Below are 71,907 nucleotides of genomic sequence, written 5' to 3' on the forward strand. Positions count from 1 at the left end.
ACAGCAACGGGCGTGCTGGAAGGAAGAGAGACAGCCGTCCCTCTTCAACGAACCAACACAGAGCGTCTCAGCCGAGAACGCTCACAGGCGATGTCCGCCGCAGCCGCAGGCGGAAGGAACTCCGAAATAGCCCAGGACCCGACAGAAGGCAGCCGCCCTCTCCGAGCACAAATGTTCAGCGCCTCAGCCGAGGACGCCAAACCAGGGAAAGTCCAAAGACACAAAAGCAACAGCAAGGCAATCAGGAACAGATCCGAAGGGAGAATCACGTACAACTAACGCCTGCATCCCAGACGTCTTTATACCCTTGACTCCTCCTACTCCACAGCCTCCTGGGAGTTGTAGTCCGTAGGCGCAGCCTGGCAAACCGTGACAGTATGCCCTCCTCCCAAGCGCCTCCTAGCTCCAGGCTTGCCCGGACACCGGGCATGGAAACAGCGCACAGCACGCGGGGCATGAACCCCCGAGCTCGGCTCCCACGAATCGTCCTCCGCCGTGTAGCCCTTCCAAGACACCAGGTACCAGAGCTTTCCCTGCCAATAGCGGGAATCAAGGATCCTACGCACTTCGTACTCCAACTGACCATCCCGCCTCACCGGAGGCACCACTTTACGACGCGCAGACTTCGCAGGCTTCAGAAGGCTGCAGTGGAACACCGGGTGGATCCGCAGGGAGGCTGGAAGCTTCAACTTGTATGCCACAGGGTTGACCTGGCGCACCACTTCGTATGGACCGATGAACCGTGGATGGAAGATACTGTGGAACCGGAACCGGATGTTCCTGGTGGACAGCCAGACTCTGTCTCCAACTCGATACTGCGGTCCCACTCGCCGATGCCTATCCTCCCATCTCTTATAGGACGACTTGGCCTTTTCCAAGTGAGCCTGGACCTTCCGATGCATCAGCAAAAGAGCCTTCACCTGTCCCAACACCGTTGGATGATTCGCCACCTCACTAGGAATTGTCAATGGCAGGGTGTCAGCATGGTAACCGGTATTGGCTTGAAACGGCAAAACCCCCGTGGAACTATGCCAAGTGTTATTGTACGATAGTTCTGCCAACCATAACAACGACACCCACGAGTCAGCAGCTTCCTCCGCATAGCAGCGAAGGTACTTCTTCAGGGTCTGGTTCAGTCTCTCGGTCTGTCCATCAGACTGCGGATGAAAACTGGTTGACAACGCATCCTGGATATGCAACGCCTTGCACCACGTGTGCCAAAACCGAGCCACAAACTGAGGACCCCTGTCGGACACAATGATCTTCGGGATGCCGTGCAACCTCACCACCTGCGTTAAGAGGAGTTGCGCTGTTTGAGCCGCCGTAGGCAGATTCCTACAAGGGATGAAGTGTCCCATCTTCGAGAAACTGTCTATCACTACCAGTATCGCATTGCTGCCCTTGTCCATAGGTAACCCAACGATGAAATCCATGCTTATGACCTGCCAGGGACGGGAAGGCATAGGAAGAGGCATTAGCAACCCCTTGCTCTTGGCTTGTTCATTCTTCGCCCGGGCACACGTTTCACAACGGTCAACCCATTGCCGCACATCCTTATTCATTCCTTCCCACCAGAACTGTCGTTGCATGGCGTTGATGGTCTTTTGCTGCCCTGGATGACCAGCCACCATCGCACTGTGACACCAGTTGAATGCCAACAACCGCAAGGCAAGGGTGGGGAGAAACAGCCGGTTCTGATACAGTAGAATGCCATGTTGCAAGGAACGGTGCGAATCTACCTTAGCCCACTCCTCCCATTGCAACGGAGACCTATTCTTGGACACCTCCTCCAGAAACGTATCAACAGAACAGGCACACACAACCTTCTCAGGGGGCAGTATGGATCTAGGTTCAGCAAGCAACGGGGTAGCCAAGTCTGTCTGTCTAGAAAGGGAATCAGCCTTTCTATTTTCAGCACCAGGACGAAAAGTGATAGTAAACTCATATTCCGCAAAGAATAACATCCAGCGCATTTGCCTTTGGGACAAATGCCGGGCGGTTTTCAAGAACTGCAGGTTCCTGTGGTCTGAATACACAGTCACCGGATGTTGGCCCCCCCACAAATAATGCCTCCATTCTTGAAAGGCCTTTTTCACGGCCAGAAGTTCCTTTTCGGCGATAGTGTAGTTGACTTCCGAGGCAGTGAGTTTTTTTGACAAGAAAGCCACGGGATGGAGCTGTCCTGTTTGCTTGTCCCTTTGTGACAACACAGCCCCTATCGCAATGTCCGACGCATCTGCTTCCACAACAAATGGCACATCCATCTGTGGATGTCGGAGGATGGGCGCAGAGCAGAATGCTTCCTTCAACTGATTAAACGCTTCCATAGCCTCCGTTGTCCAACAAAAAGGCGCCCCCTTCCTCAACAACCGGGTTACTGGAGAGATCAGCTGAGAGAAATGAGCAATAAACCTCCGATAGTAATTGGAGAAGCCAAGGAAGCACTGCACATCTCTCACGTTCTTAGGCGTTGGCCACTCACTCACAGCTGTCACCTTTCGCTCTGCCATTCGAAATCCGCTAGGTGTTAATATGACCCCCAAAAACTCCACTTCGTTGACACTGAACTCGCACTTGCTGAGCTTACAGTATAATCTGTTGTCCTGTAGTTTTTTGAGAATCAACAACACCTGACTAACATGCTGGGCAACCGTTTTGGAGTAGATCAATATATCGTCGATGTATATGACAACGAATTGATCGATATACTCCTTCATGATGTCGTTTAATAAATATTGGAATGCCGCCGGGGCGTTGCACAACCCGAACGGCATCACCAAATATTCGAATAACCCAAAACGTGTTTTAAAAGCCGTTTTCCACTCATCCCCAGCCCGAATTCTCACCAAATGATAGGCACCCCGGAGGTCTAACCTGGTGTAAATGGTTGCCTCTCTCACCTGGTCCAACAGGACAGGGATGAGTGGAAGTGGGTATCTGTTTCTCACGGTGACCTTGTTCAGCTGTCTGTAATCTTTGCAGGTCCGCAATTCTCCATTCGCTTTCGAAATAAAAAACAAAGGAGAAGCTGCTGGTGACCGTGAGGGGCGTATGAAACCAATAGAACAAAAACGATCCAGATAGGACTTCAAATGAGTGGTCTCGGACTCAGACAAGGCATACACCCTACATGAGGGTACCACCGCCCCCTCGATCAGGTCGATCCGACAATCGTATTCACGATGTGGCGGAAGGACCTCGGCCATCACCTCACTGAACACGGCCTCATACCCTGCATATTCTCCCGGCAAGACCACCTCCTTTTCCGCCGCAGTAGCGACCTGATAGGCTTGAGCCAAGGATACCGTAGGCGAGTTCTGTGTTTTCATACATTAAGCATTGCAATACTCGGATTCAAACAACATAGTTTTTGTTTTCCAATCCATCGTCGGATTATGATGCCATAACCACGGCATCCCTAATATTACCTCATACTGAGGAGCCTCAATAATGTTCAACACAATGTCCTCCACATGTCTCAATGGATAACCAGGCACCGTCAACTCCAAAGACTCAGTATGTTCCACTACCGGCCCTGATTTGAGAGGAGTGCCATCCACGGCCAGAACAGTTTCAGGCTGAAGAGTTGGCACCTTCCTCAAACCCAACCTCTCCACCAACCCACTGTCGATGAAATTGCCGGTTGCCCCTGAATCTATCATGCACAATGCCTGGCTTTGATGAGGCCCTTTACCCAATAACATGGAAATCACTACATGCGATTCTGTGTTGTTACACACCGCTACCTCTAAGGATGGGATTTTCCACTCCTGTTGAGCGATGCCAGCCCTTTCCACTGTGATAGGGTCCACCTGTACCGCCGGAGATAAAGCCGGAGACAGAACCGCCACCTGTTTCCCTGCATAGAAAGAAGGTCTTTTCTTTGGTTTAACGGTGCAATCCTTAACATAGTGTCCCTTCTTTCCGCAGTACATGCAGAGACCCTGCGCTCGTCGCACCTCCCTTTCTGCTTTAGACAAAGGAGGTCGCATGGCCCCAATATCCATCGGTTCTGCCACACTGTCTTTGGGTTTGTCTTGACCAACCTGAGCCATCCCGCCTCCTGCTCTATCATATCTCTTCCGTTCCCCGCCTCTTTCAGACATGCGATGATCTAAGCGCAACGTAAGATTAATGAGATCCGTACATGTCGTAGGTTGTGGATCTATTTGAGCAAGGACGTCTTTTATGTCCTCGTTCAATCCCTGATAATAGAGCGCCATCCTTTTTTCCTCTGGCCAGGCCGTTTCTACAACGAGCCTGTTAAAAGTGGTCATATAAGTTACTAGGTCACTCTTTCCCTGCCTCAACCTTAGCAATTCACGGTCAGCGCTTAAAGTGGTCGCACGTCTGTCAAACACTCTCTCGAATTCCTTCTGCCAATAATGGATCGTCGTTTTTTACTAAAGGAACCGCCCAATTGGCAGCATCCCCCGTAAGATACGAGATAGCGAATGCCACTCTCGACAGGTTAGTAGGAAAGGAGGCCGGTCTACAAGAGAAATGCAGGGTGATTTGTGTCAGGAAGGTCTGGATTTTCAAGGGATCGCCTGAATACCTCTCAGGACTGGCCAAGGGTATAGGTGGAGGAACTGACACCTGTATTTGAGGTACTCCTGCTGAGGCATCGAAAGGGTTTCTGCCTTGCCTATCCAGCCTGTCTTTTAATGCAGCTGTTTCCGCTTTAGACGTAGCCAATTCCTGTTGGACCAAAACCAGGGCCTGCAATACATCGTCTAAAGTGGCCATCCCTTCAGCAACCCCTGACCGGGTGGAGTCAACTACGTGGGTACGTGATTCTGTCACGATCTGTCTCCACAGGATCAGGGCGATGCTCAAGGGGGTCCACCTCCTGACTGCCCGAAACTCTGACAACTAAGTACACAGAGCCTCTAGGAAATCAGGCGAGGGAAAAGTAAGGGAAGGGGCTGGAACGGAAGGGACCACTCAAACGAGAAGAAAATAAGACACAACAACGTTATAGCACAATTCACTGGCTACTCTCATATAATTCTCGCTAGTGGAAAACCTACCCCAGTTACTCCACTGGATGCAACCCCCTCTCTTGACAGTAAATGATAGATACTCCTCTATCCTGATACCTAATAATCAGAAAGACACAAACAGTATTATTCCTGGTTGATGCTCACGACATCCAGTAAACACCACAAACGCACCATACATACCATTCCCACGTTCTTTACACAACTGAAAATAATTCCTTCTCCAGTAACCGGGTATTGAAGGAAGCAGTATAAAAGAGATCCACTGTCAGTAAGGAACCAAAATATAACGAACAACTCAGGAAGTTCCAATGTTCAAAAGCAAACAAAAGTCAGAATGCCTGTAACCAGTACAAGCAATGTTCCAAGCAAAGTTCCAGATTTCTGGTTACTAACAGTTCAGCAACCACACAGTTAACAATGGTACTTATCTCTCTCACTGGTGGTTAGGAAAGAAGCCGCCCGCTTCTGTGTAACTGAGGCAACGTCTCAGCTGAGAACGCCTTCAGGCATGGGCCGCCGCATCCGCAGGCGGATAAATCCACAGTAAGCTTGCTTCATGAAGAAAGGCAGCCGCCCTTCTTCCGAGAGAGGAAACTGAGCGTCTCAGCCGAGAACGCTCACAGGATATGTCCGCCGCAGCCGCAGGCGGAGTAACAGCAACGGGCGTGCTGGAAGGAAGAGAGACAGCCGTCCCTCTTCAACGAACCAACACAGAGCGTCTCAGCCGAGAACGCTCACAGGCGATGTCCGCCGCAGCCGCAGGCGGAAGGAACTCCGAAATAGCCCAGGACCCGACAGAAGGCAGCCGCCCTCTCCGAGCACAAATGTTCAGCGCCTCAGCCGAGGACGCCAAACCAGGGAAAGTCCAAAGACACAAAAGCAACAGCAAGGCAATCAGGAACAGATCCGAAGGGAGAATCACGTACAACTAACGCCTGCATCCCAGACGTCTTTATACCCTTGACTCCTCCTACTCCACAGCCTCCTGGGAGTTGTAGTCCGTAGGCGCAGCCTGGCAAACCGTGACACTATGTGGAAGTCATCTACATTGAGTTATGTTTGGTTTGCAATTCTGTATTCTCTCCCACAGGTTCGGACTTCATTTTTTTTGGATCTTCATTAAAGTTTGGGAGGGATGTAACATCGTGAGGGATACGTTCTATGGTTTCAGCATGGTGAACCCACACTGAACACCCACCCACCACAGGCGTCATCAGTCAGATGACCCTGCTAATAAAAAGGGCTGAGCGCCCGTACTCAGGGCCAGTTATCCAACCATACCAACTGTGTCCGTGTTATCGTTCATCAGAGTATGAGAGCCTGAGGCCCAAATACGACAATAAGTTCCTACTTAAATTCAAATGTATTGGGTCCAGAAGTAATTTCTGATTTACATCACCTACGCGTCAAATGTTTGTTATTCATACATAGACTGGTTCTACGATCTTTTCAACCATGCAAAATTGAAAATCTCATCTCTCTACTGCACCTGAGAGAGAGGAGAGACAAGATGGCGGACACAGAGGTGTCCGAGTGAGGCAGGCGTTTTTGGTGCTCCTCATCGACTTTTCCCCTCACCACTCTTGCGAATGGGGGAAGGATTCTGGAATATTTACAGCTATGCTGAATGATTTTTCCCGGTCTTCCCGGTCTCTGCGGTTCTGGCGGGTGCTTTATCGTCGCTTAAATATCGGTGCTTGGTCTGTGAAGTCTTGCTGCCGCACCTAGGCGTTTCCTTCAGCTATTCTTCAAGTGCCGCCATCCTCAGATTAGGCATTCAGCTACCTTGAAGACCCGAGGTGGATTATGGCCCCGCACACTATCAGGGTAATCAGGTTAATGGCGCCAAAGAACGCCGCCGGTAATACAGGGAAAGGACCCTGCTCTCGCGCAACGGTTGCTGCGGCGACGGCAGGTGGAGCTGGTGGCAGCGCTCCCGAGACTCCGAAACACTCAGAAAATGGTGCTCCCAGCGTTACTCCCAGCGCTACTGATCGAGATGAGTCCCGAAATCGCTCCGTTGACCAGAGAGCTCGGCCACATTCTGAGACTCCGGGTGGGGCTGGTGTTGTTTTATCAGGGGATGGCAGAGGATTTAAAGGATATTGTTTCACAGGTAGTGGACCCTCCATTAGAATGTGTCGCATTCATTGATTTGGTAGTGAAGCTGAACCATAGGATGCTGGAAAGAAGAGGGGAGCGGAGTCGTTTCCAGTCATCTCGTGCTATATGGGTGAAGACTGAGGCGAAGCCCTCTAGTGATCCTAAACCTGGAATTGAGCCTATGGAGATTGGGGGAATTAGAGATCCCTTATCCTTTGATGAGAAAAAGAGAAGACGGGATCTGAACATGTGCTTATATTGTGGTCTTGCAGGCCATTATGCCTATGAATGCCCGACAAAACCATCTAGTGTGACACCAAGAAATATAGTGGCATGTGTAGCGAGGCATCAGGGACATAATGCGTCGTATGAGGTAGCGGGGGCAGTACAGCGAGTACCTAGACACTTTACCATATCCGCTTGTCTCATGGTTACCGGGAGTAATCTCACTATTGTGTCGGTGTTGCTTGATTCGGGGTCAACGGGTAATTTCATGGACATACAGTTGGCAGACAGGTTAAAAGTCCCCTTCGTATGTAAAGAGCAACCTGAACCAGTACGGGCAATCGATGGGACTGAGCTGTTGTCGGGGTCTATCACACGGCAAACTGAACCTATGTGTTTGATATGTGACAATGGTCACTCTGAATATATTAGTTTCGATCTGATTGATGCACCCTCATTTGGTGTAGTTCTCGGAGTACCTTGGTTGCAGCTGCACAGCCCACGGATAGATTGGGTGAGGCGTACAGTGACCTTAGATTCAGTACACTGTTTGCAAAAATGTTATCAAATAGCCACAGATTGGGTATCACCTTTAACCTGTGCATTCACAAACAGCGTGGATGATAATGTGTCTATACCAACACCCTACGCCAGGTTGAGGGAGGTGTTTGATAAGGGTCAGGCGAACAAGCTCCCTTCCCATCGGTCTTTCGACTGTAGAATTGATCTTGTGCCTGGGGCTGTGTTGCCATGTAGCCGTGTTTACGCGTTATCGGAACCCGAGGAGCGACACCTGAAAGAATATGTGGATGACATGCTGGCAAAGGGATTCATACGCCCTTCATCATCTCCAGCGTCATCGGCCATCTTCTTCATTGCGAAGAAGGAGGGTAGTTTGCGCGCTTGTGTAGACTACAGGGCCTTGAAAAGGGTAACTGTAAAGAACAAATACCCCCTCCCCCTGATTCCAGTGTTGTTGGACCAAATAAAACATGCTACAGTGTTCACCAAGCTGGATTTAAGGGGAGCGTATCACCTTATTCGTGTCTGGCCGGGAGATGAATGGAAGACCGCTTTTAAAACGAAATTTGGTTTGTTTGAGTATTTAGTAATGCCTTTTGGTTTATGTAATGCTCCGGACGCTTTTCAGTTTTTTAATAATGAGGTGTTGAGGGAGTTTCTGGATTTAAGTGTCATTGTATATATTGATGATATTATGATTTTTTCTGCGTCTGTGTCTGAGCATGAGACACATGTGCTCCAAGTGTTGCAAAAACTAAAGGAGCATCAGTTATACGTTAAATTCGAAAAGTGTCAGTTCCACAGGTCTGGCGTGGATTTCTTGGGGTTCATTATCTCTGAAGAAGGGATACAAATGGATCCACAGAAGACGGAGGCCATTGTCACCTGGCCTAGGCCGACCTGTGTGAAGGATGTGCAAGTCCTGTTAGGGTTCGCCAATTTTTATCGGCGTTTTATTTCGCATTTTTCTGATGTGGTGGCACCCATAAAGGCTCTTCTGAGAAAAGGGGTATTGTTTGTGTGGACCCCAGAGGCAGAAGCTGCTTTTAGTGAATTGATCAGTAGGTTTATGTCTGCCCCTGTACTTGTGCATCCTGATCCGGCTTTGCCTTTTTTTGTGGAATCCGATGCATCTTTGTGTGCGGTGGGGGGTGTGCTCTCACAAAAAGACCCTGATAAAGGTAGTAGCACCCCATTGCCTTCTTCTCTAAGACCTTGTTGCCTGCGGAGAGTAATTATACAGATGCTGAGAGGGAATTGCTCGCCATAAAATTATCGTTCGAAGAGTGGAGGCATTATTTATTGGGTGCCCGTCATCCGGTCACGATATATACTGACCATAAGAATCTGGAGTTATTCAGGTCCGCTTGGGCATTGACACCTAGGCAGATACGTTGGGTGTTGTTCTTTAATGAATATGATTTCATTGTTACCTATCGACCTGCTGCCCAACAAGTAAAATCAGATGCTCTGTCTCGGATCCATGTTGAACAGGTGGATGGGGGGTCTGAAAGAGATATTAGACCCATGATTTCAGGGGATAGGATAGTAGGGAGTGCTTCTGTGGAGGATTTCATGGACACCATAAAGGAAAACCTGAGGAATGTTGATCTAGTCCCTTGGTTGTCTCAATCATTGTATAAGGTGCGAGGCGGTTTGTTGTACCGTGAGAACTGCTTGTTTATTTCCCCTGAGCTGAGGGATTCCGTTCTTCATTGGTGTCATTCTACTGCCCTGGTCGCCCATCCTGGTACTCCTAAGACAAAGGAAATTTGTTTGCGGTGGTTTTGGTGGGATTCTTTGGCACATGATGTGCAGGTGTTTGTGGCCTCCTGTCCTGTTTGTGCCATCAATAAGCCTTCGCATTCAAGTCCTTCTGGGAAATTACGGCCTTTACCAGTTCCTCCAGCTCCATTGCATACCATAAGTATGGATTTTGTGACCGACCTCCCTTTAACCTCTGGGTGTACTGCCATTATGGTAGTAGTTGACTTGTTTACAAAGATGGCGCATTTTATCCCTTTGCCTAAGATACCAACAGCTTGGGAAATGGCCAAAGTCTTTATGGCCTCAGTAGTGAGACTACATGGGTTAATCACACATTACTCAACTCCCAGAGAGGGAGAGAGAGGGGGTCCTAGGGAGAATATTTAAAGACCCATCAGTTTTAATCCCCAATCCTACTGATAAATAACACAAGAAAACTGATGGTCTAATAAGAAAAGAGAAAAGTATATGTAACCATACACACAGAACAGAAGTAAGCAAACAGACCCACTTTACATCAATCGTCAGTCTTGCTGTAAGTAGTAATAAGAGAATGATAGCGCAAATGCGACTTCATGTCAGGAGAAACCCTGAGGAGGGCAGAAAAATAAGGATTTCCATCAACTGCCCTTGGTGGCCAGTGTCATCATTTGGAAAACCAAAGGCGCCCCATGTCACCTTAGCTCTTCTGGCAATGAGCCAAACGTTGATAGACTAGGCGTGTAGTGACAGGGAAGGAAAGTGCAGTGCAAACAATATAAGTGTAAGTGAATTAAAAAAGATACAACAGTGGTCCAAGATACCTTTATTGATGACAACTGGTGGACTTATTAAAAAATACAGTGTCGGTTTTGAATTAATCTACCGAAAATGATCTACTAGTTTCAGTCGCAGTGGGTATAAGAACCCCGGCTTTCTTCACGACCCAGTTAATTTTGTTACTGCATTAAGTGTAATGATAAACAACAGTGATAACAGAAAAAACTACAAAGTATCACAGTGTTACTACATGTGACCAATCACAATACCTCCATGCAGGATGGATGATAGTTCATACCTGTAAGAATAAAACAAGCATTAAGAGCAAAATCCACAGTGCGAATGCTGTCTCATTCATTACCTACTAAACTGTTCTGGGTTACCAAGAAAAGAATACAAAAAGAATACACTCACCTATCCTGAATGAGGTAACAAGCCACACCTCACCTGGCTCTGACTCAGGTCAAGAAGGAGGTACCGCCCTACAGAATGGGAGTAACAAATACAGGACACCCCAATGAGCCACACATGCAATCAGTTATGTGTATGGACAAGCTATTATAGTAGGGCTAATTAATAAAAATACAATAAAATAAAATTCCATCTGTCCTCAGAATTAAGTATATAAGAATTGTAAAATACATGTATAGTATTCCACCCAAAAAGGCACGAAATACCGAGTGGGCCAGATGTATATGGCTCAACACTACAAAATATTCGAGCTGCCATGGCATTATTCAGGGTCCCGAATATGCTTGCCTCTACCCAGAGCTAGTATTCGTAAAAGAGAGCTCAGTTACATAAGTAATAGGAATTTAGGCAGGGTCAACAGCACCGGGAGTTATGTTTGTTCCCCAGCGTGCTGAGTAGATCGTAATGCCATTAATCAGCCCGCACACCGAGAGTTTCTAGAAAGTGCGGTGAGGAATGGAAGCATTACATTTTTGTAAAATAGAAAACAGATCGTGTTGCATATCAACACGCTTACCTAACCGTCGATACCCCAGATGTGTCCTGAGGCAGGGGGAAGTAGCGTTTCTCTCCAGACGGCCGCCATTAGTGCTAGTCACGGGAAATCATGTGACCCATGACATCAGTGAGCCTAATCCAATGGGAGACTAAAACTACAGAATGACGTAATCGGACTGTCAAATATAGTATGAAAGTAATGCTATGTGTCTTCTCCGATATGCATTCAAAGTATACACGGGAGAAATCCATAGGCACCCTAAATCTCTAAGGGAGAATCTCCCTTTTGGCCCGTTTTTACGTTTAAAGCGTAATTGCTCTACATCAGAATCTTATAAACACCATGCTAATAATCTATCCAAACAGCTGCAGGATAAGATGTATCGCAGACACTTGGTGAACACGGCCTGAAAGAGAGCTTCCAACAATCATAGAGAAGCCCTGTTGGAACCTAAAGTTGCGAAACCCCCATTGGAACGCATGACTTTTGTCAACACCTTCAGTACTCTGAGCAATGCCTTACAGAAATGCATCCGAAGGAATTGGCGTTTTTTGAACACCCGAAATGAACGGATTCCCATGCCCCTTTTTGTATTTAAGAGAGGGTGGAATTTACGAGATGCCTTGGTACACAGGAGGCCGTTGATGAAATCCAGCATGAATAACACCTTATGGGACTTACCTCCGGTTAAAGGTCATTTCCCTTGTGGAAATTGCTCTATATGCCCTCAGACCAAAGAGACTAAAACCATAGACATTGGTACTCAAAGACCTTGGATCCAGACACAGTTCTCTAACTGCAATAGTGATCATCTAATCTATTTAATTGAATGTCCTTGTAAAATACGTTATGTGGGCATGACCACAAGAAAAGTATGACAACGGATGTTGGAACACAAAAGTACATTTCGCTGTGGTAAATCCAATACTAAACTCACGAGACACTTTTTAGAGCTTAAACACAAACCAGAAGATTTTTTCTGGACAGTCCTGGAGAAACCAACCATACCCCCCCATGTGAGTGACAAGACTAAATATCTGTTCCAGAGATGGGTGTTTAGGCTCAAAAGTGATACACAAGGTCTTAACGACGATATTCCTTGGACACTGCTATGAATACCTTCTTCACAGATGTGATCCGGAATCAATCAATCAATCACAGCATTTGTATAGCGCACTACTCACCCGGAGGGTCTCAAGGCGCTAGGGGAGAGGGGGTCCGCTACTGCTCGAACAGCCAGGTCTTGAGCTGCTTCCTGAAGGCGAGGTGGTCCTGGGTCAGGCGGATGTGGGTCGGGAGGGAGTTCCAGGTCTTGGCGGCGAGGTATGAGAAGGACCTTCCTCCTGTGGTGGCTCTTCGGATGCGGGGGACGGCGGCGAGGGCGTGGCTGGTCGATCGAAGCTGGCGTTTGGGAGCGTAGAAGTTGAGGCGGCTGTTGAGGTATCCTGGGCCTTGGTTGTGCAGGGCTTTGTGTGCGTGGTTGAGGAGACGGAAGGTGATTCGCTTGTTGACCGGGAGCCAGTGCAGGTCTCTCAGGTGTCCGGAGATGTGGCTGCGGCGGGGGATGTCCAGGATGAGTCGTGCTGAGGCGTTCTGGATCCGTTGGAGTCTCTTCTAGAGTTTGGCGGTGGTTCCGGCATAGAGGGCGTTGCCGTAGTCCAGGCGGCTGGTGACGAGGGCCTGGGTGACCGTCTTCCTGGTCTCGGTGGGGATCCACCGGAAGATCTTGCGTAGCATGCGTAGGATATTGAAGCACGATGAGAAGACGGCGTTGACTTGTCTGGTCATGGTGAGGGAGGAGTCCAGGATGAAGCCCAGGTTGCGTGGGTGGTCTGTTGGTTTGGGTGCGCTGCCTAGGGCGGGGGGCCACCAGGAGTCATCCTAGGCGGAGGGTGAGGATCCCAAGATGAGGACTTCCGTCTTGTCAGAGTTCAGTTTCAGGCGGCTGTTCTTCATCCATTCGGCTACCTCTTTCATCCCTTCGTGTAGGTTGGCTCTGGCGGTGGCGGGGTCGTTGGTGAGGGAGAGGATTAGCTGGGTGTCGTCGGCGTAGGAGATGATGTTGAGGTTGTGCTGGCGTGCAATGGCTGCGAGGGGACTCATGTAGACGTTGAAGAGGGTTGGGCTGAGCGAGGAGCCTTGAGGGACGCCGCAGATGGCTTCGGTGGCTTCTGATCTGAACGGGGGGAGGCGGACTATCTGTGTCCTTCCGGCGAGGAAGGAGATGATCCACTCCAGTGCCTTCTCCTGGATTCCGACGTTGCTGAGGCGCTGTACTAGGGTGCGGTGGCAGACTGTGTCGAAGGCCGCGGAGAGGTCTAGGAGGATGAGGGCCGCTGTTTCTCCGTTGTCGAGCAGGGCTCGGATGTCATTGGTTGCTGCGATCAGGGCGGTCTTGGTGCTGTGGTTGGCCCGGAAGCCAGACTGCGAGAGGTCGAGGGATCCGTTCGTCTCGAGGAAGGCGGCCAGCTGTTTGTTGACGGTCTTCTCGATGAGCACGTTTGTCCTTGGTTATACATTTTGTAATAGTATATTAACACCAATATATATGGGAGGAATGTGTATGAATCTCATTTATATATATATTTATATTTTACATCTTGTACATGACTCTGATTATTTGAGCAGACTCAACAATATATGGCCAGGTTAGCCCCTGACTGCATGTCTTCTACAACTTTTTCAAACACTGAAAGGAACATTATCACCTAAACATTCGTTTTGTGAATGCCTCGTTTGGCTTTAAAATATTGTTCGCTTTTGAAATAACTTCTCTTTCATGCCCGGACTGTTCTGACACACGAGGGTCCTATGGATTTCTCCCGTGTATACTTTGAATGCATATCGGAGAAGACACATAGCATTACTTTCATACTATATTTGACAGTCCGATTACGTCATTCTGTAGTTTTAGTCTCCCATTGGATTAGGCTCACTGATGTCATGGGTCACATGATTTCCCGTGACTAGCACTAATGGCGGCCGTCTGGAGAGAAACGCTACTTCCCCCTGCCTCAGGACACATCTGGGGTATCGACGGTTAGGTATGCGTGTTGATATGCAACACGATCTGTTTTCTATTTTACAAAAATGTAATGCTTCCATTCCTCGCCGCACTTTCTCGAAACTCTCGTTAAAGTGGAGCTAGTGGCTTGTGCCCAGTCCAGTAATGCAATTAACCGCCGAACATGATCGGCCGTGTCACGGCCAGGAATAAAACCATGCTGAAATTTTGATACAAGAGGTGCGATTATACCACATAAAAAAAATCTTCATCAAGAAACGGTTGTAAGGGGAAGAGGGGTACAGGTCCTTTCAGGAGGTTTATCTAAGATATTGTGACGTATTTTGAAAGCCGCGCCAGTAGAGTAGTGGCATCACTCACACAGTGACCGCTGCTCTGTGACTGTTTACAATTCTGCTTTGTTTTGTGAAATGGCTGTTGTCGTGTTATTCCGATCCCCATGGCTTTACCATAAAAATTACCATATGTGAGAAATGTTTCTTCTTTGCTCTTCACTCATTAACCCTTTGGGTGCTGGTGACAGAACCACTCCGTCACCAGCCACGGACGCGCTGTGCTAATGACGGAGTGGTTCCGTCACGGCCCGGCCGCCGTGCCTGCTCGGCATGAATTCCGCGCCTGCGCTGAGCGTTCTATTGAGCGGGCGGGCCGTGAAGGAACCACTCAGTCACAAGCACAGCGTGCCCGTGACTCGTGACGGAGTGGTTCTGTCATGAGCATGGCGACGCCGCGCGGACCCCCTCACCCCCAGCCCTGCGGCGGAATTACTGCCGTGGCCAAGGGATTAAAACGATATACTTCATTGTATCTACCACGCAGTATAAACATTTTAATCAAACCGATATCGGAACACTCATGTGTACCAGGATGGCCGAGTGGTTAAGGCGTTGGACTTAAGATCCAATGGACATTTGTCCGCGTGGGTTCGAACCCCACTTCTGGTAGAGATTTTATCATTTCCAAGTATAATTGCCTCGTTCTTACTCTTTGACCGCTGGACTCGCAAACCCATACAAGGTTCAATTATTTTCTCTTACGTTATCACTTTTTGGTTATCTATGTGTCTTTTTTGTTAGTGCGGAATCAAAGCGCAGCGCCCTCTGGTGTCTGTGGGCGACGAACGCCTTCAAGATCAGGTTTCTTTTCTATAACTCAAAACTGGTTATATATATATCTATATTGGTGACGCTGAAAAGAGCCGCTGCTCTGTTTCCGGTTCCAGCTCCGTGAGGTAAAATGCACACAGCATGGGGCACACCGGAAGCTTTCATGGGGGTGTCACAACCTGACCCCAGAGATCGCAGTCATGCTTTGTGACATTATTCATTTTCTCAAAAGGACGTTTACTTTGGCTGCCAGAGCCCGGCTTCATGCAATCGTTCACTATGTGGCGGTTAAAACATCAAATGGTAACAATGTTGCAGTGTGTGCTTTAAACGTTGTTACAGATTCGAAACACCGCTCTAAATCAAAACAGCACGCTATCAAACATTCCATGAAAAACAATCATAAGTAAAAAAAGACATTAGCTCACAGCTTAAAGAGTTTGAAATCACACGAACGGAAAAAGAGCTTTAAAAAAGCCCAAGAACCGTAAGAGCAAAGTTCTCGCTAAATATTCGAATTGTGCACTTCGGTGACAGTATCCACATCTATTTAGAGCACATTTATTACAGTATTTTAAACCTTAAAATATATCTGTCCCTACACTCGATGCGCAGCGGCTTCAGAGCAGCTTTTACGGGTGTCATAGTAATATTTGTTGTCAGTGTGAAGCGTAAAATATCCCAAAATAAAGTGTCAGATGTCAGGCCCCCTTCTCTGCTTCTTCATCACAAATAATTCAAGGCCCAATCAAACAAAGACGGAAAGTTGTTTTTGAGGCACCAGTTAAAAAAAAGAAAAAAGATGGGGAATCGAACCCGGGTCGCAAGAATAGGAATCTTGCATGATACCACTACACTACTGGAGCAGCTGTGAAAAAGTGTTACAATATCTTAGATGACACCTCCTGAGAAGACTTGTACCCCTCTCCCCCCTCACAACCAATCAATCAATCAATCAATCATAACACTTGTATAGCGCGCTACTCACCCGGAAGGGTCTCAAGGCGCTTGGGGGAAGGGGGCCGCTACTGCTCGAACAGCCATGTCTTGAGTTGTCTCCTGAAGGCGAGGTGGTCCTGGGTCAGCCGAAGGTGGATGGGGAGGGAGTTCCATGTCTTGGCCGCCAGGTAGGAGAAGGATCTGCCTCCGGCGGTGGCTCTTCGGATGCGTGGTACGGCGGCGAGGGCGAGGCTAGCGGACCGTAGCTGGCGGGTGGGCGTGTGGAAGGTCAGGCGGTCGTTGAGGTACTTGGGGCCCAGGTTGTGGAGAGATTTGTGTGCGTGGGTGAGGAGCCTGAACGTGATCCTCTTGTTGATAGGGAGCCAGTGCAGGTTCCTCAGGTGGCCGGAGATGTGGCTGCGTCGAGTGATGTCCAGGATGAGTCGGGCGGAGGCGTTCTGGATGCGTTGTAGTCTTTTTAGTAGCTTGGCTGTGGTTCCGGCGTAGAGGGTGTTTCCGTAGTCCAGCCGGCTGGTGACGAGGGCCTGGGTGACCGTCTTTCTGGTTTCGATCGGGATCCATCGGAAGATCTTGCGGAGCATGCGGAGGGTGTGAAAGCATGAAGAGGAGACGGCGTTGACTTGTCTGGTCATCGAGAGGGAGGAGTCCAGGATGAAGCCCAGGTTGCGTGCGTGGTCTGTCGGCTTGGGGGCGGTGCCCAGGGCAGGCGGCCACCAGGAGTCGTCCCAGGCGGAGGGTGATGGTCCAAGGATGAGGACTTCCGTCTTGTCTGAGTTCAGTTTCAAGCAGCTGTTCTTCATCCACTCAGCGACGTCTTTCATCCCTTCGTGCAGGCTGGTTCTGGCGGTGTCGGGGTCTCTGGTGAGGGAGAGGATCAGCTGGGTGTCGTCGGCGTAGGAGATGATGTTGAGGTTGTGTTGGCGTGCGATGGCTGCGAGAGGTCTCATGTAGACGTTGAAGAGGGTGGGGCTGAGTGATGATCCTTGCGGGACGCCGCAGATGACTTCGGTGGCCTTGGAACGAAACAGGGGGAGGCGGACTCTCTGTGTTCTTCCAGCGAGGAACGAGATGATCCACTTCAATGCCTTCTCTTGGATGCCGGTGTTGCTGAGGCGTTGGACTAGGGTGTGGTGGCAGACAGTGTCGAACGCGGCGGAGAGGTCCAGGAGGATGAGTGCCGCTGTTTTCCAGTTGTCGAGAAGGGCTCGGATGTCGTCGGTGGCTGCGATGAGGGCGGTCTCGGTGCTGTGGTTGGCTCTGAAGCCGGACTGCGAGGGGTCGAGGGATCCATTCGTCTCGAGGAAGGCGGCAAGCTGTTTGTTGGCGATCTTCTCGATGACTTTGGCAGGAAAAGGGAGGAGCGAGATGGGGCGGAAGTTTTTGAGGTCGGTGGGGCCCGCTGTTGGTTTCTTCAGTAGGGCGCTGAGCTCGGCATGCTTCCAGCTCTCCGGGAAGGTGGCGGTGTCGAAGGAGGTGTTGATGATGTCTCGGAGTTGGGGTGCGATGGTGGAGTCGGCCTTGTTGAAGACGTAGTGGGGGCAGGGGTCAGTCGGAGATCCGGAGTGGATGGTGTTCATCGTGCGGGCTGTGTCTTCGGTGGTCACTGCGGTCCAGGTGCGGAGGGCGGCGGTGGGGTACGTTGGTTGGGTGCGAGGAAGGTGCGCCGAACCGTTTCTCGATGAAGATTTTTTTTATATGCACCATTCTTGAAAGGAATTGCTTAGTCGTACTTTTTTACAAGTGAAACAAAGAGCTGTGCGCGGGGTGGAGCCTGGTTCTTGCTGAAATGTACTTTGGAAGCATAAGATGCAGGGGCTACGGAGATGTGTTCTATTGTATAAAAGAGAACGCATGACCTGTATTACTCATAGGATGCTCTATCCTTTGCGCCACACCACGCCTTTAAGCTGATGCGCCGAGTGCAAACATGGACAATGCACCCTGTAATGATGAATGCGCTGCCCTCACGGCCGCCGCGGGGATTCAGTGTGATACAAAGCGGCTGCTTCAAAGCTGCTACATATTTCATAAGGAACCCGCCTGCACTTTAAAGGGGGGGGGTTAGAGCTCCTCCTGCAGGTGGGTGCATCAAGTGACTGCAATCACCTGCAGGGGGATGTCTGGTGGGTCCACAAGCCCCTCCTCCCAAAGGGCGGCCCTCAGAGGGTGCAATGTAGAGGTGGGCGACCCAACAGATTTACAGGAAGAGCCGAGCCAGAGCCGAGCCAAGGGGCCGGCTCGGATCTTAGAGCCCGTGTACAAGTCCAGCCCTCAAAATGCTCGCTATGTAGATCACGCAACAAACATCGCATACAATCTGACAATGCTGCTTCAAAATTCAAAAAGGTGGATTTCATGTGAAGCTTTGATATAAATAAGTCATAGTGCCCCATGGGAAGAAAAAGCAAGTGCACATGCCTATTGTGTATGAGTTTAGTAACTGGTAAAATGACTTGAATGGTTACAAGATTAATACGTTATATTCAGGGCCACTAGAATTATGTGGTAGAGGACGCTCAAATTATGCAGCATGGTTAAATAAATTATATGGCAAGAAAAGGACTATGCAGCATTTTTGTGCCACATTTTGTGGTAGTACTACTTCAATATTGAGTCATTTTTTTACTTTTTAAGACTGTCTGGGCATTAGTTGTACCTCATTAGTACCAGTCTAGTACCCAAATATAGCAATATATACTACTGAAAGTGACCAGTCAACCTTTGCAAAGGTCCTTCCACTGTGGGCAGCAAGTGTCATTGCATTTAAGTAACTTTTGAATTGTTTGAACTAGAAACACACTTTTTTAAATTAAAATCTGCAATTACGCAGCAGATGATGGATTATGTGGCAAATGAGGCAAATCTACAATTATGCAAAAATCACTGCGGCTGCTCAATTGCATTATTCCAGTGGCCAAATGCCTTTTTGAGTCAAACTCAATGTCCAATGCGCTATCCTCGCGACACAAAGCCGTGTGCTGCAAACCTCTTGCTGATTTTTCACATAAGTGACACAAGTAAGCAATTATCTTTGATCTATTTCTCGTTATGAGAAGTATAAAGCTTAGTCACTGTACAACAGCTTTGTCTTTTGGGGTAGCTAGCAGAGATATCACTCACTTATATTTCCTCTCCCACCCGAAGTGGCAGTTCATGCATTATGTGTTATTAAAAGGGCTTTAAGTGGGATGAGAAAACTGAGGGGTCTCTCTATGGGGCGTGACCGATGTATTGAAGGGCATGGCTTAAAAACATGCAAGCTACAATTCTGTGATTGGCTAAGTGTGCAGCTGATATATAACACAACAAGTAACATTACACCTAAACCAGGACTATTGACTGTTCTAATCCCTGTTAGTTGCATATGCTAAATAATCAAGAACTATGGTTTCTTCATATATAAAGTTAAAAATGCTTTAGTTGTTAAATTATGAGACAGCGAAAGAACTATAATGAGTCACTTTGACCTTAAATCAAAAGCAGTGAAAGGTGGTACTGCTGCAGAGCTAAACAAAATCCACCTTGAGGAGGAGGGCAAAAATGAAGGGCCCCGTGGGGACCCGTCTCGGCACCTGCTTTTTAGAACTGCCAATGCTGAGCACCATCAGGACCCAGCCCACTTAAAGCCCTGGTTTTTAGACCCACCCTCTGCTGCTCTCTCTTTCAGCTCTCACTCTCTATCTCTCTGCGGCTCTCTCTCTCTCGTTCTCTTTTCTCTCTGCTGCTCTCCCTCTCTCTCAACTCTCACTCTCTATTTGTCCGGTGCTCTCTCTCTGTTTCTGCCGCTCCCACTCTTTCTCTTTCAGCTCTCACCCTCTATTTCTCTCTCTCTCTTTCAGCTCTCACTCTCTATCTCTCTGATGTTCTCTCTCTATCTGCGCTCTCTCTGCTGCTCTCCCTCTCTCTCTTTCAGCCGCTGTCTCTCTGCTCTCTCTCTCTCTCTTCAGCTGCTGTCTCTCTGCTGCTCTCTCTCTCCCTCTCTCTTTCTCTCTTCTCTCTGTTGCTCTCCCTCTCTCTCAGCTCTCACTCTCTATTTGTCCGGTGCTCTCTCTCTGTCTCTGCTGCTCCCACTCTTTCTCTTTCAGCTCTCACTCTCTATTTCTCTCTCTCTCTTTCAGGTCTCACTCTCTATTTCTCTCTCTCTCTTTCAGGTCTCACTCTCTATTTCTCTGCTGCTCTCTCTGCTGTTCTCTCTCTATCTGCGCTCTCTCTCTGCTGCTCTCCCACTCTCTCTTTCAGCTGCTGTCTCTCTGCTCTCTCTCTCTCTCTATCTTCAGCTGCTGTCTCTCTGCTGCTCTCTCTCTCTCGCTCTCTTTCTCTCTTCTCTCTGTTGCTCTCCCTCTCTCTCAGCTCTCACTCTCTATTTGTCCGGTGCTCTCTCTCTGTCTCTGCTGGTCCCACTCTTTCTCTCTCAGCTTACAGGGCCCGATTCACAGAACTAACTTAAGACAAAATCCTAAACTTACTACCATTTTGATATTCACAGAAGGCACTTACTCATTTTGGTATTCACAGAAGGCACTTACTCATTTCGGTATTCACAGAAGTTAAGACTCCTAACTTTAGGACTCCTAAATACCTTCTGTGAATACCGAAAGTCTTAAAATTAGGAATTTACTCAATTTAGTAGTTCTAAAGTTAGGACTCCTAACTTTAGGACTCCTAAACTGAGAAAAATCCTAATTTTAAGGCGTTCAGTATTCACAGAAGGCATTTAGGAGTCCTAAAGTTAGGAGTCCTAACTTTACTACTACTAAATCCTAATTTTAAGACTTTCGGTATTCACAGAAGGCATTTAGGAGTCCTAAAGTTAGGAGTCCTAACTTCTGTGAATACCAAAATGAGTAAGTGCCTTCTGTGAATACCAAAATGAGTAAGTGCCTTCTGTGAATACCAAAATGGTAGTAAGTTTAGGATTTTGTCTTAAGTTAGTTCTGTGAATCGGGCCCAAGATCTCTCTTTCTTTCTCTTCTGTCTCTGCTGCCTCCCCCTCTCTCTGTCTTTCTCTCTGCTGCTCTCTCTCTTTCTCTTTCAGCTCTCACTCTCTATCTCTCTGCTGCTCTATCTGCTGCTCTCTCTGCTGTTCTCTCTTTCTCTGCTTATCTATCTCTCCCCTCTCTCTGCTGCTCTCTCTCTCTGTCTCTGCTGCTCTTTCTCTGTCTCTCCTGCTCTCTCTCTATCTGCTCTCACTTGCTCTTTCTCTCTTCTGCTCTCTGCTGCTCTCTCTCTCTCTTTCAGCTGCTGTCTCTCTGCTGATCTCTCTCTCACTCTCTGCTGCTCTCTCTCATATAGTTTGGTTGGAAAAACAGGAGTTGGGCAACTGCTTAAACTACCCGCAGTCACTGGGTCAGAGAGAGAGCTGCTCCATTGAATACTGAGTGACTCCTGGGCATGTGAGTGCCCGTAACAAGCCCCATGAAAAGGGTTTAGCAGAGACACAAAGGAGCAGTCAAAGCATCTGTTAAATTAGCCCACCTCTCAATACCAAGACCTACATTGTATAGCGCATTGCCTTTACTCAGTTTTTAGGTCTCGCCTGTCAATGCGCTTGCGCATTGAGCTTGCGAGAATATAGGAGCTTGACGAGAGCCTCAACGAAACGGGCGATTTGATGCAGTGCCCGTGAAAAGCAAGCTCAATCCGCAGGCGCATTGACCTAAAGCGCGTTCACATGAAAGCCAGCCATCTGCCGCCAGCAGCATCCACTCCGCCCCCTGCTGCATCAAAGGCTTTTATTTCGCACTTTTCACGGCCGCCAGGCCGTGTCGCATTTCTCCTCCCCCCTCCCCACAGCAATGCCAAGAGTTTTTTTTTTTAACTTGTTTCTCAAGCCGCCCGGCACCCCACGCTTCAGCAGTGCTGCTCTCCAGGACTGTCTTTCTGCCTGCCCTCTGCTCGTTATGCCTGTGTCCCTGTCTGATCTCCGTGCCCGTCTCAGTGACCGTCTATCTGAGTGCCCCATCCTCTCCAGGACTGTCTCTCTGTTTGCTCTCTGCTTTTCGTGCCTGGCTGTCTCATTGTCTGTCCTCTTTCTCTTCTCTCAGCAGGCATCTGCCTGCCTGTCTTCTGCTCTCACGGCCACTAGGCCGTGTCTCGTTTTATTTTAACTTTTTTTTTAACTTGTTTCTCAAGCCACCCGGCACCCCGCGCTTCAGCAGTGCTGCTCTCCAGGACTGTCTCTCTGCCTGCCCTCTGCTCGTTATGCCTGTGTTTCTGTCTGATCTCCGTGCCCGTCTGTCTGAGTGCACTATGCTCACCAGGGCTGCCTCTCTCTGTCTGTCCTCTTTCTCTCCTCTCAGTGACCATCTGTTTGAGTGCCTTCTGCTCTCCAGGGCTGTCTCTCTGTTTGCCCTCTGCTCTTCATGTATGGCTGTCTCTTTGTCTGTCTCTTTTCTCTCCACTCAGTGACCACCTGTCTCAGTGCCCTCTGCTCTCCAATATCTCTGTCTGTCCTCTGATGTTCATATCTGGCTGTCTCTTTCCCGTCTCTGTCCTCTCAGTGGCCGTCTGTCTGAGTGTCCTCTGCTTTCAAGGGCTTTCTCTCTGTCTGCCATCTGCTCCTCATATCTGGCTGTCTCTCTGCCTGTCCTCTTCATCAGTTACCGTCTGTCTGAATGCCCTCTCCTCTCCTCCAGGACTGTCTATGTTTGCCTTCTGCTCTTCATGTCTGGATGTCACTTTGTCTGTTCTCTTTCTCTTCTCTCAGTGACCGTCTATCTGAGTGCCCCCTCCTCTCCAGGAGTGTCTCTCTGTTTGCTCTCTGCTTTTCGTGCCTGGCTGTCTCATTGTCTGTCCTCTTTCTCTTCTCTCAGCGGGCGTCTGCCTGCCCGTCTTCTGCTCTCTATCGTCGCCGTCGCTTCTCTGTCTCTCGACAGCTTGACAGGGCCTACTCATTGACACTGTCCCATCATTCACCGTTCCCCAGTCTTTCAGTCGGCTCACAGTGTTGCCCCAACATGGCACTTTGACATCAGCCTAACTAGTTTACCCCCAAGCTGCCTCTCACTTTTACCCTTTACTGTGGGCTCATTGGGAAGTGAAAATAATAAAGTCACCCCACTGCCTGTGGGTTGCTGCTCTCACATCACCTCTCCCTTTACCCCCTTCATTCACCCGTGGCCAGCCCTTCATGCTTCCCCAAACATGTCCCTCCCTGCATCTCTGAAGCTTCCCAGCATGTGCTCGGCCTCAGGCATTCAAGCTTGAAGGTTCCCAAGCACGCGCTCAGCCTCACTTCTCCTCCCCCCTAATTCACCCCTGCTGTAGCTGCCCACGGCTGTATTTCACTTTAGCTCTAGCTCATTATGCCGAGAGCTTCACTTCAAAGGGGTCTCAGGATGGCTTCTTGCAGTAAAAGCAAGACCAACTTTCTTTGAAGAGGGTAGACTGCGCTGCCTGTGCAGAGCAGTTGAAGCCCTTTCGGTAATAACTCGAAACAGCAGGCATCGATTTGTGATAGTCCTCTCGACCCAGATGACTAGTAAAACCCTAGAAAGTTCTCGCCCAGCCAAAAAGCTCCTCCCTTCTCCCCCTCCCTCCCCCATGCCCAGTGCACGTAATTTAATCCTACTCCGGAGGTGGCCAACCTTCAGTGACACGCGGCAGCCCCCCTCTCTTTGCTGTCACGTTAGTGTTAGAAGGGGCCTCTGCTCTCTCTTCCACAAGTCTACAACACGATTTCTCCGCCTCTCTGCTCCGTTACTGAAGTTACTTTCCAGGCCTCAGTGCTGTGACAGTCACTGTCTTAGAACCGTCTAGCTCGGGGGCACACTCTGCTCTGTTTGTGTTCTTCAGCGCACACCACTCTGCTCTCCGTCTCCTCTGTGCTGCTCTCACATTCCATTTCATGGGCCTCCCCTTCTTGTTCGTGCCTTCTGCTCCCCTGATTGTACTCGTTTTTTTCTTGCCTTCGGCTCCCCCACTCCATCCATCCATCCATCCATCCCCCCCACTCCATCCCTCCATCCCCCCACTCCATCCATCCATCCATCCCCCGACTCCATCCATCCCTCCCCGCCCCACACTCCATCCCTCCCCCGCCCCACACTCCATCCCTCCCCGCCCCACACTCCATCCCTCCTCCACCCCACACTCCATCCCTCCCCCGCCCCACACGACATCCCTCCCCCGGCCCACACTCCATCCCTCCCCCGGCCCACACTCCATCCCTGCCCCGGCCCACACTCCATCCCTCGCCCTCTTGCCCTGCCTCTATCTCTCACCCTGCCTCTATCTCTCGCCCTCCCTCTATCTATCTTTCGCCCTCCATCTATCTATCTATCGCCCTCCCTCTATCTATCTATCGCCCTCACTATCCATCGCATCACCACAGCATCACTCAGGGGCACCACAACTTCACTATGCGCTACCACAGCATCACTGAACGCCCCAGCATTACTCGTCACCGCCACAACATCATTCAGAGCCACCACAGCATCAATCTGTGTAACCATTCAACAACAACTGATTCAAATATGTTCTCTCAATGTTTCAAACTTTATTACAAATGTCACAAAAAAATGTTAATATTTCACTTCTGTTCTTGTATTTTCATCACAATAAAATACACTAAACATAATCTTCCAAAAAGTTATTTGCAAAAGTTTAAGCTATTGCCATTATAAATTACAATAACTTTTATTTAAGTATTAAATATTGGAAAAAATACAACCCATTGTTATTTTTAATATTAATACATCTAAGTCATGTAAATACAACACATATTGCATTACAAATGCTATAGGTGTCACGTTTGCAAAAGTTAACACTATTGGCATTGTAAATGACAAAGTTATTAATTTCGTTATTTTCAAAACAAAAACATTAAAAAAAATGTGTCATTTACAATACTAATACCTCAAACTTTACTAATGCGAGCCATATTGCATTGCAAACGTATTATTTATAACATTTTTAAAAAATTGTGATTTGTCAGATCAATACATGTAAGACAGGGGAAAACTAAACATGCAACTTTACTAATGCTACAGGTGTAATATTTGCTATATTTATAACTATTGGCATTTCAAATAACACAATGAATACTTTTATAATTTGCAAAACATAAACAAAAATTAAAAAATATTTACATTTACCACACCAAAAGCTCAAACTTTTCTATTGCGAGACCTATTGCATTTCCAATGGTTGTTTCGCAAGGTGTTCGTTGCAAAGCAGGCGCCGAAATAGCTCAGTTGGGAGAGCGTTAGACTGAAGATCTAAAGGTCCCTGGTTCGATCCCGGGTTTCGGCAAATCTTTTTGTTGTCCTTCTTTGATGTTTATAATTTCCTCCGCGGTCGCTCAGCCTTTGAAAGTTTTATTGTATTTTTACAGAATGGAAGAGGCGCTGCAGCTGCGGAGGAAACACACGCAGCCTAAAACCATCTCACGCTTCAGGCGTGAGAGAGAAACATGTTCCCTTCTGTCTCACTTCCAGCACCGCTCACCATTAATGTGCACCAGTGTCAGGCGTGCAGTGCAGGGACGTCTGTCCCATCAGAGCGAGGAGTGTGGTAGGGTGGACCTCTCCACAGAGCCCACCGCTCCGCAGCCAGCTCCCCTGGATGCGGCGGTTCCCTTTAAAGTCCTTTGCTTTTGTTCATGTTGAATATGCTACGCGGGTCCTGTGTTTTTACACCCTATGACCTCTGTCCTTACCAAACCTAACGTAAACATCATTTTAAAATAGACAGACCACTGCTGTGGACGAGCAGCCCCGGAAACACTGTATTTTCAAGTTTTCTTGTAAAAAAAAAAAAAAGAAAGTCCTGGCAGCGGTGGGATTTGAACCCACGCCTCCGGAGAGACTGGAGCCTTAATCCAGCGCCTTAGACCGCTCGGCCACGCTACCTTACTTCAGCGCCAGCTGGAACGATATATATATATCATAGACAAACACAGAGGCCTGTTGCCACATTTCTCTTCTTCTGTGCGGTGCCCAAACCACCGTCTTAAAGTCCCACAATGGCCACATTAGCTCACCCTGGGCATCATGGGAACAACCAGAGCTGTTCCTATATTGCCCACTCAGCCTCCTCTATTCCCCCCACACACCGTGAGAGATACCGGCAATCCAAAGCAGGAACTGGCTACCAGGCACTGGCCAACAGGCTCTGTGTGTGCCCAGGAAAGAAAGAAGTACAGGGGGGCCTGAGATGGCATTGGCTGTCCAAGCTAGTTAAGTCCACGCCTTCCTCTTCAACCAGTCCAGATAAGGCGCTCTCGTGCCTGTCCCCTTTCACCAGTTGCTCCGTGGTGGCGTGGCAGCGCCTTACAGTCTACAACCAACTATCTGATGAACCGGCAGTGTGAAAGCCACATTCGATCCCTCAAGCTTTCTTCACCCCCTTCATGAGCTCGCTCGCCACAAACTCAGAAGGATGAGCAAAACAAGCATTTGCAATGCAATAGGCCACGCATTGCTGATAATTTGAGGTATTGGCATCGCAAATAATAATGCAACGCCAATATCTCATACTTTCAGTAAGGCGAGACCTAGTGCATTGCAAATGATTGCATAGTGAGCCAGGAACTAGCATTGTATTTCAAAGTGCAGTACCACAAGCTACTCCGAGAGATCCCTAGTGAGCAAGGCACCAGCATTGTATTTCTCAGTGCAGTACCGCAAGCTGCTCCTAGAGGTCCCTAGTGAGCAATGCACCAGCAATGCAGACCTCTTTTGGTCACATATGGTATTGCACCCTGCAGAAGATATGGTAAATCCACCTTACCCTAATGCATTGCATACAAGACAGTACTACGTGTACACTCACATATCTATGTCCATGTATACAATTAGTAGCTTTGTAATGTGACAAAGTAATTATTACATTAATTTCGGATTAGGTTCTAATCTGTATGGAGCTGATGAAGGGAAATTCATAGACGTCTCATGTAAATGTGAGATGTTCTAGTGAGTGAAGTGACAACTGCCAGCTTAGCTTAGGACCAAGTGTGTGTCTTGCCTGAAGCCTTCTGAGAAAATAGTGCCTTGAGGCTGTAATTAAAACCTAGGGAGTAACGGGGGCGTGGCTTGCGCGCCGCTGTAGCATGGCGGGTCGCGCTTGAGCTCAGAGGCGAGAGTGTCCCGTCGGAGTTTATCCTCCGTTTCCTGAATGCCCCTTCTCAAAGAAACGGCATTTCTTTCTATCGGAACATGAAGGGAGTTGCCTGAAGGCAGTTTCGGCGATTTCTGCAGGCGGCTGCATGTCTTTTTCTATCAAGCTGCTGTGACGCTCGATTCCCGCACGGACGGCCGCCATCTTCCCACTTCTGACGGAGCCGGCATTTCTCCTCAGAGGTGCTGCGGTTGATACATTATTACCGGCTTTGGTGTTTTCCAGGACATTTTCCCAACGGTGTCTGCAGTTGGTAACATTTCTTTCTTTTTTTTACCATTTGTGCTGCTTGGCTGGATATTTTGTTGCCCACGCTCTGCTTTTCTCAGTGCAGGTCTCTGTTACTGGTGTTTTTTGGTTTCCTCACGATATCTTGGCTGTCAGCCCTTGCTATATATGATGCTCTGCTATACACTTTTGGGCCTATCCTTTATATAAGACCGCCATTGTCCTTTATTTAGCGCTCATTAAGCTCAGTGTGCTGTGTTTCACTTTTTTGGTGCAGACTACGCAGTTTCTGTTCTCCTTTTTTCCTCAAGTGGCTGTGTATTTTTTCTTGCTAACTGTTACTTCATGGCAGCAACTATGGGTCGTTCCTCAAATAACAAAGACTCAAAGGATGTTCGCACTTCGCTTAAAAGACTTAAGCCTGTGTCCCCTACGCCTGAGTCTGCTCAGTCAGACACTAACTCCACTCTTGACGCAATATTAACGCGCCTTAATGAAGTACACGATATTGCACAGTCAACAAAGACTAATACGGATTTACTACAAGTTGAGGTGTCTGCTATTAGGAATGATTTCAAAGCCCTTTCTCTTCGTGTGTCGGCCACGGAGTCACGAATCAGTTGTGCAGAGGATAGTATGCAGAAACAATCCAGGTCCCTCAGCCACTTGGAGCGCTCAATGGCGGCATTGCGCAAAGATCTCACTGAGCAGGAGGACCGTAATCGTAGATCCAATCTGCGCATTTTTGGTCTGCCGGAGGATGCAGAGAAATCATCCTCGTCTATGATTGATTTCTTATATCATTGGCTTCCTGACACCTTACAAATCTCATTCCAGAAAGAATTTGAGATAGAAAGAGACCATCGTGTTCCAACGTTTCGTTCTAAGTCGGCAACCCAGCCAAGAGCAATAATTTTTAAGCCATTGCGGCATCAACATACAGAACAAATTCTTTCTCATATGCGGAAAGCTAAAAATGTCGTCTGGGAAGGTCACCGAATTTCAATCTCTCAAGACTTTGCCAGGGATACAGTCATAAGGGGGAAGGGCTTCCTTAATCTTCGGAAACGTCTTTCTGAGATGAACATTCCCTTTTCCTTTTCTGGTCCATCGAAATTCCGCATTACTTACAAGGGTCGTTCCAGAATTTTCGATGAGCCGGCGGATTTAGCTACATTCCTGGACAACCAGATGGAGATACAGATGGAGATTCAAAGAGCGACATCGCAGGATCCTGGTGCCTCGGGCACTTGAACTGTCTCCTTATGTCTCCTTGATGGTGGTTTTCTGTATTCCTATGTTTTCTCATTTTTCTCCTGCTGATCCTAAATTACGTTATTGATCTCTAACTCCGATGCTGGAGTTTTTCCGTTCTGCTTCATGTCTACATTGTCTTCTTTCTGTTTTCCCCTTTCATTAGGTTTCTTCTCTTACATTTATTGTCTGCTTTTCTTTTTACTATTGTCGCTGCTTATTTTTCTATTGTTCTCTCTGTCTTCTATTTCACTTCTCTCTTTAGCATTTCTTCTTTCTATATTCTTTTCTTCTTTCAGAGTCATGTAGTTTACTCTACCTATCTATTCATTTTCTCCTCTTTGTACTCTTCTAATCTGTCTCTATTGCTGGTTTTTAGTCGGTCATTCTTTCAGCTTCATTCTCTGGTCTTCAGCTCTAGTGGTCTATTTTCCATGTTACTATTTATCTCAGTGCAGTTTTTCACTGTTTGATGATTGTCTATTATAATAATTGCCTACTTTCTGATATGTCGCATTTCTTCTCTTTCTTTTTCATTTTCTATTCTCCTATTCTTTTCTTCCTTTCTTTTCCTATTTTTTTCTATGTTTCTGCACTTTCAATTTCAATTACATATCGTTAACTTTATGCAGTTAAAATTGTTCATTACTTGGATGTTTCTTTTTAGGATACACATACTTATCTTTATGGATTTGTCTTTGTTTCATACTTTACCACATTGTTTTTGTTTCAATATCAGACTGCCTGGTATTAATACATAGTATAGGTATGACTCTTGCTATTGATTTATTAAGTTAGTGTAATTGTACGGATTTACTTGTTGCATTGTTCTTCTTTATAATACTATGCTGATATTCGTTTCTATTTTGATTGTTCCCATTTACTATTTTAATGCCATCAGTTAGGTAATTTATTGGGGCTATTGTTGTTGATATCAATTATTATTCCTCCTTGTACGGGTCCCCTACTCGCCTTTCCACGTTCTCCCTAGTATGAATTTGGTCTTTTTCAGACCCCCCCTACTGGTTCTTCTCTCTCTTCTCTCTTTTCTCTTTTCTTCTTTTCTGTCTTTTTTTCTATTTCGGATTCCCCACATGGATTCTCCCTCTTCGTTCCTTATGTTTGCTGGTTGGCTCCTTGTCTTTGTCAGATTGGTTGTTTATTTGTCATTCATGGTGTCTTTTTTTTCTCTCTTTTATGAATTTCCATGTCGGGTTTGAATGTATTATCCCTTAATGTTAAGGGTTTAAATCATCCGGTGAAGCGGTCAAAAATCTTGGATTATTGTAAATCGCTTTCTTCGGACCTGGTCCTTTTTCAAGAGACCAAGGTCTCCACCAGAGAGGCGTTGTTTTTGAAGAAGGAATGGGTTTCTGATGTTTGCTGCTCGGATGCCTCTGGCAAACGGAATGGGGTCATTACATTAATTTCGAAGAATTCAGGTTTATCTATAATTTCTAAACACACAGAAGAGCAGACCAGGTCTATGAGTGGTGTGTGGCTGCAACAGTGACCGAGAGGCACTGGTGGTGAGTGCGTGAGACAGAGGTGTAAAGACTATTAGTCACAGAAAACTCAAAGAATTCCCATCAGACCACCCGTGTGGTGGAGTTTTCGTCATGTGGGAATTACTGAATTGTGACAGCCCAAATTCGATCAAATAGTGTCGATACGGGACAAGTTTATCAAGAGAATATTCTCGATATACATCCATAAGTGATGTGAATGAAAACAGTGCAGTGCTCAAAACATAACAAAAGGTAAAATCAACTACCAGGACTCAAAAAAACATTAAGATAAAAGTCCAAGTGTCAAGAGTTAAAAACACGCCAAGTAGTAAGACTACTTAGTGGCGCTGTGCAGTGTGGTCGACATGTTTCAGCCTAAAGGGCATCTAGCCCGGCTTTCTTCAGGACCTTTGATGAACAATTCTTTAATAAAGGCTACTGCAACTACATGTGAAAAATAAGAAATAACAAGAATGTGCTGATACAAAGTCACATATATATACCAGGAACTTGAATATTTAAACGTCCACTGGAGAGAAAGAACATTGTCTTCTTCCCATCTTTGTGTGGGTGATGGCCTCACCTCACCCGGCAACCGCTCGGGAGTATGAGGCCCCGCTCTATCCGTCGGTGCCCCTGATGTTGAAACGAGCGGCAGTGGAGGTCCACCTCCACATCCATACTCCCGAGCGGTTGCCGGGTGAGGTGAGGCCATCACCCACACAAAGATGGGAAGAAGACAATGTTCTTTCTCTCCAGTGGACGTTTAAATATTCAAGTTCCTGGTATATATATGTGACTTTGTATCAGCACATTCTTGTTATTTCTTATTTTTCACATGTAGTTGCAGTAGCCTTTATTAAAGAATTGTTTATCAAAGGTCCTGAAGACAGCCGGGCTAGATGCCCTTTAGGCTGAAACATGTCGACCACACTGCACAGCGCCACTAAGTAGTCTTACTACTTGGCGTGTTTTTAACTCTTGACACTTGGACTTTTATCTTAATGTTCTTTTGAGTCCTGGTAGTTGATTTTACCTTTTGTTATGTTTTGAGCACTGCACTGTTTTCATTCACATCACTTATGGATGTATATCGAGAATATTCTCTTGATAAACTTGTCCCGTATCGACACTATTTGGTCGAATTTGGGCTGTCACAATTCAGTAATTCCCACATGACGAAAACTCCACCACACGGGTGGTCTGATGGGAATTCTTTGAGTTTTCTGTGACTAATAGTCTTTACACCTCTGTCTCACGCACTCACCACCAGTGCCTCTCGGTCACTGTTGCAGCCACACACCACTCATAGACCTGGTCTGCTCTTCTGTGTGTTTAGTATCTTGATGAAGGGGAGCGAGCAGAAAGGTCATTAAATATTTCCCCTCGACCCTCCACATACCCTTTTGTATTTTTATTATCTATAATTTCTTCTGATCATGATTCTGAAGGTCGTTGGTTGTTAACTAAATTGTCTGATGGACATAATGATCTTTATGTGATGAATATCTATGCCCCTAACACTGATGATCCGTCCTTTTGGAAGTCGATTACTAAAAAATTGAATGATACCCCGCATTCTGGGAATCTTATTGTTGGTGGAGATTTTAATTTACCGATGGATCCCATTTTGGATAGGAATTCGGCTTTTCAGTTTCGTCCTCCAAGAGCCCACAAACAAATGCTTAACATGTGTTCCTTCACTCAGCTTCAAGATATATGGCGTCTTCACAACCCCGCTGGTAGTGACTTTTCTTTCTTTTCTTCACCTCACTCTTCCTTTTCTCGTATTGATTATCTCCTTGTTCATTCTTCTCTTGTTTCGTCCTCCTCTTCTCCGCTTATTCATCCTATTTTGATTTCTGATCATGCTGCGGTTACTTTTACTTTGTCATCCTTTGCTCCTAAGTCACGTGCTCGCTCCTGGAGATTAAATACAGAAGTTTTGCATGATACTACTCAGGTGTCTGCATTCTCGAAGGATATAGATTTTTTTTTTCATGAGAATGAAGGTTCAGTCTCTTCCCCTATCGTCCTCTGGGATTCGTTTGAATGCACTTTTCGTGGTCAGGTTATTAAATGTATGTCCAAACGGAATTCTGCAATTAAACAAGAGCTTACAGCTTTATCAACTGAAATTAAATCCCTGGAAGCCACCTTTAGGCAATCTAAAGATTCCTCCTGTTTACAGTTAATAAAACAACTAAAATACAAATATAATACTATCGTTACCAAAAGAGCCCATATTGGAGTACAAGCGCAGAAATCCAAAAAATTACTGTTAAAAAATCGAGCTGGGAAGATTCTTGCAGCTACATTAAAATTTCAAGATTTCTCATTTCAGTCCTCTCAAATTTCTTCTATTACTGATCACTCGGGATCTAAAAAATTCCAAACTGGGGAAATTCTTGAAGTTTTTCGTGATTTTTATAATAAATTATATACTCCTTCTAACCAATCCTCTTTTGAACAGTGTCAAGACTTTTTAAAATCGGTTCCGGTGCAATCGGTTTCTGAGGTTGATCGTGATTTTTTAAATAGGCCGATTTCCCCTGAGGAAATTGTTACCGCAATAAAAGCTACTCGTTCTGGTAAAGCCCCGGGTCCTGATGGGTACCCTATTTTATTTGATAAAACTTTTCTTTCTGCACCTGTTCCTAAATTGCAATCTGTCTTTGATTCTTTTGTTAAGAATGGCTCTGTCTCTGGTACTGCGGCTGACGCTACTATTGTAGTGATCCCCAAAGAAGGAAAGGATCATTCGGATCCCAAAAACTTCCATCCTATTTCTCTTCTCAACATGGAAGCTAAGATTTTTGCTAAAATACTAGCCAAAAGATTGGAATCCTTTATTCCTCATCTTGTTCATCCCTCTCAAACTGGTTTTGTGAAAGGTCGTCTTGCGCGCGATAATATACGCACTTTTTGTCATATTCTTGGTTCAGCTAAACGGTCTCAACTCCCGGCGGCGGCCTTAGCCCTTGATGCTGAGAAGGCCTTTGACAAGGTCTCTTGGCCTTTCCTTCGTGCTGTCTTGTATTCACACAACCTTGGCGACTCCTTCATTAATATGGTAATGTCCTTATATTCTCAACCTAGAGCTAACATTAGAGTTAATGGTGCTACGTCGTCATGTTTTAATCTTCGTCAGGGCACTAGACAAGGTTGCCTTTTATCTCCGCTTTTGTTCTTGTTATCTATTGATCCTCTTCTCAGACTGATTGAGTTACACCCAGACATTAAAGGTTTTTCTTTTGGGCTTCACTGTATTAAAACCGCTGCCTACGCAGATGATGTTCTTATTTTTTCAGACGATATCGCCTTGGCAATTCCTGCTATTTCCAATATCATCTCCCTCTTCTCAAAGGTTTCAGGTTATACCTTAAATAAAGATAAGACGGAAATGTTCCCTTTGAATGTTTACTGTTTCCCTTCTCATATGGGCTCTGCGGGTTTTAAATGGCAGTCTACACATTTAAAATACTTAGGTATTTATTTCTGTTCTACCTTACATGCCACTGCTGCCTATAACGAATCTCAGACTATTCTTAAAGTGCGTCGTCTTTTGGACACTTGGTCCCCGAAACATATTTCCTGGTGGGGCCGCCTCCAGACTCTTAAAATGATGATCACACCCATTATTAATTTCGTTTCATCCATGCTTCCGGTTAAGTTATCAGATTCCTTTTTTTCTGAACATGACGTTTTGACCTCTAAATTTCTGTGGAATGACAAACGTGCTAGAATTGCCTACAAATTTTTGCGACGGCCTTGTGATATGGGAGGCTGCAATTTTCCTGATTGGGAAAAGTACCAAACTGCTTTTTTGGCTTCTCAAGGTGCTTTATGGTTCTCTCCTCCACCTATTCATGTCCCATCTTGGTTATTAATAGAACAGGAATTAGCATCTCCTTTGCCGATTGCATCTTTTTGCACCACATCTACTTTACATATCCTGTTTTCTCGTTCTATAATTCTTGATACAATTGCTGCGGTCCGGAGAATAGACAAGAAAGTGGCACTCCCATTACATAAAACAAGGTGGTCGTCTATCTGGCGAAATTCTAAAATCAAACTCAATATTACTTCCACCCTCATGTCCTATTGGGCGACTAAAGGGATTTCCCTTGTTAAACATCTTTATGGTGCTAATGATGAGCCTTTACCCTTTTCCACCTTGGCTCACAAGCACTCCTTAACTAACCTAGATTTTTATACTTTTCTTAAAATTAAAGTGGCACTTGCTAAGCTACGTCTTCATCCTACCTCTTCTACCATTTCTCTTTTCCATATCTGGACTAAATCTGGTCACGTAGCTTCCAAAATTTATCATTTTTTGTCATATGTTTCGCTACCCACACATACGGTTGCTCAACAAAAATGGTTACACCATTTTGACCATGGAGTTACGGATCATATTTCCTCAGATACTTGGCAATTGCTTGGTAAACTTTCTCTTCACAATAAAATCGCCCCATCATTAATGCAATCTAAGTTTTTCTCGGTCAACCTCCTTCATTGGACGCCTGTTCGTCTACATTCGCTCAATCTCAAAAATGACAATTTATGCTGGAGCTGTGGATTATTGAAGGGCGACTTTCAGCATATGTTTTTTGAATGTTCCCTTCTTCAGCCTTTTTGGAACCTCGTTCATAAACATCTCTCTCTCATCCTTGGTATTGAGTTCCAACTCTCTTTTCCCTTAATTTTATTGGGTCCATTGGCTGCCCCTGCTCCTCTCCCCTTAGACCCAATGGAATTGCAGTTGATGGATCTCCTTTTGACTGTTGCGGTGAAAGTCATTCTTATGGAATGGAAATCCTTTTCCTCGGTTTCCTATCATACATGGTGGGCTTGGGTCTCTTTTTTGCGCAGTGCTCACACCTCGGTTGATCGAGCTCACCTTTCTCCATCTATCTCTAGTGGGGTTTGGAGAGCTTTAGATGAGTATATGGATTTGTCATCAAAGGGGTTGGTCGCTCAGTTTCCTTTTGAGGTGTCTTTTTGATTGGCGTCTTGGGTTGTGCGTGTTGGGTTTGTCCGGTGGGAATCCTTCTTTTTTCTTCTTCTTCTTTTTCTTTCCTGTTTTCTGTCCCCTTCCATCTTTTCTCTCGCTCTCGCTTTCTTTCTTCTTTCTTTCATTCTATATCCTTCCTTGTTCCCCGATTATACCAACTGATAGTGATACATTTGTTTATTGCTTTGTTGTTAGCCTTTCCTAATTAGTTCCTTTATTTATAATAGGCTAATTTTACTTCAGAATGCATTCACTATGCTTCCACTTCAATTTTAGCCTCTGACGGCTTGTTTATCTTGCCTCAATTGTATCATTTTTATCATATTATGTACTTTTATTCTTTGTCACTTCTTTATGGAATAAAATGCTTTGAAATAAAAAATAAAAAAACCTAGGGAGTAACAACACATGCAATAGGGGTGTCCTCATGGGAGGTAACAAGAAGAGACAAGTTGGTATTAAGGAAGGATTATTAAGCCTTGTGACCAATGAAAAGCCACCATTTACAAAGGACAAGGAAAGACGCCTATTAAAGAGATGGGCGGGGAGTGGCCGGAGGTTAATGCCCATATCCTGAATACAGCATTTCTTGAAGAGACAGCCCAAGCGCTGCATAGTCGAGACCTAAAAAGTGGCTCCCATCTTTCCAGGACACCTTTGACGAGAGATGACGGGAGCCCAGATAGAGGGATCAACAGCTAACTTAAATTGGAATGCTGGTCAACACTAAACAAAGATATTGGCACCCGCTTTAGGCACAATTTATACACTCAACTCACCACCCAGCCAAAGAAAAGTAAGGCTGCGACTATCAGCCCCCTAAGAAAGCTCAAATCCAGCAAGGCCACTAGGGTGTGCGCCCGTTTAGCATATGGAATCTCTCCTCATGAATTTTCCTCTGTGAGCAGCCTTTTAGACTGCCCAGTAAGGGGTCTCAGAAGACAGCAGCAAAGACAAAAGTAAGAGCAAGACTGCTGCAATGCCCAGTGCGTAGTTTCCACATCTTGCAGCAACACAGGCCAGAATGAGTAGCGCTAGGAGCAGCATCGAGTTAAGTCAGGCTGAACCTTGGAGCAGTCCAAGCCACAATAGAGCTAAGGAGAGGGGGGTAATGGTCTACTTGAAGAAAATGAACAGGGACTCAAACTCTGTGGGGCGCACCGAGCAGCTGGGCTCTTAAAAACCCTACCAACACCCATACAGATGGCAGTAAGGCCTTAAGAGGGGGGCAGTCACTCCTGGGGAAGAAAAAGACCCAGCTCCTGTCCAAATTTTGGGGATGCCAATTGGACAATCACTGAATTATCCGCAACTACAACTGATTCCCACCCAGGGCTTTAAGTGGGATGAAAGAAATGTGGGGGTCTCTCAAAGGGGCGTGGCCAATGTAATTAAGGGCGTATCTTAAAAACACCTAAACTAAAAAATCTGTGCTTAGCATAGTGTGCTGCCCGACCTGTATTTTGCTGTTTCTGTCATTGCATTTAGATATTTGACACGACAAGTAACATCATACCTACAAAAAGTCACTACTATTGGCTTTGTCAATGGTTGTTAGTTGTATAAGATAAATATGCAGCAACTATGGCTTGTATATAATATTGAAAAATAATCAACTTAAAGCCCTGGTGATACCACAACAATGTTGCTGCTCCTGCGTTTAAAAAAGAGAAGGGAAATCCAGAGAGAAAATTACTCTCTCTAAAGGATTTCCCTTCCCGCTACAACGCTCACCTGGCAGGACGTCATTCCTTAACTTCTCCACTAGTGAGAAGTGAGCAGTGTGAGCAGCGCACATCGATGGGCCGCTGTTGCTGCAGTCTGGAAAAAATTGGACCGCCTGTGCCAGGGCACAAAACAGAGCCAGACAGAGTCCCGTTTCGAGGCCTCCTCAAAACAAGCATTGGCATAGCCAACAGGTCCCGCCTTTGGGACCTTCTGAGGGCCTCATTTAGGAGGCTGTGCGTCACTTTTACGCCGCCGGTGCGTCACTTTTTGTGACGCACCAGTGGGGTAAAAAATGCCCCTTGTTGCGCCATATTTACAAAGTGACGCATCTAAGTAGATGCGTCACTTTATAAACCCCTGCGCCACATTATACCTGCGCCAGGTATAATGTATGCAGGGGGGGCGTATTGACGAAATAAAGGGTTATAGAAGTGACGCAGTGAAATCTATGAGATTTTACTGCGCCACTTCTAAGACACAAATGCGTCAATTTCTTACGCCTGCCTCACAGCAGGTGTAAGATGGACACAGGCCCTTTCACACGGGGCTTGCCCCATGTGAAAGTACACCCTGCCAGAGTTGCGTCACTTTTGTGACACACTCCAGCAATGCGTCACTTTTGCGCCATACAGATAGGTCAGAAATACTGACGTATCTGTAACTCCTTTCGACATGATGCGTCATATTATAAATATGACGCATCCAGCATGTCGCAAGGAGGGCGCAATGAAAAGTGACGCATCGCTGTTTTCACGCAGGGATACATCACTTTTCATAAATGAGGCCCTAAGTGTTTAGCCATGCAACAGTTGATGTTGTTGCACCAAGCATATTGTGCTGCATAACTAAATACTTCTAAGGTCCCACAAGCGAGACCATTTGGCTATGCCAATGGTTGTTCCCCTGAGCTACCGGAAAAGAGGTAAATCTCCGACACCCACTGACTCCCTCCCCTTTCACCTGGAATAAAAAAATCAAGGGACTAAAATACGACACGAGCACCTGGGATTCTGCGCGTGCCCCGCCACGGTAGTTAAATATTCTCTCTCTTCCGGTGGTGCTTTAACCCCTTCTGCGCTCTTGACGAGCTCAGCTCATCATGAGGTTTACCTGTCGTGCGCTCATGATGAGCTGAGCTCGTCATGAACCGCGGGGTTTTAAAAACTTCAGTGCGCAGCGGGAAAACCTGCCGCGCGCATGTGGTTAAAGTCAGACGCCCAAACAATATCAATGCTAAATACTTGAGTGGTATAATGACCAAGCTTCGTGCACGAATTTGTGCAGTGTTAAGGTATTTTTGTTTGTATGAAGACCAACGTGACCTGTGTACCAGAGCCCTAGAGTAACATCATGACACGTACAACATGAAAAACGTGTTTCATTCATTTATGTGTTGCCTTTACTGGACGTATCGAGTGAAACGTCCCTACATTTAAAATAAAGTGAAACACAATTGCAAGCAGATAACATCACCAAATAGCAATTTATAAATAAAAAGGGTCTGTAAATCCGCGCTACAATCTCAAAAGAAACGCAGACGTTAAGTCTATGCATCAGTTATAAAAGCTCCTTAAAAATTAAATTTTCATAAAATTAACATTAAATCCACATCAGCATGCATGGCAAATGAGTAACCAAAATTTGAAAAATCAGGCTCCCACATTTTATTTACTACCGTTTTGTTGGTTTAAAATATACCGGACAAGAATAAGCATTGATAAAATTCACTCTAAGAAGAAAAAAACTATATTTAAGCAAAAGTAAGATTTTTAAAACAGCCATCAGGTACTGACTAAATTAACACAGTCATTGAGTTTTAACAGTATAGACACATCGCAGGAAATGTCAAAAATGTCCAGCGCCAAAGGAAACGCCAAACAGCAGGCAAAAAAAGCATACGTATTAAAAAAACGGTTTCCTACTTTGCTATTTTATGGCAAGACCAGAGGCTCCTATTATGCTTTCTTATCTTGCATTTATTATCACAGCAGCCAAGATAAGTGCAAAACTACATTTCCCAGGGGCCAAGGTAAAGAAACTGGCCAATGGGAACGCAAGAAAAACGAGACCTCAAAACCAATCAACACATAGCTGCAAAATCGTCCCTGTAACAAAATCGGCCGAAAACCGGCCCTGGCAAAGAGCTTGGCGGCACCCCCAACACCCCGCGGTCCAAGGCTTACCTGGGGGGGGTGCATTGACTCTCTCTCTCTCTCTCCCCCGCTTGTCGGACGTCCTACTGGGTGGCCCCAATGAAGTTACAACTCCGTTGTTAGGCGACGCTGCAACCGGACGGGTTACGGCGCTGCCTTCTCCGTCGTTGACGATCTTGGGCAGATTCCTCTCGGTGAACAATTATCACAATCCCTTTCACCTTGCAGCTGTCTTACCTTCAAGAAATCTTTTAGTACATTGCGGCTCTGGCCGGCGGCGGTGATCTTTACTCACAGCCTCAGTTACAATGACGGCTCGGGCCACAAACAGCAATACAGCAGCGCGGATGATGTTTCACTCTGCCGGGGCAATGCGATCATGGAACACCTCTTAACAGTACCACGGACCACACAGCAGTCTTCCAGAAATCCTGTAGCACATTGAGGCTCGGGCCGGCGGCGGTGATTCTTACTCACAGCCTCATTCACGATGACGGCTCAGGCCACAAACAGCAATACAGCAGCTTGGATGATGTTTCACCCTGCGGGGGCAATGCGATCAAGGGGCACCTCGTAAGCAGTACCACGGACCCCACGGCAGTCTCAGGCGTGCAAGAGCACCACGCACTAAGCGTTGCTGAGACATAATTTTTATGTTCCTGAGTTTCCACAGCAGGAGACCAGCTCTCCTTGGGCCCTTAGAGACGTGCTACTTCAGGACACAGCACACAGCAAAGTCCATACAGGCAGGGGGACACAGAACACAGCAAAGTCCCTTGTCCTCTCCTTAGTCAAACCATCCATCTGCAGGCCAGCCCCAGAACACACAGCAAGGGCAGTCCTTCTCATCAGTCTCTTCAGCTGTTCTTCTTTGGTAGAGGTTCCACTTGTTATGGTATGGTATGGTAAATGGAATTTATCAAGCGCACGTTCACCTACGGTATCTTGGCGCTAGGATGGGCAAGCTATCTAAGCCTGGACTGGAGAACTCAATTAAATGCAGACGAGAAGAGCCAGGTTTTCAAGGATTTTCTAAAATGAGCGTGAGAGGGGAGAAGACGCAGTGCAAGGGGGAGGGAGTTCCAAAAAAGAGGGGCCTGTGAGGAAAACCGCAATCCTCCATGCTTTTTCCGCCTAAAGGAGCACGGAATGAGGAGATTGTGAGTGGATGAACGAAGGTCGCGCTGAGGAACATGTCGATGTAAAAGGGAAAAAATGAAAACGGGTCCCTGAAAGGAAAGAGCTTTGTGAATCAGGCAGCTAAGTTTGAAAAGGCTGCGCTGGGCCACTGGGAGCCAATGAAGGCTATTTAACAGGGGCTTCGTGTGAGTGGATTTAGGCAATCCATAGACCAACCTGGCTGCCTGGTTCTGACCAAGTTGGAGACCTTTCACTTGATATGCTGGGATACCCACGAATAGCGAGTTCGCATAGTCAATTCGCGAAATGACCAATCCCAGGGTGACCTGAACAAGAGCTTCGTGGGTGAGGAATCTGCTGATTTTCCGTATGCGACGCAGATGATAGAAGCAAGTGGAAACCACAGTCTTAATTTGTGCCCTAATTGAAAGATCTTTGGAGATAGTAACCCCTAAGCTCCTGACAGTGTCAACCGGAGATGGAGAGGGACCAAGTGAGCAAGGCCAGAAGAGCGAACTCCAGGGACTGTCGTGGGGACCAGTGAGAACTAACTCCGTTTTGTCGGGATTGAGTTTGAGTTGATTATGATTCATCCAGGAGCTTATAAAATTCATTACAGAGTGGACATGTTGTATAGAAGACGGAGAAGAATCAATACTGAAGATGATCTGAAGGTCATCCGCGTAGTTGAAAATGGTGACCGATTTCTGTTGAAGCTCCGAGATGAGGGGGCGAATACAAAGATTAAAAAGAAGTGGTGAGAGCGAGGAGCCCTGCGGGACTCCACAGGTAAGATGTCTTTTCACTGAGGAGAAAGGTGGAAGTGACACGGCTTGGGTACGATCCTGAAGAAAGGAGGCGATCCACTTCAGTGGTAGCCCCTGGATGCCGGCGTGCTCGACACGTTCAAGTAAGATGGAATGGTCAACCGTGTCGAACGCCGCCGACAAATCCAGGAGCACCAAAGCCTGAGAGATGTTCAGATCCGCCCCCCTTCTTAACTCCTCGTGAACGGCCAAGGCGATAGACTCGGTGGAATGCTGGGGTCTGAAGCCGGCCTGATGGGGGTCAAGGAAGTGAGAGGATTCAATAAAGCTGCTCAAGCAACTACCCACATAGGCTTCCAAGACTTTACCCAAGTAGGGAAGGAGGGAAATTGGACGAAAGTTGGAAGGTATGTCGGGATCTGACCCAGCTTTTTTCCACTTGAGCACAAAGCAGGTTCAATCCTTTTTCAGTTTGGATTGCAGTCTTGAGTTCAGGTGTTTCAGCTCACACACTTATACCCCTAAATGCCTTTGAAGTCTTTGTGTTCAGGGGACTCTGACCCCAGTCCAAACCAGACCTGGGTGTCTTCCTGCCAGTGCACGCCCTCTTCCTTTGATAGTACAGGTCTGGGCCGCCAGATGCTCAGCAGGAGGTGGAGACATCCTTTTGTGGCAGCAACATAGCCCTCTTCACATCCAGGGGGCTAGTCATCCCCCCACATCAAATGCAGTCCAGACTGTTGTTGTCTCACCTTCCCCTCCCTGTGGACAGGACACTTCCCAGACCCTGTCACATCCAAACCCAGATGGTGAATACACAAACAGGCAGAGGCACACAGGATTGTTTAAGACAAGAAACCAGCCGCTTTCAAAAATGTGGTTTTTAAGGACACAATTTAAAAACCATCTTCACAAAAAGATGTGGTATTAAATTCTGAGGTCAGGCATCTTAAACTCTATCTCTCCATCTTATGCCAATGGGAAGATATGCTGAAAACATGGGACACAGCATTCCCCATTCTGTCCTATGGGCAAGATGGCCTTGCAACAGTGAAAAACGAATTTGAGCATGTTAGCGCCATGTCCATTCCATCAGCGCGCGCTGCTTATAGGTCGTGCGACCTGGCCATGACTAGTATGTCATTCAGCGGTATATTTGGTTGTCACTGGATGAGTCCGCGCAGCAATTTACTGCGTATCCCTTCGGGTGAGATGTGCTCTGATTTCTTCGGCCGCTCTCTCATCCACCAGGTGCATGCTGGATAGTTCCCTCAGCCTTGAGTGGAAAGTGTCTATTGATTTCCCCTCTCTTTGCTTAGCTTGCCTGGCTTGCCTCAACTTCAACCTCTCAAAGTCCGGGTTCAGTTGAGGGTCAAAATGTCCATTGAGTGCGGCTATAGCTGTGTTGTAGTCGTTCGGGGGTTCAACATCTGGGAGGTGTTTGAAGAGCAGGTACACCTCTTCCCCGGCATAATGGAGCAGGAGCGATCTCTTGACGGCTCCGTCTGTTTCCCTGGTTGCGATAAAGTAATTTTCAAGACGTGCAAGCCACGTCTTCCATCTTGGGGACACGGTGATGTGGTCGGCTGCCTCACTCAATGGTGTTAGTACTCCTGTGGGGGGAGTTGTGGGGTCGTGCGAGCTGGCACCTGGTTGTCGTCTGGGTTGGTGGCTTCGCTCAGCATGGTGCAGGAGATGCTGGGTACCTTGTTTTAGCTGTGCTGCTTCTTGGGCTAGTTAGGAGTGCTTCTTCCTTGCGCATAGGCGTTACTCCAGTTGTTACCTGTTAAGGATCGGTGCAGGCCTTGTGCCACTTGAAGTGTGGGCAGCCGGTCATGTGGCTGTTTTCTACTGGTGGCCGCTTCTGCATGCACCAGAGCTTGTTCGTGCATCTGTAGCGGCTGGCATTTTATTCCAGGTGATGTGGGGTTTTTGGCGAACCCACCGTGCTTTCTCGGGGGCGGCGGGCGTCGTCTTAGAGCTTCCGCGGCCTTGCCACCATCAACCAGGCGTCCTAGGGCAGGCATTCAGGCCGGTGCATAAATTGGTTGTGTCCCTTTCTTTTCCTATTTTTCTTTTTTGTACTCTTTCCACATGCAGTGCTGTGGGGGTCGGAGCTTGGATCCGGCTCCGCCCCTCGTCGCCAATGTGGTGCTGTGAATAGGGCCCAATAGTGCTGAGCTGCCAGCCGCGGCAGAACAGAATACCCACGATGGGTTCCACAGCGGTATTCGTACAAGCGCCTTTAGACCCTTGCGGGAGAGTAGTGCGCTATACAAGTATCAATTTACATTTACTACTACAGTGACTGATGCCCAGTGACTGCTTCCAGTTCTGCTTTGTTTTGTGAAATGGCTGTTGTCTTGTCATCCCCATCTGTGTGGATTTACTATAAATGAAATGTTTCTTCTTTACTCTTTACTCTTTCAAAACTATTCATTGACTGCACCGGGAAGAATTAAATTTATCAAGAAGACTAATGTCAATGGGCCCATGTATACCAGGATGGCCGAGTGGTTAAGGCGTTGGACTTAAGATCCAATGGACATGTGTCCGCGTGGGTTCGAACCCCACTTCTGGTAGAGATTTTATCGTTTCCAAGTATAAATATTACATAATTACCTTGTTGTTTCTCTTTCTCCACGCCACCATCATAAACATAGGTGGTTTTCTATTTGTCTCTGAAATGATCACTTTTTGGTTATTTAAGTGTTTTTGTTCGTGCGGATTCAAAGCGCAGCGCCCTCTGGTGTCTGTGGGCGACGAACGCCTTCAAGATCAGGTTTCTTTTCTAGAACTTAAAACAGGTTATATCTATATTGGTGACGCTGAAAAGAGCCGCTGCTCTCTGCTTCCGGTTCGAGCTCGTGGGGTAAAATGCGCAGAGCATGGGGCACACCGGAAGCTTTCATGGGGTTGTCACAACCTGACCTCAGAGATCGCAGTCATGCTTTGTGATATTTCTCATTTTCTCAACAGGGAGTTTCATTTGGCAGCCAGAGCCCGGCTTCAGGCAAACGTTCACTATGTGGCGGTTAAAAAACCAAGAGGTAACAATGTTGTAGTGTGTGCTTTAAACGTTGTTACAGATTGGAAACACCTCTCTAAATCAAAACAGCACGCTATCAAACATTCCATGAAAAACAATCATAAATGAACATTTTTTTTATTAAAGGCTACAAAGTTTTAAGTCAAATATCCGGAGAAAGACTTTAAGAGTGAAAGAACTTAACAAGTCCTCCTCGATAAATCTGCTAAGTGGTTATGTCAGCAACAGCTATCCACAGCATATATATATTTACAGCACATTTCTTAAGAGCTGAGGGGCTTATTTGCAAGCCCCTGGTGCGTGACTTGTAACATAGAAAAAAGTGACATACCCGTGGCGCAAGAGGATTGTAAATAAACCCCTGTGTCTTTTAATTCGAAACATTACTATTCCTCTAAGTCGATTCACATGTATGGCCCTTTTGTAATAATTTATTAATTTGTTGTCACTACGCACAGGTAAGTAGAACATATCCTACAATGTTCACAAAGAAAAAAATAGATGAATGGACATGTGCACGTTCAAAAGAAAGTTAAAAATCAATTTAAAGAGGGAAAAATTATCTTGCGCCAGCCGGGAATCGAACCCGGGTCGCAAGAATGGGAATCTTGCATGATACCACTACACTACTGGCGCGGCTACTCAATGGTGCATGAAAGATGAATATGAGACCTGCAGGAAGGACAGGTTGTGACCGTTCATCTTTGATGGTGATAACTATAAGCACTCTCCAATCCTTATAGACGTCTTTCTCCCCTTAAGAAGTAAAACATTGTTCTGGGTTCAACAGTTTTGTCTCCTGGGACGTCAGCAGGTATTTCACTCACTTGTTTCTGTGCTCAGTTCCGTGTTTATTTTATGTTATTTCCTCATCCCTTCTTCGTGTTTCATGGAGAAGTCAGGGGGTCCTTCCCTCATCTACAACAATGTGACATTGACTCACCTTCCCGTTACTAAGAAAGGAGATGAGATAACCTCTCAATGAATAAACTCTGGACTGGATTCATCAAAGAGTACTCAAACCTGCTATATTTATTGGGGCAGATCTACAAGAAAGTGTCGCAGCGCGGCACCTCAAGCCCTTTGGCTGCGCCACGCTACAGCACTTTCAGAGCACAGAAATGTGACATATCTACACCGATATGTCGCATTCCTGTGCTCTCCCCTGCGCTGGCGCAGAAACAGCTCCCATGCGCTGGCGCAGGCACCCTTGCACCATGGTGCAAGGATGCCTGTGCCATGGGAAGATTGTTTTTGTGCAGGAAGGGGCACCTTCCTGCACAAAAGCAATCACTGCAGGCATTTTCATCTTTCAATGTGTGCTGTAGAATGCAGCACGCATTGAAAGAGGGAAAAACGAGGAGAAATGTAAAAAATGTCTCCTCATTGCGCCTGGCTACGGTGGCGTATCAAACTGAAGCATTTCCAGGTTTACGATTTCTCATAAATCTGGAAATGCCTCAGTGGACATGGGTGTTGCGTGGGAACACCCACAGCAACACCCATATCCAGCCCCTAACATGCAAAGTGTGGCATGAACAGGGGCGATATTTACAAGCACAGGTTAAGTCACGCAGGCTAACTTTACCTGTGCTTGTAAATATCCCTTAGCAGGCTGCGCCCCCGGTGCGACATGCAACGTGATGCACCGGCGGCGCATGGGGCTTGTAAATCAGCCCCTTTGTCTTTTTGTAGCTAAAAAGACAGGAGCACCTGAGACAAAACTGCCACAGCGGATTCATCCCACACTGGGCAAAAGTCCTAAACAAGCATTGGAAATGCAATAGGTCTCGCAATAGAATAGTTAGACATTTTTCTTTTTGCAAATGGAAGAGTGGCGTTGCGTGGATGAGTGGCGTTGCGTGGATGAGTGGCGTTGCGTGGATGAGTGGCGTGTGTGAGTGGCGTTGCGTGTGTGAGTGGCGTTGCGTGTGTGAGTGGCGTTGCGTATGTGAGTGGCGTAGCGTGTGTGAGTGGCGTTGCGTGTGTGAGTGGCATTGCGTGTGTGAGTGGCGTTGCGTGTGTGAGTGGCGTTGCGTGTGTGAAGGATTGGTAGTGCGGGCACTGCTGCTTGGGGTATCTGCGAGATTTGTGTAAGTAAATGGAGAGGGGGGAGAGAGTTGTAAGCGAGAGTGAAAGAGGCAGAATCGTTGAGAGGAAAAGAAAGTGCGAATCTGTAAGCTGAGAGATGTGGCATAACAGAAGGATTGGTAGTGCGGGCACTGCTGCTTGGGGTATCTGCGAGATTTGTGTAAGTAAATGGAGAGGGGGAGAGAGTTGGAAGAGAGAGTGAAAGAGGCAGAAACGTGGAGAGTAAAAGAAAGAGCGAAGGAATCTGTAAGCTGAGAGATGTGGCATAACAGAAGGATTGGTAGTGCGGGCACTGCTGCTTGGGGTATCTGCGAGATTTGTGTAATTAAATGGAGAGGGGGGAGAGAGTTGGAAGAGAGAGTGAAAGAGGCAGAAACGTGGAGAGTAAAAGAAAGAGCGAAGGAATATGTAAGCTGAGAGATGTGGCATAACAGAAGGCTTGGTAGTGCGGGCACTGCTGCTTGTGGTATCTGCGAGATTTGTGTAAGTAAATGGAGAGGGGGGAGAGAGTTGTAAGAGAAAGTGACAGAGGCAGAAACGTTGAGAGGAAAAGAAAGTGCGAATCTGTAAGCTGGGAGATGTGGCATAACAGAAGGATTGGTAGTGCGGGCACTGCTGCTTGGGGTATCTGCGAGATTTGTGTAAGTAAATGGAGAGGGGGGAGAGAGTTGGAAGAGAGAGTGAAAGAGGCAGAAACGTGGAGAGTAAAAGAAAGAGCGAAGGAATCTGTAAGCTGAGAGATGTGGCATAACAGAAGGATTGGTAGTGCGGGCACTGCTGCTTGGGGTATCTGCGAGATTTGTGTAAGTAAATGGAGAGGGAGGAGAGAGTTGGAAGAGAGAGTGAAAGAGGCAGAAACGTGGAGAGTAAAAGAAAGAGCGAAGGAATATGTAAGCTGAGAGATGTGGCATAACAGAAGGATTGGTAGTGCGGGCACTGCTGCTTGGGGTATCTGCGAGATTTGTGTAAGTAAATGGAGAGGGGGGAGAGAGTTGGAAGAGAGAGTGAAAGAGGCAGAAACGTGGAGAGTAAAAGAAAGAGCGAAGGAATCTGTAAGCTGAGAGATGTGGCATAACAGAAGGATTGGTAGTGCGGGCACTGCTGCTTGGGGTATCTGCGAGATTTGTGTAAGTAAATGGAGAGGGGGGAGAGAGTTGTAAGAGAGAGTGACAGAGGCAGAAACGTTGAGAGGAAAAGAAAGTGCGAATCTGTAAGCTGAGAGATGTGGCATAACAGAAGGATTGGTAGTGCGGGCACTGCTGCTTGGGGTATCTGCGAGATTTGTGTAAGTAAATGGAGAGGGGGGAGAGAGTTGGAAGAGAGAGTGAAAGAGGCAGAAACGTGGAGAGTAAAAGAAAGAGCGAAGGAATATGTAAGCTGAGAGATGTGGCATAACAGAAGGATTGGTAGTGCGGGCACTGCTGCTTGGGGTATCTGCGAGATTTGTGTAAGTAAATGGAGAGGGGGGAGAGAGTTGGAAGAGAGAGTGAAAGAGGCAGAAACGTGGAGAGTAAAAGAAAGAGCGAAGGAATCTGTAAGCTGAGAGATGTGGCATAACAGAAGGATTGGTAGTGCGGGCACTGCTGCTTAGGGTTTCTGCGAGATTTGTGTAAGTAAATGGAGAGGGGGGAGAGAGTTGGAAGAGAGAGTGAAAGAGGCAGAAACGTGGAGAGTAAAAGAAAGAGCGAAGGAATATGTAAGCTGAGAGATGTGGCATAACAGAAGGATTGGTAGTGCGGGCACTGCTGCTTGGGGTATCTGCGAGATTTGTGTAAGTAAATGGAGAGGGGGGAGAGAGTTGGAAGAGAGAGTGAAAGAGGCAGAAACGTGGAGAGTAAAAGAAAGAGCGAAGGAATATGTAAGCTGAGAGATGTGGCATAACAGAAGGCTTGGTAGTGCGGGCACTGCTGCTTGTGGTATCTGCGAGATTTGTGTAAGTAAATGGAGAGGGGGGAGAGAGTTGTAAGAGAGAGTGAAAGAGGCAGAAACGTTGAGAGGAAAAGAAAGTGCGAATCTGTAAGCTGGGAGATGTGGCATAACAGAAGGATTGGTAGTGCGGGCACTGCTGCTTGGGGTATCTGCGAGATTTGTGTAAGTAAATGGAGAGGGGGGAGAGAGTTGGAAGAGAGAGTGAAAGAGGCAGAAACGTGGAGAGTAAAAGAAAGAGCGAAGGAATCTGTAAGCTGAGAGATGTGGCCTAACAGAAGGATTGGTAGTGCGGGCACTGCTGCTTGGGGTATCTGCGAGATTTGTGTAAGTAAATGGAGAGGGGGAGAGAGTTGGAAGAGAGAGTGAAAGAGGCAGAAACGTGGAGAGTAAAAGAAAGAGCGAAGGAATATGTAAGCTGAGAGATGTGGCATAACAGAAGGATTGGTAGTGCGGGCACTGCTGCTTGGGGTATCTGCGAGATTTGTGTAAGTAAATGGAGAGGGGGGAGAGAGTTGGAAGAGAGAGTGAAAGAGGCAGAAACGTGGAGAGTAAAAGAAAGAGCGAAGGAATCTGTAAGCTGAGAGATGTGGCATAACAGAAGGATTGGTAGTGCGGGCACTGCTGCTTGGGGTATCTGCGAGATTTGTGTAAGTAAATGGAGAGGGGGGAGAGAGTTGGAAGAGAGAGTGAAAGAGGCAGAAACGTGGAGAGTAAAAGAAAGAGCGAAGGAATCTGTAAGCTGAGAGATGTGGCATAACAGAAGGATTGGTAGTGCGGGCACTGCTGCTTGGGGTATCTGCGAGATTTGTGTAAGTAAATGGAGAGGGGGGAGAGAGTTGGAAGAGAGAGTGAAAGAGGCAGAAACGTGGAGAGTAAAAGAAAGAGCGAAGGAATATGTAAGCTGAGAGATGTGGCATAACAGAAGGATTGGTAGTGCGGGCACTGCTGCTTGGGGTATCTGCGAGATTTGCGTAAGTAAATGGAGAGGGGGGAGAGAGTTGGAAGAGAGAGTGAAAGAGGCAGAAACGTGGAGAGTAAATGAAAGTGCAAAGGAATCTGTAAACTGAGAGATGTGGCATAACAGAAGGATTGGTAGTGCGGGCACTGCTGCTTGGGGTATCTGCGAGATTTGTGTAAGTAAATGGAGAGGGGGGAGAGAGTTGTAAGAGAGAGTGAAAGAGGCAGAATCGTTGAGAGGAAAAGAAAGTGCGAATCTGTAAGCTGAGAGATGTGGCATAACAGAAGGATTGGTAGTGCGGGCACTGCTGCTTGGGGTATCTGCGAGATTTGTGTAAGTAAATGGAGCGGGAGGAGAGAGTTGGAAGAAAGAGTGAAAGAGGCAGAAACGTGGAGAGTAAAAGAAAGAGCGAAGGAATCTGTAAGCTGAGAGATGTGGCATAACAGAAGGATTGGTAGTGCGGGCACTGCTGCTTGGGGTATCTGCGAGATTTGTGTAAGTAAATGGAGAGGGGGGAGAGAGTTGGAAGAGAGAGTGAAAGAGGCAGAAACGTGGAGAGTAAAAGAAAGAGCGAAGGAATATGTAAGCTGAGAGATGTGGCATAACAGAAGGATTGGTAGTGCGGGCACTGCTGCTTAGGGTTTCTGCGAGATTTGTGTAAGTAAATGGAGAGGGGGAGAGAGTTGGAAGAGAGAGTGAAAGAGGCAGAAACGTGGAGAGTAAAAGAAAGAGCGAAGGAATATGTAAGCTGAGAGATGTGGCATAACAGAAGGATTGGTAGTGCGGGCACTGCTGCTTGGGGTATCTGCGAGATTTGTGTAAGTAAATGGAGAGGGGGAGAGAGTTGGAAGAGAGAGTGAAAGAGGCAGAAACGTGGAGAGTAAAAGAAAGAGCGAATGAATCTGTAAGCTGAGAGATGTGGCATAACAGAAGGATTGGTAGTGCGGGCACTGCTGCTTGGGGTATCTGCGAGATTTGTGTAAGTAAATGGAGAGGGGGGAGAGAGTTGGAAGAGAGAGTGAAAGAGGCAGAAACGTGGAGAGTAAAAGAAAGAGCGAAGGAATATGTAAGCTGAGAGATGTGGCATAACAGAAGGCTTGGTAGTGCGGGCACTGCTGCTTGTGGTATCTGCGAGATTTGTGTAAGTAAATGGAGAGGGGGAGAGAGTTGTAAGAGAGAGTGAAAGAGGCAGAAACGTTAAGAGGAAAAGAAAGTGCGAATCTGTAAGCTGGGAGATGTGGCATAACAGAAGGATTGGTAGTGCGGGCACTGCTGCTTGGGGTATCTGCGAGATTTGTGTAAGTAAATGGAGAGGGGGGAGAGAGTTAGAAGAGAGAGTGAAAGAGGCAGAAACGTGGAGAGTAAAAGAAAGAGCGAAGGAATCTGTAAGCTGAGAGATGTGGCATAACAGAAGGATTGGTAGTGCGGGCACTGCTGCTTGGGGTATCTGCGAGATTTGTGTAAGTAAATGGAGAGGGGGGAGAGAGTTGGAAGAGAGAGTGAAAGAGGCAGAAACGTGGAGAGTAAAAGAAAGAGCGAATGAATATGTAAGCTGAGAGATGTGGCATAACAGAAGGATTGGTAGTGCGGGCACTGCTGCTTGGGGTATCTGCGAGATTTGTGTAAGTAAATGGAGAGGGGGGAGGGAGTTGGAAGAGAGAGTGAAAGAGGCAGAAACGTGGAGAGTACAAGAAAGAGCGAAGGAATCTGTAAGCTGAGAGATGTGGCATAACAGAAGGATTGGTAGTGCGGGCACTGCTGCTTGGGGTATCTGCGAGATTTATGTAAGTAAATGGAGAGGGGGGAGAGAGTTGGAAGAGAGAGTGAAAGAGGCAGAAACGTGGAGAGTAAAAGAAAGAGCGAAGGAATCTGTAAGCTGAGAGATGTGGCATAACAAAAGGATTGGTAGTGCGGGCACTGCTGCTTGGGGTATCTGCGAGATTTGTGTAAGTAAATGGAGAGGGGGGAGAGAGTTGGAAGAGAGAGTGAAAGAGGCAGAAACGTGGAGAGTAAAAGAAAGAGCGAAGGAATATGTAAGCTGAGAGATGTGGCATAACAGAAGGCTTGGTAGTGCGGGCACTGCTGCTTGTGGTATCTGCGAGATTTGTGTAAGTAAATGGAGAGGGGGGAGAGAGTTGTAAGAGAGAGTGAAAGAGGCAGAAACGTTGAGAGGAAAAGAAAGTGCGAATCTGTAAGCTGGGAGATGTGGCATAACAGAAGGATTGGTAGTGCGGGCACTGCTGCTTGGGGTATCTGCGAGATTTGTGTAAGTAAATGGAGAGGGGGGAGAGAGTTGGAAGAGAGAGTGAAAGAGGCAGAAACGTGGAGAGTAAAAGAAAGAGCGAAGGAATATGTAAGCTGAGAGATGTGGCATAACAGAAGGATTGGTAGTGCGGGCACTGCTGCTTGGGGTATCTGCGAGATTTGTGTAAGTAAATGGAGAGGGGGGAGAGAGTTGGAAGAGAGAGTGAAAGAGGCAGAAACGTGGAGAGTAAATGAAAGTGCAAAGGAATCTGTAAACTGAGAGATGTGGCATAACAGAAGGATTGGTAGTGCGGGCACTGCTGCTTGGGGTATCTGCGAGATTTGTGTAAGTAAATGGAGAGGGGGGAGAGAGTTGTAAGAGAGAGTGAAAGAGGCAGAATCGTTGAGAGGAAAAGAAAGTGCGAATCTGTAAGCTGAGAGATGTGGCATAACAGAAGGATTGGTAGTGCGGGCACTGCTGCTTGGGGTATCTGCGAGATTTGTGTAAGTAAATGGAGAGGGGGGAGAGAGTTGGAAGAGAGAGTGAAAGAGGCAGAAACGTGGAGAGTAAAAGAAAGAGCGAAGGAATATGTAAGCTGAGAGATGTGGCATAACAGAAGGATTGGTAGTGCGGGCACTGCTGCTTTGGGTATCTGCGAGATTTGTGTAAGTAAATGGAGAGGGGGGAGAGAGTTGGAAGAGAGAGTGAAAGAGGCAGAAACGTGGAGAGTAAAAGAAAGAGCGAAGGAATCTGTAAGCTGAGAGATGTGGCATAACAGAAGGATTGGTAGTGCGGGCACTGCTGCTTGGGGTATCTGCGAGATTTGTGTAAGTAAATGGAGAGGGGGGAGAGAGTTGGAAGAGAGAGTGAAAGAGGCAGAAACGTGGAGAGTAAAAGAAAGAGCGAAGGAATATGTAAGCTGAGAGATGTGGCATAACAGAAGGATTGGTAGTGCGGGCACTGCTGCTTAGGGTTTCTGCGAGATTTGTGTAAGTAAATGGAGAGGGGGAGAGAGTTGGAAGAGAGAGTGAAAGAGGCAGAAACGTGGAGAGTAAAAGAAAGAGCGAAGGAATATGTAAGCTGAGAGATGTGGCATAACAGAAGGATTGGTAGTGTGGGCACTGCTGCTTGGGGTATCTGCGAGATTTGTGTAAGTAAATGGAGAGGGGGGAGAGAGTTGGAAGAGAGAGTGAAAGAGGCAGAAACGTGGAGAGTAAAAGAAAGAGCGAAGCAATCTGTAAGCTGAGAGATGTGGCATAACAGAAGGATTGGTAGTGCGGGCACTGCTGCTTGGGGTATCTTCGAGATTTGTGTAAGTAAATGGAGAGGGGGGGAGAGTTGGAAGAGAGAGTGAAAGAGGCAGAAACGTGGAGAGTAAATGAAAGTGCGAAGGAATCTGTAAACTGAGAGATGTGGCATAACAGAAGGATTGGTAGTGCGGGCACTGCTGCTTGGGGTATCTGCGAGATTTGTGTAAGTAAATGGAGAGGGGGGAGAGAGTTGTAAGAGAGAGTGAAAGAGGCAGAATCGTTGAGAGGAAAAGAAAGTGCGAATCTGTAAGCTGAGAGATGTGGCATAACAGAAGGATTGGTAGTGCGGGCACTGCTGCTTGGGGTATCTGCGAGATTTGTGTAAGTAAATGGAGAGGGGGGAGAGAGTTGGAAGAGAGAGTGAAAGAGGCAGAAAGGTGGAGAGTAAAAGAAAGAGCGAAGGAATATGTAAGCTGAGAGATGTGGCATAACAGAAGGATTGGTAGTGCGGGCACTGCTGCTTGGGGTATCTGCGAGATTTGTGTAAGTAAATGGAGAGGGGGAGAGAGTTGGAAGAGAGAGTGAAAGAGGCAGAAACGTGGAGAGTAAAAGAAAGAGCGAAGGAATCTGTAAGCTGAGAGATGTGGCATAACAGAAGGATTGGTAGTGCGGGCACTGCTGCTTGGGGTATCTGCGAGATTTGTGTAAGTAAATGGAGAGGGGGGAGAGAGTTGGAAGAGAGAGTGAAAGAGGCAGAAACGTGGAGAGTAAAAGAAAGAGCGAAGGAATATGTAAGCTGAGAGATGTGGCATAACAGAAGGATTGGTAGTGCGGGCACTGCTGCTTAGGGTTTCTGCGAGATTTGTGTAAGTAAATGGAGAGGGGGGAGAGAGTTGGAAGAGAGAGTGAAAGAGGCAGAAACGTGGAGAGTAAAAGAAAGAGCGAAGGAATATGTAAGCTGAGAGATGTGGCATAACAGAAGGATTGGTAGTGCGGGCACTGCTGCTTGGGGTATCTGCGAGATTTGTGTAAGTAAATGGAGAGGGGGGAGAGAGTTGGAAGAGAGAGTGAAAGAGGCAGAAACGTGGAGAGTAAAAGAAAGAGCGAAGGAATCTGTAAGCTGAGAGATGTGGCATAACAGAAGGATTGGTAGTGCGGGCACTGCTGCTTGGGGTATCTGCGAGATTTGTGTAAGTAAATGGAGAGGGGGGAGAGAGTTGCAAGAGAGAGTGAAAGAGGCAGAAACGTGGAGAGTAAAAGAAAGAGCGAAGGAATCTGTAAGCTGAGAGATGTGGCATAACAGAAGGATTGGTAGTGCGGGCACTGCTGCTTGGGGTATCTGCGAGATTTGTGTAAGTAAATGGAGAGGGGGGAGAGAGTTGGAAGAGAGAGTGAAAGAGGCAGAAACTTGGAGAGTTTGGAAGGGAGGTTGTTAGGCAGTGAAGTGAAATGTGAGGAGGCACTCCGATTACCTCTTCAAATTGTAAAACAGACGGCGGGCATTGCTGTGGGGAGGGGGTGTAGGAGAAATGCACACGGCGGGCAGGGGAGGGGGCGGAGCGGGGAGAGCGGCATGTGGGTGTCAAGAAGCCGGGGCCTTTGAAGTGAAGATAAGCTTCACTTCAAAAGGTGTCGGAGGAATGCGGGTGAGGGAACAGACGGCAATTGCGGCTGAGGGAACTGATGTGCACGCGCTTTTAAGCTCAATGCACATGCGCATTGAGCTTAAAAGTCACGGGCACTGCAAGGAATCGCCACGATTCCTTGCTTCTTAGTTAAAGGTTGTTTAAGCCGCAATAGGCTCGCAAGCTCGATGCGCATGCGCATCGACAGGCGAGACCTAAAAAAGAAGTGAGGAGGAATAACCAGGTTAGGCAGTATGCAAGTGAAATCATGATGCGAGCCATCACAGCGCACGTCACAGTGCAACAAATTGCACGTGACATCACAGGATGTGACCTCGCTGGAAAAGACATCAAAAGAAGTGATATGAGATATTAAGACCTCACACATATGTTTATCAGATATATCATGAGGACATTTAAGCGCATTATGAGATTCAACAAGTGAGATTTGACGTTGGGGTTGTGCCAAAAAAGTGGTGCAATCTGGACGCAAGATATGGGCCTCAACTAATACATGAATTTTTTTAAACCATGCCACAAGAAATTGTCAACAAGGAGAAACATTGCAGTAGATTGTATTGTAATTTTATTGTAATTGCATTTATATTGCGCTTACTACCCCTGACGAGGCATCAAAGTGCGTTTTTCGGCGAGTAGCACGCTACTCCAGGACCCATAGAGGATTAGGATGCCATTAGGTTGCTATGCTTAATTTTTAGGTCTCGGCTTGGCAGCGCGCATGCGCTGTCTCATCAAGAGATGCTGTATACAGTATTGTGGGGGGAAGCTCCGCCCACTTTCCATCCAGGTTTTCTAGGTTTTTCATTGGCTTAATTTTTAAATGTTGCCTCCTGATTGGTTTTCCACTCGTTAGTCCCTCCTCCTGACGACCATGGCGTAATTTGTGCACATCCGAGGCTATCGGCCCCTTTACTCAAACATTGTTTTACGCCCTATGTCCTCTCCCTGCCCACTCCCGCAGTTAGACAATTCTCGCCCCCATATTATCCCCTCCACTCCCGTTCTTGCTTTTTTAAATGCCCGCAGTTCCATTTGTAATGCAATACGTCTCGCATAAATGCGATTCGTATTGCATTGCAAATGCTTGCCTGACGAAGCCATAGTATACCGAAAGAAAACCCTTGGTTGCTACGCAAGTCTTGTTTCGGTGGAGATTGAGCCTGCACGCTAGTGCTACTCTGCCGCTGCTTTTTTCCGTTTGGTGCGGAGGGAGACCCGGAAACAGGATTGAGAGCCCCAAAATGTTGGAAGTAGAACGAATCATGGACAGTCATCACCCGGCTGCTGGAGGGTGAGTCACGGATGTTAGTGCACGGGGGCTTTACGGAGTGGGAGGCGTGCTTTTGTTTTTGTTTTTGCTACAACATTTGTCACAAGGCACTAATAGTGCTCTGTGTCTCTGCATCGACCCCTCTTGTAGATGGTTCGTGTCAGCTCAACTGGCGCAGACTCCTGGCTCGGGCCTTGGATTCTGTGGAGGGGTCGGGGGTCTTGGGGGTCTTGGGAGTCTAGGGAGTGGGTGAGATCTTTGGGGGTCAACGCTTGCTCGCCGAATCCCATCTTTCCTGCCTTAAGCCACCTGCTTACAGAGTAGGCCGATCCCAGGCAAGTGAGGTTAAACAAAAAGCACATCCACTGGACGGGCCGTGACGTAGGCTCTGGTCCTTGCAGGTCCACAGCTCTCACCAAACTAATGGATATGTGGCAGTTTCGTGAGTCTCAGGGCCCATCGTTCCTTTCTCTAGGGCCCCCATCATGTTAAGTAAGGTGACAGCAGCCATCACCCCAAAACTGACCCTTTGTTACAGCTCCATACTTCATGAGACTTGCAGCCTTCTCTTGCAGAAACACGTCACATTCACAGTTTTGCCCCCCTTCCTATAGTGCTCATACCTTTTTTGCTTGTTTATACTGCTCTGGACAGTGACAGGGGATCAGCGGTATAAAGGTGTAGAAGGGTGATATAAATTACACTGTTTCCTTCTACCGTTCTGGAGTAGTGTGCTACTTGCAGAAAAAGCGATTCAACTTCTCACCACTTTAATGTGTGAAACACAAAAAGGCACTCATGACCTTTGTGAATCAACATTTTCCTGGACATCAACATATCTCATCCCATAATCCTACCACAATCCTTTTCACACCTTAACGTCAGCGGAACCTGTAATAACAATGGCCACTTTTCTACACTCTTCTCAACCCTAACACATCTGTCAGAATCCTTTCACGAGACTACCCTTCTACCTAACCCCTAACTGAGCTAGATTGGGCAAAACATGGGAAACTGACACTGGAACTAACTCACATGACATGGATTAGCTGAACATTTATTACATTAATTGTTAAGAAATCGTTAGTAGATTGCCCAGTAAAGTGAATGATATAACGCATTAATATAGATCCTGATAGGGACACGTTTCATTATCAGTTGTAAAATACCACGGGATCAGAGACCCAGAAGGACCTGGTCCACTTAAAACCAAGCCTCCCAAATGCAGGCTGCCTACGTGGCTCTGTCTACCCTGGATTCCACCAAGTGTCTCTTCGTAAACCACTCCCGCCCCCTTTGCTACGTATACTGTCTCTTTACTTCTTTCACTCTTGGAGGTTCCTCTTCCTTATACCTTTTTCACCATTTTCCTGCCTTTCTCTTCCTTCCCTTTTCTGTCTTCATCTCCAGTTCAGAATGGGCCAAAGTCGAATCATAAAATATAAATGCCAAATACACAATGTTGTGCGCGGGTGGGCCCTGCTAACATTTATCCACTTAAATTAAACCCTGTATCAATCCAGCCACGGGGAACGAACCACCTTGAGAAGCAGAACCACCACCAGAAGTCTGCGCCAAGCACTAAGAGGCCTACCCATGGGCAAGCTGCTCCACAAAATACTCTTAACCAAGGAAGAGATCTTCTGTCTGCATGCTCATTCACTAGCTCTTGGCCTCTCTGTGAGCACGCTCCACTACATATGTGATAATGGTACGGAGTCTGTAATGAAACAGGACTTGTGGAAGTGATGGGGGAAGGGGGATGAAGTAGCGGGGAGCTCCCGAACTCTCCCAGTAATGCATACAGTGCGGTGGCACCGGGCCACAGCAGGAGTGAAGGGTCCTCTGCAAACCAATGGGGGTGTTCTTTACTAAAGCCATGGAATAGGGGACCCAACTTCCTTGCTAATCACTGAAATGGTGAATTTGGGCCCCACCTCTATAACCCCGTTGTCTCCCCCTGCAGGGGCAGCCTCGGCCTCACACTACTATAACTACTGTTTTACTAACACTACTATTAATGCTCTCTTGCTAACTTTTATCGCTGCTCTCCTGGTAATTTAACTGCTATCAGTACTCTATTGCTCATGCTTACTGCTTTACTAGTAAAACTGCTGCATTACTATTCTGCTACTTCTGAAATCATTGCTAACCTGCTACCTTATTCATCTGATACTAAAAACAGTATATTCATACATTTATGATGGCAACTTCACCACTAAGCTCATTAATATGCTGAGACCAATTGGCATAGCCAATGCTTGTTTGCAAAGTCTACATTTTAAAATATTTGTAAGGTATATCTCAGGGAATAGTAGTAATGATGAGATAACTCTGGTAGTTAATGCACTTGCTATAAAGATCTGTGTTTTGTGAAGTCCCAGATTTGAAGTAGCAGAGAAGATAAATGTATCTCCTGAAAAGCACATCATCTAACACGCAGATGATACATTTTTATTTTATGTAGATAGTAAAGTGGGTTACGGCTTTTAAAACAGAGATCCTTTTGTTTCCGCTAGTTCACAAATCGTATTCTTTCTAAAAGACCACAGTGAAGTATATAGGTAGGCTTTCCTGTTTTCAGTTTCTATTTTTGGTCAATTCTGGTGGTGTTTTTTCAGTGTTTTCCAGTGATTTCAATACCTCAAAAAAACAGTGCTTTTCAGTGGTTACTCGTTTTCGCACCATGAAAAACAACTGAAACAGTGTTTTACAGGTGTTTATGGAACGTTTTGATTTTATTATTGCTAGTTTCCGGAATACATTTTGTGCAACCATTTATGCTACACCTAGTCATGGAATCCCTCAACAGAGGCCCTACAGAAGGTGCTTAACAACCAATTCTAAGGGTAAAAGCCTTGGTCTGACGCCTACTGCGCTGCAGCAAGTTCCTCCCACAGACACTTATAAATGACTGCCACAAAGGTGCTCGTGAAGAGGTGGATGTGGTGTGAGTTTCTAAACGTGACTGTGGACGCGTACCACCGGGGCTGTAGAAGGCTTCTCAGTCCAGCCCCATTCGGAGATACCTCTCAGTCTATGTGGTGTCAGCGACAGGCATTTCTTGTTGTGTGTGCAGTGTCCATAAGTTGCACCTCTTGTGCTCTGGGCAGTGTCTGTAAGTAGTGCCTCTCCTTGCAATGCTATCAGAGAGAGACACCTCGCATTGACTGCGCCTGAGAGACACTGTCCTAGCTGCCGTGCCTCTGGTCAAAGCCCGGAGCACAGGGCATTCCCTGGACCTTTCGTCAACCAATGGTTATGGCAGCTGGAACAATGGCATGATGACATCACAATGTGCGGCGCTCTGATAATTTCCTTAGGCGCAAATTGTTGGGGGTCTATAGATCCGAAGCTAAGGACTTCAACTAACAAGATTCAAGAACTTACAGATGAGCAGACAAAAGGGGCTCAATATATGAAGACAAGAAGCCTTGAACACCAAAATGCTTGAACCTTTCATTGCCTTGGACACCCACATGTCAAGTTAAGGTTGCCATGAAGAACACCATTCTCCAATACTGGTCTTATCGGGAAACTGAAAGACTGATTGGCCTCACTTGAAACATCTGGACTACAGTTCTGGATCATGATAGATTGCAGAAGGAAAAACGGGACTGGAATATAAACTTGATCCCTCCCTCCCCATCGGGGGCTCTCCATGGTAAATCTGATGAATTGACCCTCCAAGCATGACTCCTAAACAGTGCGTGATGTGGATTGCAAATGACAGTCTAACAGTCCACAATCACCCTGCGGCCTTAAAGTTAGCATCAGGCTGGTTCCATGAGCTCTATGTAAATAATATCCACCATGAATGAGGGCAAACAAAATGGAGGGACTGAGGCTCAGCATATACTAGTAAGCTTCTCTCACCCCTTGGAACACATGCCATTTTAGCAACTCACCAGCCCGCTCAAGCACACAAACACCAATAATCCCCTCTCTATTTTTATTATCTGCGCCTGCACTGATAAACGGCTTTCTGCACTTTGTACTCACTAGCTCTCTAACTCGAACTGCACAGTCTAGTCTAGACCACTCACAAGGATCAATAATGGACTGAAATAATTTGATATCAGGAACTGTCTTTTTAGACCTTTGGCAGCTTTCTTCACTGTTCTGAGTGTAATAGATGCGGTTTCGTTTTGTATATGCCTTTTTTTAACTCTGCAACATGACAGTCTGAGACTGAAAGTGTCTAACGTAGAATATGATTGCATTGGGAGTGTATCAACTTCCAGTTAAAGACAAAAAAACCGCAGTTTTTAATTCTCAACCAAAACCCTTTTATTTATAACTTAAGAAATGTTGCATTCACTGCAGTAACGATGCCATAAGTCTCACTGATTGTGAGTGAGAATCACACATTTGGATGTTATGTTGCGCTCTCATCACTTAAAGAAAGCTAAATACCAACATGGAGAGAAAGATTAGAATTTGAACTCTAGATACTGCATTCAGAGCAGCTACTTGGGCCTGCAGAGGCTTACAGCGAGCAACCGCTTTTCAGGGGAACCCTCCTATAGATGCCTTAATTTTGGAGAAGCCGCAGTGGGTCTATCGGAGTAATGTCCCACTACTTTTTAAAGCTACCAACCTACTTCAGTGAGGATTTGGTGCAGAATGAAACTACCAGGAGACAAACAAAAGAAACAGGACAGTACAATTAGACAAGGGGGATCAGAAAACACCTATATGGAGAAAATGAAAAATGGCACGGAGTGAGTATTTTAAAATGGGAAAGATGCTGGAATCTGTAAGAAGCTAAAAAGAAAATGGTACCAAAATTAAAGAGGCAGTAACGTAAGAAGAAAACAAGTAAAGATATAATCTAAAGAAATAATACAGACCAAATAAGGGAAAACAGGAATAAAAAGGTGATTGGGCATAAAAGAAAAGAAAAAGAAGTAAATAGACGAAGAAAAGTGTAAAGGAAGAAAAGCAACAACATCAAAACGATAATAGGAATACATTAAAATAAATAAATTAAGAAATAAGGGTTTAGGAGAAACGAACAACAAATATGCCAAAACAAAGACGAAATATCCAAAAAGATAAAAGTAGAAGAAAATTCAGTCAGACTTCACATCAAGACTGTGACCTCTCGCCTACCCCAGATCTCCCCCACCCTTCCCCAGTTTACCAATGCGGTTTCCCACAGATAGTTTATCTACGGCTCTAATAATTTATATGAATAAATTATGCATGTCTCTTGTAACACTATCTATTTTATGATAGCCTCAAAGTCTCTGAAAGTATGAATTGGCATTTGGCCCACTATCATAATTAATTTTCCTAATTATAACCAATTTGTTAACACATCTGTAAGATTCCTTTCAGAGTTATTCAAATCTCACTCTTTATATTACCTCAATTCTCCACATTTGCAAAGTGCTCTTTTAAGAGAATGCCATTGCATCAATGCCGTTCAGGTATCTACCTGCATCAGTAGTCTATGATTATGCAAATGCACATAACCAGATCTCGCTCTGCCTCCAGCCATGATGGACATTGTAGGGGGGGGGGGGGCAGGGGGGGGGAACAAGAAATTATATCAAAATTGTTTTTGTCTTACCAAAAAGATTTAATCAAATTTGGCAACGTCCTGACCCGAATCACATAGCATTTTGTGCACCCACGTTTAACATACACTTGAAATAAACCAAGGTTGTGTGCTTTGCGACTGAGGGATTGACGAGGGAACCCAGAGGCACAACTAGAGACAAATTTCGGGGGGCTACTAAAAATTACGGGGGGCTCATTCTTCCAGCAATATGCAGAGTAGGGATGTAGGGGCTCTAAGAAGAGGTGAAAACACAAAAAAACATTGTTAGCAAGTAAATGGTCTTTTAAAGACCTGTGAAGTACTCGAGTGCTGCTGTGTGTGTGCCTGGGAAGTTGTCTCAGCAGGGCTGACAGACACGACGGGGGGGATGGGGGGGGGTATTTTGGCTGAAGCCCTTTGAGCCCAATGGGCGTTGCACGCCTGAGGGAACCCATTTGTGTTTAATGGGAGGGGAGGAAACAGTTCCCCTGTCTTCAAAAACAAATATAGTCCCTCTGGAAAAAAAGGAAAGATTTCATATGCGCATGTGTGCCAGATGTATGGATGTCTTTAACCTTATGTAAATTCTGCTTACACACATTTTACACATTGGAGTGCTTCAGGTAATCTACACATAGTGTAAAATTCCAGAAACTCTCCTTGTACGTTTGTGTTTCATTTACAAAACACCTCGCTGATTTTTGCTGTTTCAAAGTAGCGTAGAGAGTAGCAAATGCAAAGAACCACATTAGCACACGGAGTACAAATATTACAAACTAAAATCTGCATTACAAGAATAATAGGAATATTTCAGAAGGTCTACATCTAGACTACATATCTACTCCCTGGTGTGTGAAATCATAGGTAACTTCCCTTCTCCCATGCGCATCAAAATAGTTTTGCAGACTGCTGGACAAATACATGAGCAAAACAGTAAACAGCTTACAATTAAGTTAGTAACAAAACGATGTATTTTATGTTGTCCATGCATCCAAGGAAAAATATCAATTTGTCATACGGAGAGGACTATTATTGTAGCATTAAATAGCACCTCTGTGAAAATTAGCTCAGACCAATCAATTGGTTTGCGTGCATCACTCCCTCGGGCCCATATACGCCGACATTCAGGGTTGGATTGGGATTGAAAATCGGCCCGGGCACGAAAAAAAAAATCGGCCCACATTTGCATAATCATTCCTCAAATCACTGCTTTGACTTAATCTTATAAAAAAACGTTAGGAGGGGTGGGGTGGGGGGGGGGGTAAAATAATGCACGCAAACAAACAAGTTAGGCCACTTCTACTCGGGCACCCTGTCCCCACTCAAAATGTGCGTAAATTAATGGACAGCCAGCGAGACAAAGGGAGTGACACCTCTGCCTGTTGCTAAATGGAGGTAACGAGCGCCCATCGGCCTCTAGAAAGGCCACTCAGACACCCACTGGCTGTTTGCACAACAGAGACAGCGCCCAAATGGCCCACAGGCTGCTCAAAAAAGCAGCCCACAGCAGAACTCGGACACCGGCCCCTCGGGCATTGCCCGAATGCCCGCGTTACCAATCCGACCCTGCCGACATTGCTAATCTTATCTCAGTAACTCCCCAGCAAGTGTGCGAGGTCCGGGACGGGTTGCTGCAGGCAGCCTCATATAGATAAGTGTGAGAGGCCCGAGTTCTGGGCAGTTTATTTTTCTTGTTTTCGTGTTTGCTGTCTGCCCCTCCACACAGGACAGGGGTCAGAGCCCAGCCTCAGTGACAAGGCTCAGAGGCCAGTGATTCCCAAACCCTCCCCTTTTTTGCCGTGTGCTAACAATAAAATGAGAAAAAATCCACAAAAAGCAAAAGGTTACTGCAGGGAAAAGAGAGGCGTGCGTGCCTGGCTCCCTGACCATTGTGCGCGCCGGGGGCACAATGGTTGCTGCTAGCAGTCCCAAAATGTAACATCTCGGCGAGGCTTCAGATACCATGCCAGCAACCCCCCCCCCCCCCTCCCGCAGCAAAGCGAAGCAGTGGCACTTCTTTAAATTCCATTTTTATTTAAGTCTGCAATGCTTTGGCTCCATCAAGTGGCCAAGTGGTGCAATAGCAATGAAAATCAGTGACACTCGGTTTAAACCGAGTCAGCTGATTTTCATCCGGTAGGGTACTGTCGGGCAGAGTCCGTTTTAACCGAATTCCGGACAGCCTATATATAGGACATGTGACTCTCACACCTTGTAACTAACTGTCTCATGTAACTCATCTTGTACATTGATTCACACATGTACATGATTTATTGTCAGTGTATAATGTGTATGTTATGTAAAGAGCTCTGACACCCTGCGTTGGGTTGCATAGCGCTACAAAAGATATAAAATAGGGCTATTGAAATTGTTATTTGTGTAAATACAGGGACAGACAAACACACCTGACATTCTTACAGTGCATGCATACAGGGATTTCACAAAGGCAAAAGCTGCCTCTAAAGCACTTGTGAAGAGATAACAAGCTGTGTCCTCCCCCTCGGCTCAGGATCAGTCAGGGGGACCGACGGACAGAGCGGGGCCTCCATCCCTGAGCGGAGAGGCGAGGCTTACTCCCAAGATACATTGGGAAAGAATCCTTTTCTCTTGAACACACATCCTACACATCTGAACTCTGCGTATGGTAGGATATATGGTATAATTTAGTCGTGTTATAACTTTTTTGCACATTGACACTGTTCTTTTTGCAGTAGTGTGGTCCTGGTCCTGATGAAAGCCGGGTAGGTTACTGCCTACGAGGGCTGAAACATGTAGACCTATTATAACTCCTAGTCAACAGTTATTATTTAAAAACTGTCTACACTCTGTTTTTAGATTTTGACACCATGATATCTTCCCAATAAAATCTATTTCTTATATCATTGAAGCCAATTTTATATCGCACTTTTGATTATTTTCACACTTTTTTCAACACTGCAAACTTTTATCCCACACCACAGAAAAACAGATATCTTTTGCTATGATCCATCACTGGTGGTTCCTTTGGATTAGAGCAACACACAATACCATCAGCTGTGCGGCCCTAAATTTGGACCTTCTTTTCAGCAATCCCAGATGATGAGGCTCTGCCATTGGGTGGGCTGATGGGATTCATTTCTTCTCTTTTGCGAACACATTTTGGGTACTCACTTAGCTCGCTGTGGTTTTCTGCCCATGTCTATCTCCAGACCAGTGACATTTGTTTTTGTGTAGTTATAACAAGCTGTGTGCCTTTGTTTCCGCTCCATGACATTTACATTTAAGTGTGAAGTTCCAGGCCGCCGCCAGTCAGGATATTCAAACAAAAGGAGGCCAGATGGCCCCTTAACTTCAGCCCAGCTGGAGGTGCAAAAAAAACCTCCCTCGCTGCCTGCACGTTGCTGCTGGGAATTGAAAGCAGAAAACGTGCAGGCGCTACTGAACGTGTCCCGGTGTCTAAAAATTACGCCGGGGAATGTTCAGCATACTTCTGTGGGACCCATCTTCTTGGCAGGGGGGACGGCGTCCACCCTGTGATAAGAGTGGTGGACACCATGTACCTGTGTGTACTCCTGACTTGTGCCCTGATCCCACCCCACATGTCCTTCAGGGAAGTGGAGCTCACATGCTAGCTCCACGGCAGCCTCCTCATGCACAGTGGTCAGCTGTGGGGTGCCCTATCCAGTGGTCCACCATGGTGGCTGCTACCAGGCCACACTTCAGCCACTATTAAAAGATGCACATTTATTTATTTATTCATTCATTCATTCATTTATGCAATGTTATAGTGCGCATACATTACCAGAGGTGTCAGAGCGCTTTACATTAGAGCGAGGAATGTTACATGAGAAGGTTTAGAGTAGCACAACAGTAGGGAACCACACTTATGGCTACTATGGTTACTCAGGGTAAGTTCCGTATTTACAAGATTACATATTACAAGTAACAAGATTAGCAGGCTACACAGAGATATATTGCATAGTTTCAGAGATAAATACAAGTTGTTATACGGCGTAGTTTACAAACTTAGATATAAGAAGCCTTATGCACCGTAAGGTTACAGAGTAATGTTTCATTCAAGAGTTGTGTAAAACTCAGGATCATACCATTAAGGCAGGGTTGCAGGCCTGCGGTGAGCTTGGAGAGGAGTGCTGTTGTGAAAACAGCCTCCCCATGGACCATGGTGACACTACAGCAGCCCCCAAGGTCATCCATGGACTATGCGTACACTACAGCATCCCACCCAGGTCACCCACATACCACAATGACACGACAACAGCCCCCCAGGTCATCCATGGACTATGCGGACACTACAGCATCCCACCCAGGTCACACACGTACCACAAGTACACCACAGCATCCCACTGAGGACATGGAATACAGTGACACTACAGCAGCCCCCAGGTCATCCATTGACTAGGAGGACACTACAGCATCCAACCCAGGTCACCCACATACCACAGTGACACTACAGCAGCCCCCCAGGTCATCCATTGACTAGGAGGACACTACAGCATCCCATCAAGGTCACCCACGGACCACAGTGGCACTACTGCAGCCCCCCAGGTCATTCATTGACCACATGGACACTACAGCAGCCCCCCCAGGTCACCCTGTCCATCTCTCCATAGGACATTCCATGCGTGAGGCGAGAGCACATCCTGGCGTCATGGACCGTCCTAATCTACTGCCAGGTGCTACCTCTTCAAAGACTGCCACACACACGGGCTACACAGTATTTTCACAGGACCCAACACAGGAGTCTTCTACCCGCCTTCCTCACCTCTTCCTCTTAACATTCCCAACACCGGTCTGCCCTCTTCATCTGTGCACTGCAAGAAATGTTTAATCAGAAAAGTGCTCCACTGTACGTGCAACGTCCCGCTCAACCATTGACATGAGTAGGGCCCGCACAGCAGCACCATTCCCTTCTGCCTCTTCCACACTCATGTCTTTGTCATAAATGCACAGCCAAACCATGTGTAACCCTGCATAATAAAGAGTCTGGTGGGGGCACAGGGCACTGGCATCAGTAAAGAAGGCAGGGGAGGCAGGCATCATATCCAACATGTGGAGAAGCGTGGCTCAGTGGTTAGAGGCGGCAGACCCGGAAGCTGAGATCAACCGTGGACCAGGGTTCGATTCCCTCGGCATGTCTCGGGCTCAAAAATTCCACAGACTCGACAATTCTTGCTCTGGTGCCTACTCAACTCACGGGGTCTCACTCTGCGACTCTGGGCAATAGCTTGCTTAATCTCCACTACGGCCCCTCGTGGCGGGATGCCTGGCTTTCACCTTGTGGACACCCTGCCGGGGTTTCTCACAGGGGAATACCAGGACGGGTTCCCTAAGCAAGCGCCAGGACACTTACAGGCACCCGTGCGCTTTACAAATCCAGCACATTTACATTATATTTACACATTTACAACAAGACGGAAGGTGGAATCTGACTGCATGGTTGCCCCCACTTTTTTCCTGGTGTTTTGATGGTTTTTGACTTAGTTTGGCTGGGATCCTGCTATTCAGGGCCCCAGCCTATCTGCTTTCCTCTCTAAAAAGATTGCATGCACTTTAGGTACACTCCAGATTGGTTACTGGGTTACCTTTGTGAGTCCCTAGTATATGGTACATTAGGTACTAAGTGCATAGGTACCCCAGAGGCCTACCAGGGGCTGAAGCATGTACTATGCCACCCCTGGGAAGCCTTCCAAAATGGCACCACAGGTCTGCTACTGCAGCCTGGGTAAGGTGGTGCATGCACCCCGTACAAAGATATAGGTTACCTATATCTACCTTTAATCACTGACACATATAAACCTATAAGTCACTCCTATGGCAGGCCTTAACAATCCTGAAGGCAGAGTGCTTGGTTTTGTGTGAGAGGGTGCCCATGCATGAGCAGGACCCCTCTGCAGCTTTCGGAATCTATTCTCTGATGCTGTTCTGTGATGCAGAAAGACCATATACTCTTAAGTGTGATGGAGCGAGATTTTGAAATAAATTTATTTCAGCTCGCAAAATTAAACTTCCATAAAAAATAATATTATTAATAAAGTGTGCAGTGAAAACACTAACTAACTTAGTTTAAAATTGCAGATCATTACATGCGGGATACTAATAAATGTGCTCATATATGTGCTTTATGTTGCAAATGCATGTGTGTGTGTGTAATAAATAAACTAATTTTGTTTATTGTTTCTGTCAGTATTAAATGCGGCTGTTTATAATGGCATGTGCTTATATCTCTGTGCTTATGTTTTGTTTTTCTGTCTTAGATGTTGCATGAATCTGTCTTGTTGCTTTATTTGCTTCTGCTAGGTAACATAGATTAATGGGTAATTATTAGCAAAGGTGGGTGGGTAACAGAACAAATGTCAATTCTTTAACTAATTGATGTTTTATGTTTGTTTAAATAATAGTTTTCCAAATAAGGCTTAGAGTTGGCTGCAGAAAAATAATGCATTTTAAAAAGTGACGCAAGAAGAAGTGGCGCAGAAAATTGAAGCTTTCTGAAAAGAGGCCTGCTGATGTAAAGCCACAAGAGAAAACTTATTTTGAAAAAGATGAGAAGCCTATAAACTTTTATTGTGAAAAGTCTTGAAAAGTCTTGAAAAGAACTGCTAAAGGCGACTCTGTGGAGAGGTTTGCTATTGTGCCACGGGAAGCTCAGAACGGACAGGCTCAAGGTTGGGAGGAAGAGCCGCGGCATTTTTGTGCATTACATGAACATCTTTGCTACAGCCTAAGGAAGTGCTGCCAGGACTCTGTGCATGAACAATGGGTTAGTGAAAAAGCCCGGACATGAGGTGGAAGATGTCACAATTTACTGTGGCATGAGGTGGCTCAGCCAATGGGGAGCCAGAATTAAGCTGTTGGAATGTGAAAATAGTTAGTTTAGCCTTAGTTTTAGGGTATAAGAATTGGCTCAAGGAGCAGACATTTGGCCTACGCTTTTTGATTCCAGAGGGTCGCGTTCTGCTGATGGACGAACGCACGTAAGGACAGGAGACTTTAATAAGACTTTGTTTTCAGGCGATGAAGGTAGAGACAGGGAATTAGTTAGGATTTGGAAATGCTTATTTTCACTTATTTCTGCTAATGAATAATATTTCTTGAATTAAGCTCTCTTTATAAATGCTGAATAAACTTTTCTTTATGACATTTTCTAATACGTATTTAATAAAGTTCCAAAACCTAAGTTTTCATGAATATGTTTGAATAAATGTACTAAATGACAAGCTGGTCTTGTTTATTGTGTATTGTTTAAACAACATATATAGATCTAATCGCCTCATGATTCAGTCGCTCTGTTGTTGATATGGGCCTAGTATTGTATGGTAAGTTTGGTGGTAGTAGGTAGAGTCATTTATGCAGAATTTTTGTAGGAGCGCTGTATCAATTTCCTTGGTAGCAGCGTACGGTTTATATGTTGTTTTTGACATACATGCTTCATACATGTTACATATATGTTGGTATATTCATAGGATCAATGTTTAAGATATGTTGAGTTTTTGATTTTGTCAGATTGTTATATGTAGTTGTAAGGGTTTTTCCAGCAGTGTGAAAAATTCCTGGTTTGCCATGGCAAGAGTAGTGTAACGCTGTTATCAGGACGTTGTTATCAGGTTACACAGTTCATTTGTTCTGCTTCAAAAGGTGATATCGCCGCATATCATCGTGTTGTGGACATACAACACAAGTTTAGGGATTTTAGGTATGCTAGGTAAAATGTATAGTAAGGATTGTCTATGAAATCGTAGCTTTGAGCATAGGGACAAAGAGCCTGTTTTAAAACTCACTGTGAAAAGAGTAGTAGAATTAATCCGAGCTTGTGTGAAGGGTAAGGTAGCATGGTCTATTTTACTGGCGATTGTGGATTTCTATGGCTGGTTAAAGTCCTGCCAGGATTTCATGTATGGTTAGGGAAACTTTCCGTTTGAAAGTGTGTAAATGATTTTGTAATTTCACTCGAGTCGAACTTTGAATTGCTACTTTATGTGCATTCAGAGGGAAACGGGTTCGAATATTACCTGTTAGAGGGGTAGAGTAGTCTTACTTTCTCAGCGAATGCATATTCTGTGAGAGTAGCGTCGTCTACTCCACGCAAAAAGAATACTTGAATAGTTGTATAAACTGTCACTTTATTTAGTTAAACGGACAAATGGTTTGTTTTGTGTAGTCTCATAAGTAATTGTAAAGTGCTTTGGAGCCTTCGGGTAAAGTCTGCGCTATTTAAATGCATTAAAAAGTGTTCCGCGCTATTTAAAATGCATTCCAAAGTGTCCCGTCATAGCTGCCGTGCTCTGATTGGCTGAGGCGTCCGAAGCATCACAGCAAAGCCGCGCTGTGATTCGCTGAAAGCGTTTCAGTGTTTTAGAGTGGTCGCGCAGTGATTGGCTGATGCGCGTTACCACTGCCTGCCGAGTTGTTTACACTTACAAGTCTCCCCGCTTTGGTTTCCTTCCTCGCTACAGCTGAGCTATTGTTTTAAAAAGAAGCGTGTCACAGCTGATGCGTGTGGTAGCCGCCGGCTAGCGTTGCACGCTGTGTTGTGAGCTCATTTTGCAAAGGAGGGGCTGTTTTGGAGCGCGAAGGGAGAAAAAGAGACTGCAGCAGCAGTATACGTCACTGCAGCCGCGCTGTGATTGGCTGACATTCTTGTGGTCGCGCTGTAATTGGCTGATGCGCGTTACCACTGCCGAGTTGTTTACCATTGACGAGGGCACTAGGGACTGGTTGATAACTTGCTGGGTAACTGTCGTAAATTATTTTTTTTGTTAGCAAAGTTGTAATCTATAATTGTTAAGAATGATTTGGTGCATTGCCCTTTGTGAAATGTCCGTTTACGATCACATAGCCTAGTATACCACAACAGCCACTGTGGGAAAGACAACACAACAGCAACAGAAGTAATCAGAGCAGGGACAGCAGTGATATCAGCTGTTACAATAATAGGTAGCAGCGCAGCATTAGCAGCTCTCACCAGAGCTGCAAATACAGCCACAGCAGCAGTAGTTTCTACTAGAATAGGAAGCATAGGAACAGCCACAGTTGTGACCTCAGCCACTTTCACAGTAGCATCAGTAGTTGGTTGTGATTTGTGATTTCTAAGTCAAATTAAAGGTCAAGGAAGACTGGTTTAAAGCTGGGTGACAGAGGGGAAAATGGAGGATCGTGCAGCGTAATTAAATAAATAAACATTACCGAGTCTTCCCCACAGCGGATATTTTGTGTGTGTGCAAATAAGCATTTTTAAACACCCAATCAAATGCAGGTGTTTCCACTCCTGTCAGTCTAAGTATTTTCATCGCTGCTTTTCGTAAAGCACATTTTCCTGCCTCAATTATAACGTGAATGCAGGTAAATTAAAAGAAATATTAATTTAAGTAGAAAGTTCTGTTTATAGAGCAAAGTATAACATCACATGACTTTGTTGAATAATTAATAACATGTATTGATTAGCAGATGCTATAAGGCCAATAAAGTGAACATATTTTTTATTGTGATTAATTTTTATAAAGGTAAATATTTTAAAACATGGATAATTATTATCTAAAGAAAGAGAAAATGTTTTCCTGGTACCAGAAAATAAAAAATGTTGTTGCTACATGTGAGAGCAAATTAATGAATAAAAATTTGATTGCCAAATCAGCGAATTTAAATAATAAAACTGTCAGAGTAAAATGTATTGATCAGTGTAGAAATGATGTTGTAAATACAGATCAGGACAGAAATTCAAGCAGACCCCCAGAACAGATTAATGTAACGCCAAGAGTCCCAATTCAGATTAATAGAGTTCCAGCCCAGATTCCTTCTCAACATGTCACAACAGAAAGGTATGATGAGATGCCTAGTACTTCTGGAATTAATATTCCTGGTCATGTAAATTCTACAAATGAATTAAAACAGTTAACTAGAAACATGGAAGCAGTGACAGTTCCTGTGATAATTGGACCTGTTCACCCAGTGCTTAGAAAAGATGAAACTAATTCCACAGCTTTAACGGTCCCATTAAATTCTAAAATTCAAAATTTTGCTGAAAAACTTTATTGTAATGTATCTGAAAGTCAGCCAGTAACGATTCCAACTCAGCAAGAGAGAGTGATGACTGTAGTTTCAGCCAGTGAGGACTCTGATGTTGACCTGATTGACCTGACACAGCCTGATGAGTACAAATTACTGGATGTTGAAAAATTAAAAGATGTTTTAGAAGAATTAATAAATGGTACAATCAGTACAGATAGATTAAAAACATGTCAGGATGATGAATTGTTGTTTCTTTGCAAAAGCATTACTTGGAAAACAAAAAATAAGCATGATGCTGTTGAAGAAATGGCTTTAAATTTAGAAATTGATTTGAGTAAACAAAACTTCACTGAAAAGGACATTAAAAGCTTGAACAAATCAGGTAGAATTGCCCATATAAATTATTTAATTTGGACTTTGAGAAAATGGGGTAATCTGAATAGATGGAAAACAAAATGGACGAAGAAAAAGGGGCAGGAAAAAGCAAAATTAGCTTTTGTAAGAGAGTGTAAAAATTCACATAGAAATATCATTAAGAATGAATCATGGTCTGATATGAT

The 71,907-nt window shown here is 46.1% G+C and overlaps 5 non-coding genes across 5 annotated transcripts; 3 read left to right on the forward strand and 2 right to left on the reverse strand.

Annotated features, from left to right (window-relative positions):
• Positions 1-15,238: 15,238 nt before the first annotated feature.
• Positions 15,239-15,321, forward strand: TRNAL-UAA (transfer RNA leucine (anticodon UAA)). The gene has a single exon. It is a non-coding gene; the product is annotated as a tRNA-Leu (tRNA).
• A 10,301-nt stretch (positions 15,322-25,622) lies between these two features.
• On the forward strand, positions 25,623-25,695 carry TRNAF-GAA (transfer RNA phenylalanine (anticodon GAA)). The gene has a single exon. It is a non-coding gene; the product is annotated as a tRNA-Phe (tRNA).
• A 517-nt stretch (positions 25,696-26,212) lies between these two features.
• TRNAL-AAG (transfer RNA leucine (anticodon AAG)) lies at positions 26,213-26,294 on the reverse strand. The gene has a single exon. It is a non-coding gene; the product is annotated as a tRNA-Leu (tRNA).
• A 17,561-nt stretch (positions 26,295-43,855) lies between these two features.
• On the forward strand, positions 43,856-43,938 carry TRNAL-UAA (transfer RNA leucine (anticodon UAA)). The gene has a single exon. It is a non-coding gene; the product is annotated as a tRNA-Leu (tRNA).
• A 1,032-nt stretch (positions 43,939-44,970) lies between these two features.
• Positions 44,971-45,041, reverse strand: TRNAG-CCC (transfer RNA glycine (anticodon CCC)). Its single transcript has one exon. It is a non-coding gene; the product is annotated as a tRNA-Gly (tRNA).
• Positions 45,042-71,907: the final 26,866 nt, after the last annotated feature.

Source organism: Lissotriton helveticus, chromosome 1_2 (genome assembly GCF_964261635.1).
Source record: "Lissotriton helveticus chromosome 1_2, aLisHel1.1, whole genome shotgun sequence".
NCBI classification, from domain to species: Eukaryota; Metazoa; Chordata; class Amphibia; order Caudata; family Salamandridae; genus Lissotriton; species Lissotriton helveticus.